This window comes from Bombina bombina, chromosome 2, assembly GCF_027579735.1.
Source record: "Bombina bombina isolate aBomBom1 chromosome 2, aBomBom1.pri, whole genome shotgun sequence".
In the NCBI taxonomy this organism is placed as follows: Eukaryota; Metazoa; Chordata; class Amphibia; order Anura; family Bombinatoridae; genus Bombina; species Bombina bombina.
This window is the reverse complement of record NC_069500.1, coordinates 1,125,303,958-1,125,376,046: the sequence shown is the minus strand read 5'-3', so window position 1 is coordinate 1,125,376,046 and position 72,089 is coordinate 1,125,303,958.

Genomic DNA, 72,089 nt, shown 5'->3' with positions numbered 1-72,089 from the left:
ATTTTGAGTATTTTCCATGATCCTTTTTATTGCTCTTATTTTTTTTTCCTAGCTTCTTTTTTAGCTTGGCTACACATCAGACTTGTTTCCATTAAGGGCCGCCATCAGGGGGTGACAGGGGTGACTCCTGTCAGGGGCCCAATGGGCCAGGGGGGCCTCATGAGGCAAGAACTATAATATTTTGGCAGCCACCAGTTAGTACTACAGCAGAGTGCTAATTGAGCATAGGAAATGTTATTACAAGGAATAAAGTATTAGCATTTGAGAGGATTTCTGAGTGTGCACTAAACCACTATGCACAGTGTGAGACAGACTTGGCACTTTGTACAGTGTGTGCCTGAGTCAGACGGCAGATCACTTTCATTTGCAGAGGAGGTAGGACTTAACAAATGTGTTTTATTTTTATTTTTTCTGTGGCTGTCTCTGTGAGGGTGTGTGTATGTCTTTGTGTGTTTTCTGTGGATGTCTCAGTGAGGGTGTGTGTATATATGTCTTTCTGTGTTTTATGTGGTTGTCTCTCTTTGTGTGTGTATGTCTTTGTGTGTTTTCTGTGGGTGTCTCTGTGTGTGTGTGAACGTCTTTGTGTGTACTCTGAGGCTGTCTCTGTCGGTGTTTCTTTGGTGCAAGTTTGTGTTTGAGTGTGTGTTTCCATTGTCTGTTCCTTTTTAGGGCATTTTGACCTTACTACTGATTATTCACATCTTTCTACAGACTTTGATACTAACGAGACCTTTCCGGAAGTCACCATTTAACCTTTAAATTATTGTTTAGGCAGTTCAGGGCCCTTCCTTTCAGCCACTGCATGCTGTTGTCATCATTTAGTTGGCATCTTCCTTTACAAAAAAATAATCAGAACTCCATATTTTGTTTTCTAAATCTTCTTTTTTTACAAAACTGTAGTTTACCTCATTACTTGTCAGGTCAATGTAAACAAGTGCTGAGTGTCTGTTTGGGTGTCTGTGTCTGAGTGTGTTTCTTTGCGTGTCTGCTAGAGTGTCTATATGTGAATCCTTATGAGTGTGTGTGTGTTTCAGTGTATGAGTGTGTGTGTGTGTTTCAGTGTATGTTACTACCATTACAACATTTCCAAGTTTAAATAGACACTTAAGAATAAAGTGCATATAAGTTTTAGTCACTTGGTCAAAAATTGCACCTGTCAAAGGAGGGGGGGGGGGGTGCCTGATCAATGGTTAAGTCAAAATTTCTAGTGGCGGCCCTGGAGGGGTTTTAAGGGTTCTGGGAGTTTTGGGATTTTTGCCTCCTCCTAGTAGTGAGGAGAATAATTCCCTAGAGAAACGGATTATGGACTCTCACCACCAAGAAAGAAATACATTTATAAGATAAGCATAAATTATTTTTTTGCAATGCATACCATGGTTAAACACATTCTTTTTTTCCGAGTTTTATCTGCCATCATCTATGTTTCTATGTTTAAAGGGACATGAAACCCAACAAAATTTTTCTTATATTGGTTTGTATAGCGAATACAATTTTAAACAACTTTCCACTTTATTTCTATTATCTAATTTGCTTCATTCTCTTGGAATTACTTTGCTGAACAACAGCAATAGCTATTGGAACTAGTCAAAGCGCTGGTGTTCCAATAACATGAAGCATATATGTGCAGTCACCAATCAGCAGCTCCTAAGCCTACCTAGGTATCATTTTCAACAAAGGATACCAAGAGAACAAAACAGATTAGATAATAGATGTAAGTTGGAAAGTTGTTTAAAATTACATGCTCTATTTGAATCATGAAATAAAAAAATGTGGGTTTCATTATGTTTTTAGAGCAAAAAAACAGGATCTTGTTAATGGCACAGTATTACCAGTCCCATAAAATAGCACACAATTCCTTTTAAGTTAAATTGATCTTGAACACATCCAGTCAATTCTCACTAAAATGTAATTTACTTGTTAGGTAAACCTCACATACAATTTAATAAAAATTAAAAAGACTTTACTTTAATTGGGTATGTATTTAATTTACAGTAGTAGAAATGTACTTCTAAATCCTTAAAATAATTTGTGCTGCCATGTATATAATTTATTTCTCTCTTTTTGCTGTGATGAACTGAAATGATTAACTTCTAAGTTATCATTCCATCTTTGCATTAGTGTCAATTCCAAAATGGAAAGTTTGACACTAATGAATATACTTTACTTTACTATAAATTTAACATACAGTGACACACTATGAAAAGACTTATGTGATATATAATTCAGTTTTTAATATATTGTTTAAAAAGTTCCATAATTCCTACAAGAGATAATTTTCCTGCCATAATTATTTTTAGCTTGTGACTAGTATAAAATGCATAGCTAAACATTTATATAAAAAAAAAATATTTGTGCTAACAGCAATAAATGAACACTGATCAATTAGAGGGAATTAACATATATTGACTCTAAACAGATGTCAAATTATGTGAATTCCTGATTTGTATTTTAAAATTAAATATTTGTAAAACTTAAAACAGAAGATAAGATTTAGTCTGCTCAGCTGTGAATTATTGGTTGGGAAATGACAAATGAGTCAGCCATCTGTACAGCATCTGTTAACTGCATATTCCAGGTTAGTTTCATTGCAATAGAACTGAAGGTGATTGTTGTATTCAAAAAGATTTTAAAGGTTATTTCAAGTTTAATATGAATAATCAAACTCCTTTGAAAACTGTGGGAGTGTTGATGGTTACCTAACAAAAGTAGAAGCCTAACTAATATCTACTCATAAATACAAAAAAGAAAATAATGTAGAATGATTCTGTTTAAAAGCAGCATTGGTGTAGCATTTCAAATGTAATTTTCACTATATTGTGACATTATTAAAGGAAGGACAGTGTTTGTTTTGTTGTTAAAGTGAACAAATGTACTCTACTTTCAACATGAAATGAAAAATTGAATACAGTTTTTGAGAAATTCCATAATGTTGAAGGAATAATACAGTATATGCTACTATAACAGTAAACAAACCACTCTACAGCAGTTTTATTAATTAAAGAGTTAGTAGAAAATATAGGTGGCATCACAGGCTTTCATAAAATACCATTCATTCCTATAGAGCAGCAAAAACATATTTTATACACAGAAAACAAATATATTCTATAGTACCCAAAAACTTCTGAACTTTATCTTGAATCACATTTTCATGTTTTATTTACTCACATGCATATATAGTTTTGAACAATTTTTCAGTGAACCCAATATAAAGATTAAAACAAGAGTTTGGCCATTTGAAAACTTTAGGTTCATATACAAAGTCCTTTTGAAAATGCATGCAAATGTTGTCTTTTGAGCACTATTAACTGTCCATCAATGATATACATAAAAGGAAAGAAAGGTTATACTGAGTAATTCTAATAATTGTAATTTATTTGGGTTAGGGACTGTATATAACATACCAATTAAGTGCTAGATTACAAGTGGAGCGCCAATTTATCACGCACCTGCAAACGGGCAAAAGATTAGCTGTATTTAAAACCGCAAGCTCGTGGTAGCAAATAGCGCTTAAAAAATTAACCAGTGATCAGATTTCTGGTTAATTTAATAAATGTGCCCCAAATGCACAGTAGAGTATTTAGAGTATTTTATAAAAAATAAAAAAAATTGTAGCATTTTTATTTTTTAATAAAATAACTGCACTAGGCAGTATTTTGAGGGGAAATTGGTGGGAGTGGGGTGTTAGAAAGAAAACAACATTGAAAATTGCCTTTTTATTGTGATCTATAGGAACTGTGTGTTTCCAGTACATATATATTTACATGCTTATATTATATACACATATATTTATGTGTCGTCAATATGTGTATATATACTTATTAACACATAAATATATATTTATATAATCATATATATATATATTTAACATTGCTGCCCATCACTGTGTGACTTACCCTCTTCGATACACGAGGTTCTGATACCGTCAGAGAACAAGAGCCCTTGTAGCCTATAGAAGCACGCTTTCGTGAGCACAATGCTTCCCAGCAATGCAAATGCAAGCTCATGTTTGAGTTACTGTCAACTTGTAATACCAGCGCACATTAGCTCTGTGGAGCCCAAATATCGCATTCAAGAAAGCAATATTTAGTGCTCCAATCTGGTCCTAAGTAATCAATCAGTAAATAATTAAATCAATTAACCCTTTGAGTGCTAAGCACTTTTCCACTTTGGTGCTAAGCTTTTATAAGTTTTTTTTATTTTTTGTAGAAAAAAAATGTAACTTTTTTTTCAGATCCCTAATACTTACACTTTTGGAAAGGTTAGGCGATTACCTTTTCAACGATGGGTATTAGGGGTCTGTAGCTGCTTAGATGCCTGAGATACAGGCTTCTAAGCAGCATGCCCCCTGCTCCATAACTTAACATTGTTACGTTTAAAAATGTTAAAAAAGTTGCGCTATTGCACGTGACGTCACCAGGCATAACGTGAAGCCCTGGTGATGCCTGTCACTATGCAGGCCCGATTACCTGGGTAGGAATGGGTGGGAGCCCCCAGATCTACCTCAAGGTGGGAGAGTGCTAGTGACGGCTCAGAGCAGTCTTTAGCATCAGAGTGGGAAACTCTGCGACGGCTTTGAGCCATTGTTAGCACTCAAGGGGTTAAGGAAATTATCATATTTATAGATAAATTAAAGTTATTGATATTTCAGAATTAGAAAAAATAACCTGGTTGGGGCTGTTGTAAGATAAAGAAAATGTACGGAATTCATCTTAGAAAAAAAATAAGCAAGGTTCCTATATCCACCCCTTTCATAATGGTTCTATAACCACCCGTTTCATTTAAAGGTACATTCCAGTCAAAATGTAAATGCACATAGAAGAATTGGATTTTTGAATAGAAACATATTTGCAATAAAGATGTATTGGCAGAAATGCTTCTAGTAAAAGTTATCACTGTTGTAATGCTAACATTTTTCTCTGCATATGCATGTAAACATAGCAACATATTCTCTGTGCACTAGCATATTAAATACTGCAGCTGCTCAGAGCACTAGTGAGGCTTGTATTATGTCAGCAATTAACAAATTGAGGACTTACCAGATGGTACAAGCACCTTAGGCACTCTGAGCAAGTGCTGTGTTTAAAATGCTGGTGCACGGTGCATACTTAAATACACATTTGAAACAGCTATAGATTTTATTAGAAGCATTTTTGCTAATACATATATATTACAAAAATATTTCTATTCAAAACTGAAATGCATCCATGTGGTTTCCAAATTTGGCTGGAATGTCCATTTAAGCTATCAGTTCATGATATTAAAAGGTTTTAATGCAGTGAGCGATAGTGCCCTCTGGGGGTGGGATTACTGAGGGGGCTCTAATAGGCACACGAGGTGGAAAGAGAGCACTGGAGTTACCATAAGAGGTACTAGTAGGAAATTAGTGGAAGAGGATGCTAGCAGCAAGTATATTTGTTTTGTCAGTGCTGTACATTTGCACATATAACACTGAGGGGACATAAAACCCAACAATTGTCTTCCATGTTTTCATTTTAAACAGCATTCAAATTTACCTCTGTTATCACATTTACTTCATTCTGGAGCAATATATGGCAGCAGTTTTAGAACTGTTATAAATTTACAGGAACAGTAGGTGGCAGTAGTGGTTCTTGCCATGTACTGCTCCAGAAATGTGCATGCCACCTATTAGACATGTGCAATTCATTTAGGACGAATTTAGTTTTCTTACGAATTTTGGCACATTCAGAAATTCAGATGAACATATAAATTAGTTTCCGAATGTTTGGATCCATTCTTTATTCATATTCAGAATTTTTCATTATTCTAATCTAAACCGCCGACCCCCACGTCGCTAACACTAAATAAAACACTAAATAAAAAAACCTATTAACCCCTAAACCACCGTCCACCCACATCATCAACACTGAATAAACCTATTAACCCCTAAACCGCTGTCCCCCCACTTCACCAACACTAAATAAACCTATTAATCTCTAAAATGCCATCCCCCACATCGCCAGCACTAAATAAAGCTATTAAACCCTAAACCACTGTCCCCCCTCATCACCAACACTAATAAACTTTATAACTCCTAAACCCCCGTCCCCCCACATCACAAACAATAAATAAACCTATTAACGCCTAAAACGCTGTGCACCCACATCGCCAACACTAAATAAACCTATTAACTCATAAACCGCCGTCCCCCCACATTGCCAACACTAATTAACCCTATTAACTCTTAAACCACCATTCCCCCACATCGCCAACACTAAATAAACCTATTAACCCCTAAACTGCCATCCCCCCATATTGCAACTCCCTAAATAAAACTATTAACCCCTAAACCGCCGTACCCACATTGCAAACACTAAATAAAATTATCAACCTTTAAACCACCGTCCTCCATAGCGCAACTACCTAAATTACACTATTAAACCCTAAACCTAACACCCCCTAACGTTAACAAAATTAAAATACACCTAAATTAAAGTTACAATTACTAACTAACTACGGCCTAGATTTAGAGTTTGGCGTTAGCCGTGAAAACCAGCGTTAGAGGCTCCTAACGCTGGTTTTAGGCTACCTCCGGTATTTGGAGTCACTCAAAAAAGGGTCTAACGCTCACTTTTCAGCCGCGACTTTTCCATACCGCAGATCCCCTTACGTAAATTGCGTATCCTATCTTTTCAATGGGATTTTTCTAACTCCGGTATTTAGAGTCGTGTCTGAAGTGAGCGTTAGAAATCTAACGACAAAACTCCAGCCGCAGGAAAAAAGTCAGTAGTTAAGAGCTTTCTGGGCTAACGCCGGTTTATAAAGCTCTTAACTACTGTACTCTAAAGTACACTAACACCCATAAACTACCTATGTACCCCTAAACCGAGGTCCCCCCACATCGCCGCAACTCGATTAATTTTTTTTAACCCCTAATCTGCCGACCGCCAACTACGTTATCCTTATGTACCCCTAATCTGCTGCCCCTAACACCGCCAACCCCTATATTATATTTATTAACCCCTAATCTGCCCCCCTCAATGTCGCCTCCACCTGCCTACACTTATTAACCCCTAATCTGCCGAGCGGACCGCACCACTACTATAATAAAGTTATTAACCCCTAATCCGCCTCACTAACCCTATAATAAATAGTATTAACCCCTAATCTGCCCTCCCTAACATCGCCGACACCTAACTTCAATTATTAACCCCTAATCTGCCGACCGGAGCTCACCGCTATTCTAATAAATGTATTAACCCCTAAAGCTATGTCTAACCCTAACACTAACACCCCCCTAAATTAAATATAATTTTAATCTAACGAAATTAATTAACTCTTATTAAATAAATTATTCCTATTTAAAGCTAAATACTTACCTGTAAAATAAATCCTAATATAACTACAATATAAATTATAATTACATTGTAGCTATTTAAGGATTAATATTTATTTTACAGGCAACTTTGTAATTATTTTAACCAGGTACAATAGCTATTAAATAGTTAAGAACTATTTAATAGCTACCTAGTTAAAATAATTACAAAATTACCTGTAAAATAAATCCTAACCTAAGTTACAATTAAACCTAACACTATACTATCATTAAATTAATTAAATAAAATACCTATAATTACCTACAATTAAACCTAACACTACACTATCAATACATTAATTAAATACAATACCTACAAATAACTACAATGAAATAAACTAACTAAAGTACAAAAAATAAAAAAGAACTAAGTTGCAAAAAATAAAAAAATATTTACAAACATAAGAAAAATATTACAACAATTTTAAACTAATTACACCTACTCTAAGCCCCCTAATAAAATAACAAAGACCCCCAAAATAAAAAATGCCCTACCCTATTCTAAATTACTAAAGTTCAAAGCTCTTTTACCTTACCAGCCCTGAACAGGGCCTTTTGCGGGGCATGCCCCAAGAAGTTCAGCTCTTTTGCCTGTAAAAAAAAACATACAATACCCCCCCCGAACATTACAACCCACCACCCACATACCCCTAATCTAACCCAAACCCCCCTTAAATATACCTAACACTAAGCCCATGAACATCATCCTACCTTGTCTTCACCTCACCAGGTATCACCGATCCGTCCTGGATCCAAAATCTTCATCCAACCCAAGCGGGGGCTGGCGATCCATCATCCGGTGGCTGAAGAGGTCCAGAAGAGGCTCCAAAGTCTTCATCCTATCCGGGAAGAAGAGGCAATCCGGACCGGCAACCATCTTGATCCAAGCGGCATCTTCTATCTTCATCCGATGACGACCGGCTCCATCCTGAAGACCTCCACCGCGGACCCATCTTCTTCCGGCGACGTCCAACTGAAGAATGACGGTTCCTTTAAGGGACGTCATCCAAGATGGCGTCCCTCAAATTCCGATTGGCTGATAGGATTCTATCAGCCAATCGGAATTAAGGTAGGAATATTCTGATTGGCTGATGGAATCAGCCAATCAGAATCAAGTTCAATCCGATTGGCTGATCCAATCAGCCAATCAGATTGAGCTCGCATTCTATTGGCTGATCGGAACAGCCAATAGAATGCGAGCTCAATCTGATTGGCTGATTGGATCAGCCAATCGGATTGAACTTGATTCTGATTGGCTGATTCCATCAGCCAATCAGAATATTCCTACCTTAATTCCGATTGGCTGATAGAATCCTATCAGCCAATCGGAATTCGAGGGACGCCATCTTGGATGACGTCCCTTAAAGGGAGGCTTAGAGTAGGTGTAATTAGTTTAAAATTGTTGTAATATTTTTCTTATGTTTGTAAATATTTTTTTATTTTTTGTAACTTAGTTCTTTTTTATTTTTTGTACTTTAGTTAGTTTATTTCATTGTAGTTATTTGTAGGAATTGTATTTAATTTATTTATTGATAGTGTAGTGTTATGTTTAATTGTAGGCAATTGTAGGTATTTTATTTAATTAATTTAATGATAGTATAGTGTTAGGTTTAATTGTAACTTAGGTTAGGATTTATTTTACAGGTAATTTTGTAATTATTTTAACTAGGTAACTATTAAATAGTTCTTAACTATTTAATAGCTATTGTACATGGTTAAAATAATTACAAAGTTGCCTGTAAAATAAATATTAATCCTAAAATAGCTATAATATAATTATAATTTATATTGTAGCTATATTAGGATTTATTTTACAGGTAAGTATTTAGCTTTAAATAGGAATAATTTATTTAATAAGAGATAATTAATTTCGTTAGATGTAAATTATATTTAATTTAGGGGGACGTTAGTGTTAGGGTTAGACTTAGCTTTAGGGGTTAATACATTTATTAGAATAGCGGTGAGCTCCAGTCGGCAGATTAGGGGTTAATAATTGAAGTTAGGTGTCGGCGATGTTAGGGAGGGCAGATTAGGGGTTAATACTATTTATTATAGGGTTAGTGAGGCGGATTAGGGGTTAATAACTTTATTATAGTAGCGCTCAGGTCCGCTCGGCAGATTAGGGGTTAATAAGTGTAGGCAGGTGGAGGCGACGTTGTGGGGGCAGATTAGGGGTTAATAAATATAATATAGGGGTCGGCGATGTTAGGGCAGCAGATTAGGGGTACATAGGGATAACGTAGGTTGCGGCAGTGTATGGAGCGGCAGATTAGGGGTTAATAATAATATGCAGGGGTCAGCGATAGCGGGGGCGGCAGATTAGGGGTTAATAAGTGTAAGGTTAGGGGTGTTTAGACTCGGGGTACATGTTAGAGTGTTAGGTGCAGACGTAGGCTGCGTTAGGAGCTGAAAGCGCTTTTTTGCAGGTGTTAGGTTTTTTTTCAGCTCAAACAGCCCCATTGTTTTCTATGGGGGAATCGTGCACGAGCACGTTTTTGAGGCTGGCCGCTTGCGTAAGCAACTTTGGTATCGAGAGTTGAAGCTGCCTTAAATATGCTCTACGCTCCTTTTTTGGAGCCTAACGCAGCCTTTATGTGGACTCTCAATACCAGAGTTATTTTTATGGTGCGGCCAGAAAAAAGCCGGCGTTAGCTTTTCGGGTCGTTACCGACAAAACTCCAAATCTAGCCGTACCTCTTTAAAAATAAATACAAACTTACCTGTGATATTAAAATAAAACCTAAGCTACTTACATGTTTACTATTTACTAACTACCTTGTTAAAATAAATACAAACTTAGCGTTGAAATAAAAATAAAACCTAAGCTAAACTTAAAAAAACCGACATTACTTATATAAAAAAAAATAAAAAAAATAAAAAAAACATTACTAAAAATAATAAAACCTTACATTAAAAATAAAAAACATCACTAAAGAATTAAAAACTACAATTACAAAAATAATAAACACTAAAATTACAAAAAGTACAAAAAAACAACCATTACAAAAAATAAATTATCCAAATTAATAAAAATTATTCCTATTCTAATACCCCCGTTTAAAAAAAATAAAAAAATAAACACCCCAAAATAAAAAAACTGATCTATAATAAACTACCAAAAGCCCTTAAAAGGGCCTTTTGTATTAGTTCTACTCTAGAACAAGGAAGAAACCTTAGAAATACAGTTACAATTGGCCTATTTAGGCGTCACAGCACACACCCCCTAGTGTTCCATATTGTGAATTTATGTTTGAGGGAGAAAAAAACGGCTAAGCAACAAACACATCCTATCATTTAAGATAAGTAAAATGGGACTTTAGATGCTACAATTAAAACACCTAGATTTAGAGTTTTGTTGGTAAAAAGCCGCATAGCTAACGCTGCTTTTTTTCCCAACGCACCCTTCCAATAACGCTGGTATTTAGAGTTGTTTGAGGGGCTGCGTTAGGCTAAAAAAAGGGAGCGTTGAGCCTAATTTAGCTCCGCTTCAACTCTCAATACCAGCTTTGCTTACGGTAGCGGTAAGCTGGGAAAACGTGCTCGTGCACGATATCCCCATAGGAAACAATGGGGCATGTTGGGCAAAAAGGCAGCGTTCAGCTCCTAACGCAGCCCCATTTTTTCCTATGGGGAAACACTCTCTAAGTCTACACCTAACACCCTAACATGAACCCCGAGTCTAAACACCCCTAACCTTACACTTATTAACCCCTAATCTGCCGCCCCCGACATCCTCGCCACCTACATTATATTATTAACCCCTAATCTGTCGCTCCGGACACCGCCGCCACCTACATTATCCCTATGAACCCCTAATCTGCTGCCCCTAACACAGCCGACCCGTATATTATATTTATTAACCCCTAATCTGCCCCCCCCAATGTCGCCGCTACCTTACCTACACTTATTAACCCCTAATCTGCCGACCGGACCTCGCCGCCACTATAATAAATGTATTAACCCCTAAACCGCCGCACTTCCGCCTCGCAAACACTATAATAGATAGTATCAGCCAATCAGATTTTTTCTACCTTAATTCCGATTGGCTGATAGAATTCTATCAGCCAATCGGAATTGAAGGGATGCCACCTTGGATGACGTCCCTTAAAGGAACCTTCATTCATCGTTAGTCCGTCGGGGAAGGAGGATGTTCCGCGTTGGCGGGATGAAGATGGATCCGGAAGAAAGAAGATAGAAGATGCCGCTTGGAAGAATACATTGCCCGGATGGAAGACCTCTTCTTTGCCGCTTGGATCAAGACTTCTACCGGAATGGAGAACATCTTCTTGCTCCGCTTGGATGAAGAATTCGGCTGGACTGGGTGAAGACGACTCAAGGTAGGGAGATCTTCAGGGGGTTAGTGATAGGTTTTTTTAAGGGGGCTTTGGGTGGGTTAGAGTAGGGGTATGTGGGTGGTGGGTTTTAATGTTGGGGGGGTATTGTATTTTTATTTTCAGGCAAAAGAGCTGATTACTTTGGGGCAAGGCCCTGCAATAATCCCTTTTAAGGGCTGGTAAAAGAGCTTTTTATTTTGTGGGGCTTTTTTTATTTTATTAGGGGACTTAGATTAGGTGTAATTAGTTTAAACTGCTTGTAATTCTTTTTTATTTTTTGTAATTTAGTGTTGTTTTTTGTATTATAGAATAGTTTATTTTATTGTATTTTATTTGAGGTAATTGGAGGTAATTTATTTAATTAATTTAATGATAGTGTAGAGTTAGGTTTAATTGTAACTTAGGTTAGGATTTATTTTACATGTAATTTTGTATTTATTTTAACTAGGTAGCTATTAAATAGTTCTTAACTATTTAATAGCTGTTGTACCTAGTTATAATAAATACAAAGTTGCCTGTAAAATAAATATAAATCCTAAAATAGCTACAATGTAACTATTAGTTATATTGTAGCTATATTAGGGTTTATTTTATAGGTAAGTATTTAGTTTTAAATTGGATTAATTTAGTTAATTTTAGGAATATTATTTCGTTTAATTTAAATTATATTTATGTTAGGGGGGTGTTAGGGTTAGGGTTAGAGTTAGGTTTAGGGGTTAATAACTTTATTATAGTAGCGGCGACAGTGCGGGCTGGAGATTAGGGGTTAATAATTGTAGGTAGGTGGCGGCAATGTTAGGGGGGCAGATTAGGGGTTAATAAAATTTATTATAGTGTTTGCGAGGCTGGAGTGCGGCGGTTTAGGGGTTAATACATTTATTATAGTGGCGACGAGGTCCAGTCAGCAGATTAGAGGTTAATAAGTGTAGTTAGGTAGCAGCGACGTTGGGGGGGGGACAGATTAGGGGTTAATAAATATAATATAGGTGTCGGCGATGTTAGGGGCAGCAGATTAGGGGTTCATAAGTATAACGTAGGTGGCGGCGATGTCCGGTCAGCAGATTAGGGGTTAAAAATGTTTATTATAGTGGCCGCGATGTGGGGAGGCCTCGGTTTAGGGGTACATAGGTAGTTTATGGGTGTTAGTGTACTTTAGAGCACAGTAGTTAAGAGCTTTATATTCACGCGTTAGCCCATAAAGTTTTTAACTACTGACTTTTTTTGTCGTTAGGAGTCTTGTCGGTAGAGGGGCTACCGCTCACTTCTCCCAAGACTCCAAATACCAGCGTTAGGCAGATTTTGACGGCTAACGCAGAACTCTAAATCTAGCTGAAAGAATGGTAGACTTATACTCCACAAATTGAACTTCTTTTTCAATTTCTATCACATCTTAAAGTACTAAAATCAGACGATTTGGGCTATTAACACTGTGATCAACTCCATTATTACACAGGTTTTTAATTAAAAAGAGAAAAACAACTATTAGTATTATATTTATGATTGATGTCATTATCATGCATGGTCATCATTTTTTTAACCTTTTGCTCAGGTTGATATATTGATATCAATTTTCTTTTTTATCAAATATGTTTAATATGTTAAATCATATATATGTACAATATGATCATAAACATGCCATATCTAAGTATGTTACAAATGTACATCCTTTGGGAAACAGTTAGATTACAATTTATGTTTTAACTTCTTGATTTGTGTTTGTTCTAGTTACATGGTTGTTGTTGGTTACCAATTAATTAAAGAATGATGTATTCTCTTATACACACCCAAATCGGGGCGTGTACTTGTTCGCCATTGGTCTAAACTTGTTTAAATTGTTTGTCAGTGTAAGGTGCTTTATGCCTGATGAAACAGTCATTCTTAAGACTGAGAAATGTGTTGCATAAGACAGAGCATATATGTTTTATTTTCTCTGTGAACCATTGCTTGTTATTCTTTTAAACTGTTTTTAACAATAAAACTTGTTTTAATACAAGCACTGGTTTAGCACCTTACTTGGTAGCATAGTTACGGTTCCTGACATCCCTCCATTGGGAGATTGTGATATACTGTGTGGGGCAGTATATATCTACAACACCTCATCTTTACCGGGAGAGGGTTAGCTGGTGCACCCCAAGTTACCAGCCTGCTTCTACCAGTACATAAGTGTACTTGGGCTAAATGTGAGTATCCATTTGGCGTTATCTACTTGACCTTGTCTCCATTTTTCGATATGCTGATATACACATGAGGCGCACCTCTGTATTCTGTTTCTTCCATAACAGCTTTTTTGCCAATAAATTAAAACAAATACCTCCTAACATTACAACTAACTAAAAAAACCTAATTAAAAATAAAGCTATTTACCCAATCCATTGCCCCAAAAAGGGCATCTGTATTGGCATTGCCAATTGGCATTCAGCTCTTTTAAAGTCCATTAAAAATAAAAAGCCCTAATCTAAAAAAACACCCCAAAAATAAAAAAACCTAACACTAACCCCAAAATCGGTACTCACCATTCCTGAAGTCCAGTGAAAGATCTTCATCCCGGCAGCAAAACATCTTCATCCTGACAGCTCCATCTTCATCCATCGTGGGACCAGCATCTTCTATCTTCATGGTGGAGCAGTCGGTGGATGCGCGGAGGCAGAGGTCCATCAGTCCAACGTGGAGGTCCTCTTCATGTGTAAATGCAAGGTACCCCTTTTATATTAAGCTACCCTTGCATTCCTATTGGCTAAACAATTCAAATCAGCCAATAGGATGAGAGCTGCTCAAATCCTATTGGCTGCTTTGAACAGCCAATAGGATTTAAACAGCTCTCATCCTATTGGCTGATTTAAATTTTTAAGCCAATAGGAATGCAAGCATACCCCAATATAAATGGGGTATACCTTGCATTCAATCTTCAGTGTGCAGCGGACGATAGCATGAGGAAGACCTCCATCTCTGTTCCGCCTCCCCGCATCCAATGACAGCTCTGCCTCCGCCATGAAGATAGAAGATTCTGGTCCCACGATAGATGAAGATGGAACCATCTGGATGAAGATGTTTTTCTGCTGGGAAGAAGATGGATGTCTAGACTTAATATCATGAGTACCGATTTTGGGGTTAGTGTTGTGTGTTGTTTTTTTTAGACTAGGGCTTTTTTTATTTTTAATGGGCTTTAAAAAGAGTTGAATGCCCTTTTAAGTGCAATGCCCATACAAATGCCCTTTGATTAGATTAGTTTTTTTTAGTTAGTTTTTTTTTTATTTTGGAGGGTTGGGGGGTGTGGTTTATAATGTTAGGATATATTTGTTTTAATTTATTGGCAAAAGAGCTGGTAACTTTAGGGCAATGCCCTACAAAAGGCCCTTTTAAGGGCTATTGGTAGTTTATTATAGATTAGTTTTTTTTATTTAGTAGTGGATTTTTTTAAAGGGGATAGGAATACTTTTTATGATTTTGGATAATTTTTGGCTAGATTACGAGTTGTGTGTTAGTCTGAAAAAACAGCGTTAACAGGTCCCAATGCTGCTTTTTCACTACCACTGGTATTACGAGTCTTGCAGGTTTAGGCGCACTGCACACTTTTTAGGCCTTACCTCAAAACGACTTAGGCAAACTTTGTAAAGTCTTTTTTCTATGGGACTTCCATAGCGCCGGTATTATGAGTCTGTCCTGGGAGGCCAAAAAGATCCCTAATGCATTTTAAAGTCAGTAGTTAAGACTTTTATGGTACAACGCCATAACATAAAACTCATAACTAAAGTGCTAAAAAGTACACTAACACCCATAAACTACCAATTAACCCCTAAACCGAGGTCCTCCCGCATCGCAAACACTAAAATAAAAATTTTAACCCCTAATCTGCCGCTCTGGACATCGCCTCCACTATAATAAACATATTAACCCCTAAACCGCTGCACTTCTGCCTCACAAACACTAGTTAATATTATTTACCCCTAATCTGCCGTCCCTAACATCGCCGCCACCTACATTATACTTATTAACCCGTAATCTGCCGCCCCCAATGTCGCCGCCACTATTCTAAATTTATTAACCCCTAAACCTAATTCTAACCCTAACACCCCCTAACTTAAATATAATTTAAATAAATTTAAATAAAAGTACTATCATTAACTAAATTATTCCTATTTAAAACTAAATACTTACCTATAAAATAAACCCTAAGCTAGCTACAATCTAACTAATAGTTACATTGTATTTATCTTAGGGTTTATTTCTATTTTACAGGCAAGTTTGTATTTATTTTAACTAGGCAGAATAGTTATTAAATAGTTATTAACTATTTAATAACTACCTAGCTAAAATAAATACAAATTAACGTGTAAAACAAAACCTAACCTAAGTTACAATAACACTTAACACTACACTACAATTAAATAAATTAACTGAATTAGAAACAAATAAATTAAATTAGCTAAATCACAAAAAACAACACTAAATTACAGAAAATAAAAAACAAATTACAAGATATTTAAACTAATTACACCTTATCTAATAGCCCTATCAAAATAAAAAAGCCCCCCCAAAATAAAAAAAACCTTGCCTAAACTAAACTACTAATAGCCCTTAAAAGGGCCTTTTGCGGGGCATTGCCCCAAAGAAATCAGCTCTTTTACCTGTAAAAAAAATACAAACAACCCCCCAACAGTAAAACCCACCACCCACACAACCAACCCCCCAAATAAAATACTAACTAAAAAAACCTAAGCTCCTCATTGCCCTGAAAAGGGCATTTGGATGGGCATTGCCCTTAAATTGGCAGTTAGCTCTTTTGCGGCCCAAAGTCCTAATCTAAAAATAAAACCCACCCAATACACCCTTAAAAAAACCTAACACTAACCCCCTGAAGATCGACTTACTGTTCTGAAGACCGGACATCCATCCTCAAGGAGGCAACAGAAGTCTTCATCCAACCGGGTCGAAGTCCTCAACGAAGCCAGGAGAAGTCTTCATCCAAGTCGGGCGAAGTGGTCCTCCAGACGGGCAGAAGTCTTCATCCAGACGGCATCTCTATCTTCATCCATCCGATGCGGAGCGTCTCCATCTTCAAGACATTCGATGCGGAGCATCCTCTTCATCCGGAGTCTTCTTACTGAATGACGGTTCCTTTAAAGGGACACTAAACACCTAATGCAGATTCTGCAAACTAACTTCTGCTGTCAGTCCATAAATATACTACAAATTTAGTAATAAAGGATTTTAAAGCAGTCTGTGCAGCTTACCCCTATTGTATTCAAGAAAAGTGTTGTTAAACAGAATGGTGATACTGAGCTCAGTGCTGCTATGTGTGCTGCCATGTTGTAACGCACGTTGCTCACAGGCACAGTAGTCATGTGATGCACATGAGGATTACCAGAATGCTCTCTCACAGTGGTGCTGAGTGCTGTAATTAGCTTTATAAACATTTTTCATATGTGCCTCATATTTATATAAATAAATATTCTGTTGTGCATGCATTTATTAATTTCAAAGAACTCAAAACTTTTTCTAAGCTAGAAGAAATATGTCTGACTGCACTATTGAGTGCACGGCTAGAGGAACTGTTGTTTTAGTTAATAGCAACAGCTGATGCTATAGGCAGGGGAAAGGAATGAGCTGAAAATGTAGTTACTACTTTGCAGTTTAAAACTGTTTAATACCTTACTTTTTTTGTAAGAAACAAGTATAGATCTTGCAGGCTCTGGCAATATTCAGCTCTCTTCTTACAATGGAGCATGCCACTCCCCCTTCCTTCCTCCCCCCTCTGTGTATCTACATGGAGAGGGGAGGGGGAGTGGCATGCTCCGTGGAAGAAGAGAGCTGGATAACAATTACATTTACTAGAAGATTTATGAACAAGTGTATTATGCACTCCGATGCGGAGCGGCTCCATCTTCAAGACATCCGATGCGGAGCATCCTCTTCATCCGGAGTCTTCTTACTGAATGACGGTTCCTTTAAGTGACGTCACCAAAGATGGCGTCCCTTAGATTTTGATTGGCTGATAGAATTCTATCAGCCAATCAGAATCAAGGTAGAAAAAATCCTATTGACTGATGCAATCAGCCAATAGGATTGAACTCACATTCTATTGGCTGTTCCAAATCCTTATAATTACTACCTAGGTAAATGGACGGGACTGATTAAGACCTATCTAATAGAAACAATGTTACAATTAAGAGCACCACTTAGAAAACTACAAACGTTTAGTTATATGTCCCAAAATTGGATTCTTCCATGAGTTTGGTCAGACTAGCAACCTGGATATAAACAGTGACTGCGGAAGGAGCGGAGGAAATTGTAAATATTTTTTTTTGTATACAGATATGGATACAACATTATATAGAAATATGCAAGTTTTTATATGAATTGAAATATGTTTTTAGGATCAGAACAATTTAAACTATACAGTTCTAGATAGGAATTCTGTACTCATGCAATGATATGTTTAGGTGATATTTTTTTATGCTAAGCTTTAGGTAAAATATAAAACTCCAACAATGTGACTGCTAGACGGCAGATAAACATTTTAAGCTTGATTATGTACAGTACATTGTCTACTCGTATATTTTTTTTGTATTTTTTTTTTGTATCTTTGCTTTATTTCTTGCCCTGCGTGGAACTGATTTTGTTTTTGTACTTTGGATACTTTGGGGCCTAGTTATCAAGCCGTCAACCTCAAATACGCTGGAATTCCGCAGTGTATTTGTGGCGAGGCTGATTCACTTAGTTATCAAAGGCTCGAGACCGGCAAAAGTAGAATTTTGTGACGTAAACTTCGATCCGCCGGACTCAGTCCGACACAGATCGATTCTTACGTCACTCCAGATGTTCCGCACACAAGTGCGGCACAATCTCACTACTTTTGCTAGTTATCAAATGACTAGCAGGTACGCTCGTCACTTTTACGGCCCAGCGTACCTGGTTTTCAAACCGCCACCCCTGGAGGTGGCGGATCCCATAGGAATCAATGGGAGTCTGACCATAGCGAAAGTACAAGTTCGCTGCTGACAGACATCCCATTGATTCCTATGGGAGCTGTCTACACCTAACACCCTAACATGTACCCCGAGTCTAAACACCGCTAATCTGACCCCCCCTACACCGCCGCAACTAAATAAAGTTATTACCCCCTAAACCGCCGCTCCCGGAGCCCACCGCAAGCTACTCTATACATATTAACCCCTAAACCGCCGCTCCCGGAGCCCACCGCAACTATAATAAATGTATTAACCCCTAAACCACCGCTCCCTGAACCCACCGCAGCCTATATTAAATGTATTAACCCCTATCCTGCCCCCCCTACACCGTCGCCACCTATAATAAATTTATTAACCCCTAATCTGCCCCCCCTACACCGTCGCCACCTATAATAAATTTATTAACCCCTATCCTGCCCCCCACTACGCCGCCGCTACTGTAATAAAATGATTAACCCCTAAACCTAAGTCTAACCCTAACCCTAACGCCCCCCTAACTTAAATATTAATTAAATAAATCTAAATAAATTAACTCTTATTAACTAAATGAATCCTATTTAAAACTAAATACTTACCTTTAAAATAAACCCTAATATAGCTACAATATAAATAATAATTATATTATAGCTATCTTAGGATTTATATTTATTTTACAGGTAACTTTCAATTTATTTTAACCATGTACAATAACTATTAAATAGTTATTAACTATTTAATAGCTTACCTAGCTAAAATAAAGAGAAATGTACCTGTGAAATAAATCCTAACCTAAGTTACAATTACACCTAACACTACACTATACTTTAATAAATTATTCCTATTTAAAAATAAATACTTACCTGTAAAATAAACCCTAAGATAGCTACAATGTAATTAATAATTATATTATAGCTATCTTAGGATTTATATTTATTTTACAGGTAACTTTGTATTTATTTTAGCTAGTTAGAATAGTTATTAAATAGTTATTAACTATTTAATAACTACCTAGCTAAAAGAAATACAAAATTACCTGTAAAATAAATCCTAACTTAAGTTACAATTAAACCTAATACTACACTATCATTAAATTAATTAAATAAACTACCTACAAATAACTACAATTAAATACAATTACATAAACTAACTAAAGTACAAAAAATAAAAAAAGCTAAGTTACAAAAAATAAAAAAGTAAGTTACAAACATGTTAAAAATATTACAACAATTTTAAGCTACTTACACCTAATCTAAGCCCCTAATAAAATAACAAACCCCCCCAAAATAAAAAAAATCCCTACCCTATTCTAAATTAAATAAATTTCAAAGCTCTTTTACCTTACCAGCCCTTAAAAGGGCCATTTGTGGGGGCATGCCCCAAAAAGTTCAGCTCTTTTGCCTGTAAAAGAAAAATACAACCCCCCCCAACATTAAAACCCACCACCCACATACCCCTAATCTAACCCAAACCCCCCTTACAAAAACCTAACACTAATCCCCTGAAGATCATCCTACCTTGAGTCGTCTTCACTCATCCGAGCCACCGATGGAACTGAAGAGGACATCCGGAGCGGAAGAAGTTAATCCTCCAAGCGGCGCTGAAGAAATCTTCCATCCGATGAAGTCATCATCCAGGCGGCGCTGAAGAAGTCTTCGATCCGGCCGATGTCATCTTCAAAGAGGCGCTGAAGAGGTCTTCTATCCGGGCAAAGTCATCTTCCAAGCCGGGTCTTGAATCTTCCTTCTGCCGACGCGGAACCACCTTCTTCACCGACGGACTACGACGAATGACGGCTCCTTTAAGGGACGTCATCCAAGATGGCGTCCCCTCAATTCCGATTGGCTGATAGAATTCTATCAGCCAATCGGAATTAAGGTAGGAAAAATCTGATTGGCTGATGGAATCAGCCAATCAGATTGAGCTCGCATTCTATTGGCTGTTCCGATCAGCCAATAGAATGCGAGCTCAATCTGATTGGCTGATTGGATCAGCCAATCGGATTGAACTTGAATCTGATTGGCTGATTCCATCAGCCAATCAGATTTTCCTACCTTAATTCCGATTGGCTGATAGAATCCTATCAGCCAATCGGAATTGAGGGGACGCCATCTTGGATGACGTCCCTTAAAGGAGCCGTCATTCGTCGTAGTCCGTCGGTGAAGAAGGTGGTTCCACGTCGGCGGAAGGAAGATTCAAGACCCGGCTTGGAAGATGACTTCGCCCGGATAGAAGACCTCTTCAGCGCCTCTTTGAAGATGACATCGGCCGGATCGAAGACTTCTTCAGCGCCGCCTGGATGATGACTTCATCGGATGGAAGATTTCTTCAGCGCCGCTTGGAGGATTAACTTCTTCCGCTCCGGATGTCCTCTTCAGTTCCATCGGTGGCTCGGATGAGTGAAGACGACTCAAGGTAGGATGATCTTCAGGGGATTAGTGTTAGGTTTTTGTAAGGGGGGTTTGGGTTAGATTAGGGGTATGTGGGTGGTGGGTTTTAATGTTGGGGGGGGTTGTATTTTTTGTTTACAGGCAAAAGAGCTGAACTTTTTGGGGCATGCCCCCACAAATGGCCCTTTTAAGGGCTGGTAAGGTAAAAGAGCTTTGAAATTTATTTAATTTAGAATAGGGTAGGGATTTTTTTTATTTTGGGGGGGTTTGTTATTTTATTAGGGGGCTTAGATTAGGTGTAAGTAGCTTAAAATTGTTGTAATATTTTTAAAATGTTTGTAACTTATTTTTTTATTTTTTGTAACTTAGCTTTTTTTATTTTTTGTACTTTAGTTAGTTTATGTAATTGTATTTAATTGTAGTTATTTGTAGGTAGTTTATTTAATTAATTTAATGATAGTGTAGTATTAGGTTTAATTGTAACTTAAGTTAGGATTTATTTTACAGGTAATTTTGTATTTCTTTTAGCTATGTAGTTATTAAATAGTTAATAACTATTTAATAACTATTCTAACTAGCTAAAATAAATACAAAGTTACCTGTAAAATAAATATAAATCCTAAGATAGCTACAATATAATTATTAATTACATTGTAGCTATCTTAGGGTTTATTTTACAGGTAAGTATTTAGTTTTAAATAGGAATAATTTATTAAAGTATAGTGTAGTGTTAGGTGTAATTGTAACTTAGGTTAGGATTTATTTCACAGGTACATTTCTCTTTATTTTAGCTAGGTAAGCTATTAAATAGTTAATAACTATTTAATAGTTATTGTACATGGTTAAAATAAATTGAAAGTTACCTGTAAAATAAATATAAATCCTAAGATAGCTATAATATAATTATTATTTATATTGTAGCTATATTAGGGTTTATTTTAAAGGTAAGTATTTAGTTTTAAATAGGATTCATTTAGTTAATAAGAGTTAATTTATTTAGATTTATTTAATTAATATTTAAGTTAGGCGGGCGTTAGGGTTAGACTTAGGTTTAGGGGTTAATCATTTTATTACAGTGGCGGCGGCGTAGTGGGGGGCAGGATAGGGGTTAATAAATTTATTATAGGTGGCGACGGTGTAGGGGGGGCAGGATAGGGGTTAATAGGTTTAATATAGGTTGCGGCGGGTTCATGGAGTGGCGGTTTAGGGGTTAAACTATTTATTTAGTTGCGGAGAGGTGCGGGATCAGCAGGATAGGGGTTAATAATTTTATAATAGAGGGCGACGGTATAGGGGGGGCAGGATAGGGGTTACTAGGTATAATGTAGGTGGCAGCGGTGTCCGGGAGCGGCGGTTTAGGGGTTAATACATTTATAAGAGTTGCGGCGGGGTCTAGGAGCGGCGGTTTAGGGGTTAATACATTTATAAGAGTTGCGGCAGGGTCTAGGAGCGGCGGTTTAGGGGTTAGTAACTTTATTTAGTTGCGGGAGGCTCCGGGGGCGCCGGTATAGGGATAGAACAGTGCAGTTTAGTGTGAGTGCTTAGTGACAGGCTAGCAATAAAGCTGGGAAAAAGCCGAAGGGCAGCGAGATCGGATGAGTGATAATTGTCACAGTCCGCTGCTCATCGCCCCGCGGCTTTTTGACAGCTTTATTTGATAACTTAGGCGTATTTTTTCAGGTCCGCGGCGGCAAAGGTAGGCGAGCTTAGGCGGACGTATTGGGCCGGCGAAGCCAGAAAAGTAGACGGCTTGATAACTACCCCCCATTGTTGGCTTTAAATAAATATAAAAAATAAAAGAATGGATCCGAAATAATGAATGGATCTAAAATAATGAATGGATCCGAAAAACGATTTAACTTAACACAACCAATTTGCTGTAACCTTATTTTTTTTTAACTTAACTTAACTAAATTGCCGAAACTAAATTATTTCTTTAACTAATGAAAAGGAAAAGAAACACATTTTTTCGCTTTGCACATGTTTACTACTTATCTTGATATCTCTTCAACAAAGAATTCCATTGGTACAAAGTCAATTTGATAATAGAAGTAAATTGAAAAATTTAAATTGTTTGCTCTGTCTGAATCATGAAATAAAAACTTTGGTTTTCAATGTCCCTTTAACAATTTAGAATTATTGTGTAGTAGCAGGAAACATAGCAAAGGGCTGTTGTGTTTAATTGAGTAGCTTTGTATACAGTTAACTATTTAAGGTTTTTAATTCTGGTGGTGCACTACATAACACTTTGGTAGGTAAAATGCTTTCTATAAAGTTGATTTATTGGTGCAGTGGTACAACTATGCTCCAAGAAAAGAAATCAACTCAAGATCTCCAACTAGGGTGATTTAAGACCCCTGCTAAGTGACATAAAACCAGAGATTGAGAAACTGGTATCACGGCATCAAGCCCTTCCATCAGATTAACAGTTTTGGAACAGTGAAGTAATTGTTCTTGCACAATGTCTATTGTAGCTGGTATCAGAAGATAAAGATAATACAGTTTTTTTATTTAAATAATTAAAGATATTTTAACAATTGAATGTGTGTTACTCCTTTAGATTTTATTGTCATTATCTTTATTATGGGTTCTGCACTGTTGAGACCCCATTTAAGAAAGCTGCAACTTGCCTTCTGCCCACCTCAAGGCATGAGGAGTTTAATCATACTGATCAGATGACAATCACACAAGAGTACGGGGTTGCAAATCCAGAAGCAATCATACTCCAGGCTTTAATAAATGGTGGCCCCTGGTCTGAATATTATTTTTATAGGTTAGGGGGGCGCTGATGGTGAGTTTATATAACCAAGGGGGCAGTGACCTGAAAAAGTTAGGGGCTAGTCTATATGGATAACTGTCATATGTGACTGTAATATCTATGATAGATTGGCAGCTGTAACCTGTGGAGCTCTCTTCAGTATCTACGGCTCTACGAATGCAACAAACAGCTGACATATCAGGCTAGCCACAAGTATTCTACCATACACATTGAAGCATGTTGCCTTATGAAAAATAAGAGAGTTCGTCTGATGTTGCTATTCTTTCTATATATGTTTTAACCAAGCCTAATGTGCATTTAGCACGTAGGAGGTTGTGGATATCACAATCGCATATAGTGGGAGTTCTGTTTTACGCTGCAGATGACGTAACAGTGATGTCTTGCAATATAAGATTGGCTAGCATAATTAGCCATGTGCTCTTGTGTTTTGATGATGCAGTATGCGTTTTCCAGAACTCGTGGATATGACGATCTGTGTATACACAACGATGATTTTAAGACACATTAGTTTATACATGATTACTGAGCTATATGTATATCTGGCCATATTTAGAAATATTGATGGGAGTGATATGTCCTCAATTTGCATAGAGGAAGTGATTTAATGATTAACATGGTCAGTTTATAATGGCTCTTGTACCGGTAGTTTAAGTAGCATTATGGGTATTTATAGGGGTGTGGGTTCAACAATTGGTGGCAATACTATTTTTGCACTTGAAGTCCCAGTGATCAAGGTGCCAGTAGGCAACGAAACGTTTGGGAATACGTGGTTTTAACTTTATATCTGAATAAAGGTGATGTTTTTACTTTCTAAAATCCGGTGAGTGCAGTGGTCTGTTCTGGATGAATGGTTTTGGAATGGAGAGTGCATCTGTTTAGATAGTACTGTATATATATATATATATATATATATATATGTGTGTGTGTGTGTGTGTGTATATATACAGTACTGTATATATATATATATATTTTTTTTTATTTATTATTCCAATGACAGCTCAAAGCAAGAAACTGTTTCAAGTGCACTTATAAATGTGGGGCATATTCTAGTCCTGAAATGTAATGTATATATGTCCTCCAATAAGAGCTGTAATCCAATCTCTGCAAAACGTGTATTATTATTATTGGTTATTTGTAGAGCGCCAACAGATTCCGCAGCGCTGTAATTCTGCAGCGTGTATTTGAATTCATTAAGTCACCTGTCATGCATCTGAAATATTTTCAGAACTTCTGGGTTGATTACATTTGGATCGGTTAAATGTACAAATATGACGCGACAGGTGTTGCAGAAACCTAAATATATATATATATATATATATAAAAAAATAAGCAGCCAATGGAAGAAAGAAATATTATCAAAATTGTATACATTTTTCTATCTTATATTGATTGCCAAAATGAAGACAGATTGTTAAAAGGAGTTGGACAGTCACACAGACAACCACAACATTCTCTAAAGTATGTAATGACATTTACATTTATGTAATACACAAGTGAAACCTCAATACTATGATTAGAATTGAAGACACATTCTTGACTGTTTCTATAAAGACCAAATGCATCAAATCTTATATAATGCTCTAATAAAAACTATACTCTTGTAACTCTCTATAGTCATACTAAAACCTGGTAAGTGTATTGTATAACTATTTCTAGTTTGTTATTGTTGAAAGTTAAACTGAATACAATAACTTGTTGTAACACAATTGTTGCATATTTCAAGAGATTTCTAAAGATATATTACATATTTTACATAAACCTTAACTAGAAATCACAAAAGACCATATAGATCGAAAGTTAAACTGATAAAAGATGTTTGAGCTAGTCATCCTTTTCTATATCTACCCAGAGAGCATATTATGTTATTGAACTAATGTAGAATCTTAGAGCACCACTTACATAGAATGTTTTATAATGCCCTGTGTTAAAAGTATGTCTATGTTTAACAGGGGGTTTAAGGTATATTCAACACAGAGGTGAGAATATTTCACCTTTAATGGCAAGCTCTTCCTAAAATGCAATATATTAATGTGCATTTGTGTGCTACTATTATCATCATCGCCATCATCCCTCCATGATCCGTCCATCCATTATCATTATCAATAATCCCTTCATCATCCATCTATCATCATTACCAATGATCCCTTCATCATCCACCCATCATCATCGTGAGGAAAAGGAATAGCTTCAAGACAAGCAACACACACACATGAAATCAAGTAATCTCAGTTCTTAATTTTATCTAAACAATGAGACAATTTGATGGGTTTTATTTTTGTGAGGTATAGAACCTATAGACTGAACTTCAGTGAGAGGAGGGAACTCAAGATAATCGGAAGGCAACTTGAAAATTCATAAATAATGTATGTCAATAATGTAATGTAAGTCAATAGTTGTTAGTATAACTGTGCATTTGTTTCGTCACAAATGCAAAAACTAATTAGTTGTATGTCACAGCATCACCACGGTGATATACAACTCATTACTTGAAAACTGATGTCTTGAGAAAGGCTTATGGATAAACTGAAACGTCGACCTTGAATTTTTTATAAATTATAAATAAAATAATTATTTCAATTCAAGACCTGAGAGTGCCCTTTAATGATTGGACTGTGTGCATATATGTATGAATATATGTATGTATGTGTATATATGTGTGTGTGTGTGTGTATACAGTAGAGATAAACAATATGCAGTGTGTGTGTCAGACAAATTGTATAAGAAATGTAAAAGAATATATTTGGTATTCCTAAAACCTTTAATAAATTAGTCTAAAAACCTCTAATAGAAATGTCAAAAACTTTTATTTTAAATCATATAAAACATACAAAACATATGTGTTTCTACTTTAAAGATATTAGTACACAAGCACCCTTGTTAAAAAAAATATTAAATCAAAATGTTTAAAAACTAAAAGGTCCAGTTTAATCCAGAATGTTAGAAGTCATTTTAGTCCCAAACAAAAGAATGTCACAATTGTAGAAAAAAAGACTTTCTAAATATGATCCAATTAGTGTTTGATCAGTGATATAAGGTGCAATAGTTAATATTAATCTATCGTTAATCCATTAAATAAAGTCTGTTAAGTAAGTACTCACAATCATAATATCTGTATGTCCCCTTTTTTCATCGTACCGTACTGCCTCCTGTCTCTTATCACTAGATAGCGGTCCAGCGTGTCTATAGCCCAGACTTTCAAACTCGTCCAACTTTCTTTACCATTCAGCTGTTACTGACATTGGATCCATCTGGCTGCAGTCTTTCAGTACAGTGTCTTCCTTTGGACAAACTTTAACATACATTTCACCCAACTCCTCAAAGGGTTGATTAGTGCTAAATGGCAACCAGTTTCAGCTCTAGATTGAGCCTTTGTCAAGCCATATTCCTATAATTTCCTTTTGAGTATATAAAAGGGTTGTTAATAAATGTATTAACCCTTGATTATCAAAACTTTTTTAGCTTATTCCAATACTGTTGGTATTGAGGTGACTTAATGATTCTTATTAGCAAGATAAATAAATACACTATACTAGAAACATGTATTAGAATTCCTATTTGGACACATGTTAAATCATATTAGTAAGGATTTAAAAGTTCTATTTCTTCAATATCTAATTCATCCTAGAATCTTATAGCAATTTAATAAAACAAAAGAACATACATATAGTACATGTAGTATAGTATAGTAATTATAACTTTATCTAAAAATCATCTAAAAAAATATTATATTTTATTATATTATAAAAAAGAATACTTCACCTTGGAATGAAAGTAATTATATGATATTCAGTACTTCATAACTTAACATTTAAAATAGCAGACTAGATAATTCAAATTCCATATTTAATCCTCTAGGGGTCAATGTGTCTAGTTCAAAAATATATTTACTTTCTAACTTTAGAAGTTCTTTATGTATTTTGCCTCCCCTCCAATTATTTTTGAGATTTGCAATACCTATAGAGGAGAAGATTACAATTATTTCACTTTTTAAAATGTTTCACAATAGGTAAATCTTTATTCCTTTCCTCGTCTGCATTTTCTATTAAAAGGATATGCTCCCTAATCCTCTCTCTTACTGGTCTTTATAATTCGCCTATATACTGCAAACCAAATTATACATTAGAGCCCTTTCCACTCAAATACCTTAAAACTGTAAATATCACTTTTAATCAATTTTAATTATTTTTTTTTACTGTGCATTTAATGTACATATTTTAATTTGCAACGTTCTTCACAAAGGAGAAAGAGAGAGAGAGAAAGATTAATAGAAACAGTTCCATTGATTTCAATACAAATGATCATTCCACTTGCTCATAAGGAGTGGGTACAAATATTTATAAATTCGTCAATTTTTGAGGGGAAAACATGCGCCAAGTTTTTTTCATCAAGATACTAATTTACAAACAAGTTTCACTTTGCTGAATCTAAGCCATTGTGCTTGATTTTTCTTTTACATATTTCTTTTACACTCACCTCACGAACAACCTTTAGACACATAAAATAACTACATAGAACAAATAATCTCTTTATAGAAAATAAGATAGTGACAATAGAAAAGAGGGGAAATGAAGATGGAGAGGGTGAGGGATATTGGGAGAAAGACTGTATGAGCTGGTTATTGAAAGCAAAAGAGTACTATCAGTTAATGGCCTGCAGGTTATGGTGAGCAGATAAACGTCTGAAGGGCACCTCTAGAATGTAATGTCCAGAAGGCAATGTGAACAGGTAAAAACCAGCAGAATGCCAGTATAGTCAGCCAGATTATGAGTTGGCTGTTCCAATCAGTCAATAGAATGCAGGCTCAATCCTATTGGTTGATTGGATCAGCTAATAGGATTGAAGCTCAATCCTATTGGCTGATTGCATCAGCCAATAGGATTTTTTCAACCATAATTCCGATTGGCTGATAGAATTCTATGAGCCAATCGGAATCTAAGGGACGCCTTCTTGGATGACGTCACTTAAATGAACCTTCATTCTTCGGGTAGTCGTCAGCAGAAGAGGATGCTCCATGCCAGATGTCTTGAAGATGGACCCACTCTGCACTGGATGGATGAAGATAGAAGATGCTGTCTGGATGAAGACTTCTGCCAGTCTGGAGGACCACTTCTCCCGGCTTGGATGAAGACTTCTCCCGGCTTCATTGAGGACTTCTTGCCACTTCGCTGAGGACTTATCCCGGCTTCGTTGAGGATGGATGTCGGCTCTTCAAAATTGTAAGTGGATCTTCAGGGATTACTTTTAGGGTTTTTTAAGGGTTTATTGGGTGGGTTTTATTTTTAGGTTAGGGCTTTGGGCTGCAATAGAGCTAAATGCCCTTTTAAGGGAAATGCCCATCCAAATGCCCTGTTCAGGGCAATGGGGAGCTTAGGTTTTTTTAGTTAATGTTTTATTTGGGGTGTTGGTTGTGTGGGTGGTGGGTTTTACTGTTGGGGGGTTGTTTGTATTATTTTTACAGGTAAAAGAGCTGATTTCTTTGGGGCAATGCCCCGCAAAAGGCCCTTTTAAGGGTCATTGGTAGTTTAGTTAAGGCTAGGGGTTTTTTTTATTTTTGGGGGGCTTTTTTATTTTGATAGGGTTATTAGATTAGGTGTAATTAGTTTAAATATCTTGTAATTTGTTTGTTTTTTTGTGTAATTTAATGTTGTTGTTTTTTTGTAATTTAGGTAATTGTATTTAATTTAGTTAATTGTATTTAATTTAGGTAATTTATTTAATTGTAGTGTAGTGTTAGGTGTTAGTGTAACTTAGGTTACTTTAGCTAGTTAGTTATTAAATAGTTAATAACTATTTAGTAACTATTATACCTAGTTAAAATAAATACAAACTTGCCTGTAAAATAAAAATAAACCCTAAACTAGATACAATGTAACTATAAGTTATATTGTTGCTCGTTTAGGGTTTATTTTACAGGTAAGTATTTAGTTTTAAATAGGAATTATTTAGTTATTAATAGTAGGTTTTATTTATATTTATTTTAATTATATTTAAGTTAGAGGGTGTTAGGGTTAGGGTTAGACTTAGGTTTAGGTGTTAATAAATATAGTATAGTGGCAGCGACGTTGGGGGCAGCAGATTAGGGGTTAATAAATGTGGGTAGGTGGCGATGTTAGGGACAGCAGATTAGGGGTTAATAATATTTAACTAGTGTTTGCGAGGCAGGAGTGTGGCGGTTTAGGGGTTTATATGTTTATTCTAGTGTCAGCGATGTCGGGAGCGGCAGATTAGGGGTTAATAATTTTATTTTAGTATTTGCAATGCGGAAGGGCCTCGGTTTAGGGGTTAATAGGTAGTTTATGGGTGTTAGTGTACTTTTTAACACTTTAGTTATGAGTTTTTTGCTACGGCTTTGTAGTGTAAAACTCATAACTACTGACTTTAGAATGCGTTACGAATCTTGTGGGATAGGCTGTACCGCTCACTTTTTGGCCTAAAAAAAAAACTTGTAATACCAGCACAATGGAAGTCCCATTGAAAAAAGACTTTATGAAAATTGCTTAAGTTAATTTGCGGTACGGCCAAAAAAGTGTGCAGTACAGTTGTACCTACAAGACTAATAATTGCAGTGGTAGTAAAAAAAGCAGCGTTAGGAGGCTTAACACTGCTTTTTTACTCATAACGCAAAACTCGTAATCTAGCCGAGTATATCTGGACAAGGAGATTGCCAGAACAAATCAAATCTTAGAATACATACTTGTCCAGAGATTAGCACAGTGCTAGAGCAACATAACAAGTAAGAGATAAATTCCATTGAGCCGCAATTCCGTTTGCGTGCACTCGCAAACCGATAAATATGCTGTCAGAAGCAATATAGTTTATTGACTGCTTCCGATGGCCCGTTATAACCCAATTTTGGCAACCCGACTCTGGCTGCCGAAAACATTATCATGTCCCATACAAAGTATAGGAAACCCGCTAATCTTTAAATTATACCCGCGCAACCGTTAATACGCTGTCGGAGGCTGCCGATAGACTAAAAAAATTACACCCAGCTCAACTAGGTGTAAAACAGGAAAACGGTGCTCTTTGAGACCTTTTTCCCATTGAAATCTAACCCGACACGTCAAAACCCCTCTATCCCCCATTACCCCCACATCGTAATTTATAATAAATGTTTTAACCTCTAAACCGCCATGCCTCACAATGCAAACTATCTATTTAAACTATTAACCCGCAATGCCCCCACAACACAAAATATCTATTTAATCTATTAACCCCTAACCCCCAATGCCCCCCACGCAAACTATCTATTAAATATATTAACCTCTAATCCGCAATGCCCCACAATGCAAACTATCTATTTAATCTATAAACCCCTTATTCGCAATGCCTCCACAACACAAACTATCTATTTAAACTATTAACACCTAATCCTCAATGCCCCCACAACGCAAACTATCTATTTAATCTAATAACTCCTAATCTGCAATGTCCCCACAACACAAACTATCTATCTAATCTATTTAAACAACTATTTTACCTTTAAAAAAAAACTTAGTTCCCCCTAATAGTAAAACCCCTCACCCACCAAACCCCCAAAAATAAAACAAATAACACTAAAAAATCCTAAACTACCCATTGCCTCTAAAGGGGCTTTTGTATGGGCAATGCCCTTAAAAAGGCATTCAGCTCTTTTTCAGCGCCCAAATCCCTAATCTAAAAAATCAAAACACCCCAAAAACTAAAATAAAATCCTAACTCTAACCCCCAGATAGGTACTCACAGTTCCTGAAGTCTTCTCACAGTTCCAGAAGTCTTCTTCCAAGCGGACCGTGGAACTGAAGATTGGGTACCTCGGAACTGAAGCCTGGCAACCTCAAAACTATGGAGCGTGGAGGATCCTCTTCATATGATTGCCGCCGCACACTGAATAGTGAATTTAAGGTACACAATTAAATATGGCGTCCCTTGCATTCCTATTGGCTGATTTCAAAATTCAAATTAGCCAATAGGATGAGAGCTACTGAAATACTATTGGCTGTTCAAATCAGCCAATAGGATTTCTGTAGTTCTCATCCTATTGGCTGATTTAAATTTGAAGAATAGGTTTAATTTTTTTATTTTTGATAATTTTGTTTACTAATTTATGCAATGTTAGACTTTTTATTTTCTGTAATTTTAGCTTAATTTAAACTTACTTTTTTATTTTTTAAGTAATATTATCTTTTTTATTTTAATTGTAATTTAGGATTATTTTAATTTATGTAATGGGGTTAATTTAGGGGGTGTTAGGTTAGGGGTCTTAGTGATAAGTTATTTGCGTTGTGGGGTTTGACGGTTTAGGGGTTAATAGATTTATTAGGTTAATTGCGATGTGTGTTAATGGCAGATTAAGGGTTAATAGATTTAATAGATAGTTTGTGTTGTGGGGGCATTGCAGATTAGGGGTTAATAGTTTAAATAGATAGTTTGCATTGTGGGGGCATTGCGAATTATGGGTTAATAGATTTAATAGATAGTTTGCGTTGTAGGGGCATTGTGGATTAGGGGTTAATCGTTTAAATAGATAGTTTGCATTGTGGGGGCATTGCGGATTAGGGATTAATAGATTTAATAGACAGTTTGTGTTGTGGGGGATGGCGGTTTAGGGGTTAATAACTTTGACAGAAACTTTTGCAATATAAGGGTTGGCGGATTAGGGGTTAATACATTAGTTATTGCAGTGGGGGGTTGCGGTTGAGAGGTAGATATCGTGCATGAGTTAGGTCTTTGATTTTATTCTAACAGCGAGTGACGGGTAAAATATACGGCACCGCACTTGTATGCGGCACCGTATATGTGATTGAGTGTAGTGTAAGGTCGGGTTACCATAATAACCTATTAAGTTTTTAGAAATCCGGCATCGGGTGGAAGCGTAAACACAATATACACCTACACGAAAAGAGCAACCGCTCGCAAAGCGGAAACCTTTTCAATGGAAACCTGGTACTAAAATAGAGCCGTAAATTACTTTTAGCTGCCGGCCGCTTCGGTAGCTTACGGCTCCATTTTTAATGGCTCAATGGAAACGAGACATAAGTTTCTGGTTGACACCTTCACTGTAGGTGACAGAAGTTTTCCAAAAACATATTGCGATGCACCAACAGGGAAGAGAGAGCTGGTGATGTGCTTTTCACCTGCCATCAGCTTGGGGCCAAAAAGGCAGAGCAAACATGTGACAGTAGCTTTGGAGCACTGTTGTGCTTATGTAACTTTTGAATAAGTGCTCCTGTGTTTGAACATGTACAAGGATGGGTTAAGCACATCATAAGTATTGTCTGGGCTTCACTGAGAACAGCCCACATGTAGATATAAACTCTACTAAATTATAAACAGTCATGTATCCACTCTTATGATTTGAATTTTTTAACTGTTACTTATACAAATACATACTGATTTCTGTTAAATTATATATTAAAAAAAATGTAGACCAGTGGATTCATTCTTACAGAGAAGCTGAATTTAATACACCATCAACTTAAATTGTAACAAGCCATAAGCACAGTTTAATGTTGTCCATGAGCCTATTGATTGAGATTTTGGTGAAGCACTGGTAACTCTAAATTCATAAAATATAATTTAATGGTGTAGATTTATTATGCTGGAAATGCAGCTGTTTTTGTGCGAGCCTTTAGGCTTGCCAGATACAAAAGTTAAGAAGCAGCAGTCATAAGACTGCTGCTCCTTAACTTATCAGGTGGTGGACAGCAACCATCCCGATCAGATATGATCAGGATAATTGACACCCCCTACTTGCGGCGAATGTGCAGGGGGCGGCATTGCACAAGCATTTCACCAGAAATGCTTGTTTAATGTTAAATATGCTGTCGGCATGTAGCGATGTCGGGCAGACATGATCCACTACAGCAGATCATGTCTAGCCGACACTTGATAAATCAACCCCTAAGTGTGTTTTCTTGGGTAAATGTAAGACAGATCTGATGTTGAATATTACATTGTCACTCTCTGAATACATTCAAGCTTTATTTTATATGTTTTATTGAAAAACTGTATTGACAACTACCTGTGACATATGCAAACATAATTAACCCACCAACAAAATTTAGAGAGATCTCTACAATGTTCATTTGTTGCAACCCCTTTTTCTATCCTAGATCCTCCTAACAATAAAAAACAATTACATTTTTCTCAGCAGGAATTCAATTTATAAAAGTAGGGTTGTGTATCAGATGAATTTAAAATAAATGGCTCCAATAAAAGAGAATATCACATCCACAATGTGTTGACATGTTAGATTTTTGTTTATTTAATTCACCAAAACATTTTTAATCCAAGTCTGAAATTGCAATCTAATGTTTTATTAGTTTGCCAACATCTGTGAAATTAGGTTTCGATTCAATATGGGATTTAAACTTCAAATGTATTCAGCTAAGGCACATTATTTATAAGCATTCTGGTTAGTGTGTTTCTTGTATTTGCTTCCAACATTGTCCCAGCTGTACCTTTTTGTTCATCACAGCAATTGCAAATTAGAAACAAAAAAGGTTATTGTAGGTAAAAATTGTCAAAAATAATTTGTCTTAGATGTTATAGTAAACATAGGAGACATTTTAGATTGTGAAAGGCAACAAGTCTATTCTGTTTTCCATCTCTTTACAAAACAGCCACATGGTTACTAATGTAGAATGGACCAAATACATAAATATATACACCAAGGTGCCAACAATATACAAAATGTACAAAATGTGCTATACTTCCCAATATCCTATTTGTGTAAAGTAGATAATATTATTATAAACATTGTATATCCTCAGAATGTGTTATTTAGCTATGTTTTTCATTACCCTCATACACTAACTTCATAAAGAAGTTGGGAAAAAAAGATTAGTAAAACATTTTTGATTTGACAGAGACAGGACTAGGCTAGTACTATGGGCATCTGTGTCTGGAGTTACAAATACAAATAAAAGCATAACATGTACAGTGTACATTGTACATATCTCTCTGTATATTTACATATGTGTGATGTATGTGCAATATGTGTCTCTATGGGGTATATTTATCAATGTGCGAGCGGACATGATACGAAGTAGCGTATCATGTCTGCTGCACATTGCTGCATACGCTGTCGGCATTTATCATTGCACAAGCAGTTCTTGTGAACTGCTGGTGCAATACCGCCCCCTGCAGATTCACAGACAATCAGCCGCTAGCAAGGGGTGTCAATCAACTGGATCGTATTCGATGGGGTTGATTTCTGTCCGCCGCGTCAGAGCAGGCGGACAAGTTATGGAGCAGCGGTTTTTAGACCACAAGGGGCCTCAAGCTCTATATTGAGCTTGATAAATATGCCCCTATAGCGTTACATAGTCTGTCTGTCTGCCTCTCAATCTGTTTATCTGTCTATCTATTTATCTGTCTGCCTCATTTTATTTATCCATCTTTTCATCCATCTGTCTTTATGTTTGTGTGTCTGTGAATATCATAATTTAAAGGTACATTAAACACTTCGAGAATGGAATATAAAATGTTTTGCTATGTAGTAAAATCAACCTTTGCAATATACTTTCATTATTTAGTTTGCCTTCCTTTCCTGTTATTTAACTCTCAAAATTGTTGGTTTTCTCAGTTCCACTGGCTTTCTACAAAGTAAAGGGCACCACCATGTTGAAACTTAGGCTATCTATATATTCTAATAAATAAAAAATAAAAAAGAGTTGCAGACTAATCCTCAGTTGCAAATATTTTATTGCATACAAGGTATATACATTCAATCCAAGTAACAGGTCATATCAAAAAGATCTGACATGTTTCCTGTGCCACCAGGCACACTTCCTCAGAGATCCAGACTTATAGTGACTGCTAGCTTAAAGGACCAGTCAGCACAGTAGATTTGCATAATCAACAAATGCAAGATAACAAGACAATACAATAGCACTTAGGGGCCAGTTAATGTAAGTGCGAGCGTACATACGATGTAGCGTATTATGTCCGCTGCATATTGATAAATGCCAACAGCATATGCTGTCAATTTATCATTGCACAAGCAGTTCTAATGAAGCTAGCAGGGGGTGTCAATCAGCCCGATTGTATAGGATCGGGTGGATTGAAGACCGTGGCCTCATAGGCAGCGGACAAGTTATGGAGCAGCTGGTTCATAACTGCTGTTTACGGCGAGTCTGAAGGATCGCGCGGAAACAAGGGGAACAAAGGCCATTCGCCCCTTGTTAAATCTACCCCTTAGTCTGAACTTCAAATGAGTAATAGATTTTTTTTCTAACAATTTTCAAAGTTATGTCTATTTCCACTCCCCTGTACCATGTGACAGCCATCAGCCAATCACAAATGCATACACTTACCATGTGACAGCCATCAGCCAATCACAAATGCATATACTTACCATGTGACAGCCATCAGCCAATCACAAATGCATACATGCTTATTCTGTGAATTCTTGCACATGCTCAGTAGGAGCTGGTGACTCAAAAAGTTTAACCCCTTAACGACCAAGGACGTACGCCACACGTCCTCAAAAAAAATACAGTTAATGACCGAGGACGTGTGGCGTACGTCCTTGGTCTGGAAAGCAGCTGGAAGCGATCCTGCTCGCTTCCAGCTGCTTTCCAGTTATTGCAGTGATGCCTCGATATCGAGGCATCCTGCAATAACCCCCCTTGGCCATCCGATGCAGAGAGAGCCACTCCGTGGCCCTCTCTGCACCGGACATCGGTGGCCGGTATCGTTGGTGGGTGGGAGCAAGTCTGGGAGGCGGGTGGGCGGCCATCGATGTGCCGAGTGGAGTGAAGGGGGGCGGGATCGGGGGCGGGACAGACGGGGGCACGCACGGGAGCGCGCGTGCACGGGGGGCGGCGGGCGGGCGCGTGCACAGGGTGGGAGCCGGAGGGAACCGCTACACTGCAGAAAAAAAAAAAGTTAAGAAATGTTAAAAAAAAATATATATTAACAAAATCAATTATGATCTAAGGGTTCTGGTAGGGGTGGGGGGTTGGTCTTGGGGGGGGGAAGCTACACTACAGAAAAGGGCAATAAAAAAACCCAAAAAACATACTTTTTGTTACTAAACTGGGTACTGGCAAAAATAGCCTTGGTCCCAAACGGACAGAAAATGGAAAAGTGCTCTGGTCACTAAGGGGTTAAACATAAAAGACTGTGCACATTTTGTTAATGGAAGTAAACTGGAAAGTTGTTTAAAATTGCATGCTCTATCTGAATAATGAAAGTTTAATTTTGACTTGAGTGTCCCTTTAAATAGGGAAGAAGTGGGTCATTCAGCCAATAAAGAAAAGTTAGGATTAATTGTATCACCTGAGTTTGTTACCTATTAATGGTTAAGTTCTAAGTTGACTGCACAAACTAGCTCCTCTTATGGTTTATATAAAGTCAAAACATACATGAAAAAGCTGCAGTATAATAGTCAATATTAATACAAAGCTATAATTATTAACACAAGGTAAAATTTAATTAGCATATATACAATACATATACATTAGATGATGAGAGAAATGTGTCACAATGTTTTGGTTACATTTTATTATCAATCCTATTGTTAACTGACAATGTTAAATATATTTTACACTGTTACCATTATTTAATCTTCACCAGCTAGTATATAAATAACCACATACAGAACAGTGAAAATGTGTGTGAGAGTTAATATACATGTATCATTCATCTGAAACAATGGACTACGTTTTTGTTATTTTATGTTACTGTATATATATTCTGCTATGGGTAATTAGGAACAGAAATAAACAGTTAATAAAAGAGAGTATGCAAACAATTGCTGCATGGAATTCTGAGCAGAAGAAATAAGAACAAACTTAGGTTTCAGCATAGAGGTGCCAGTTGATTTATAGCAAGTAACAGTACTACAGTACTCTATAGAAATTAAACATTTACACTTATATCTTCAATGTTTATGCAGCAAATATAATACAAATGACTTGAAACTGTTGAGTGGCTTATTTCTATTCAAACATGTAGTTTTATGTAATCTTATTGAATGTGTCTTAAATAAATGTTAAATGTTATTACAACTTAATGGAGCATTATTAAAATGTTTTTAATATTTTTGTTTGTTTTTGTTTTCTTGCTAAGCATCCAATATAATAAGCTTATTTCAGTGTCTTTAATTTCCTTTGTTTTATTCTGGTTTTAAAGATAGTGTATCTCTCTTCTGCACCTGCCAGCTCTCATCTGTGGCAGAGAGCATCTCTCTTCTTCACTTGTCACTTTCTGTGCATCTCCTTGTTATAGTTCTCTACTTAATCTTCAACCTGTTTTGAATTGCTGACAGCACTGATATTAGAACAATTTTGTTCACTTATCATTTTGACATCAGAACAATACATGCAAGGCATCTAGAAATAGGTCAGAGAGACATGAATGCATATGATTATCTTGGGAAAGCAGTTATCCATAACTAATATTATATGATAAATAACTTTGGAGATAAGGTGTATTTCATCAAATCCTCCATTCTATTTGTTATGTTATTTTGATTTAGATATTTAAGTACTGCACTGAAATTAGGTTAGGGAATTGCAAAAGTAATTCATGGAAATGTATCTGTAAATGCACATAATTATTTGTGATCTTGAAAAGAGCACACACACACTACAAATACTACACACACGCTATATATTTGTAGAACAAAGCACCATTCTATTAATATATGTACACAGAACACTTAAAAAGACATTGCAGTCCAAATATAGAAGCATTGCATGATAAAAAAAAAGGTACTGATACAATGCTGTAAACGACCTACAGTATTGTCAATTATTGGTTTTATTACATGGCCAGAGATTCATATTTTGCTAAACTGTCTTTAATGAACACAATATGTAATGCTTTAAATAGCTGAACATATATATAGGGGCACTAGAAAATAATATGGCTTTCAACAGTACAGTAACAAACACTAAATATCAACAGTAATAAAAAAGGCTAAACTAAACCAAATGTATACAAAATGTCAATATGGGAAAACAATCAATAATATCAAAGGCAGCTCTTCTTGAATGTCTGGATAGACATTTGAAAATCCTAAAACATGAATGAAAGAAGGTGCCTCATAGGGTAGACAGACAGCACAGGATGGATCTACTATAAGAATGTAGTAATTAAATTTACATTTGTGAAAGCACAAGAACTTACATATCAGGCAGGCCAGATCATCAGAGTCATCCGGCAGACTCTCCTGCGGTCATAGAAGATCACCCTCCTCCAGCACTAACAGATCATCAGAAGACGTCCATGCTAACTTTCGGTTCAGACTCCATTCAGGAAATACAACTAGAAGGGGATAAAGCCAACCCCGAATAAACAAAATATACAACATAGCAGAGGTGAAGTTAAAAACAATTTATTGACACAATTGTTGCAATAGTGAAGCGTTTTTCAGTGCCTTAGCACTGTTTCATCAACTTTCATTACTGCTTCCCAATCCAAACTTTAAAAGCTACAGTAAGCACATAAAAACATAACATAAGTTAAAACATAAACAAAAATAGCACAGAAAAAAAGGCCAATTATGTAATGTGATTAAGATCACCATATATATGAATTTCAAAACACATCGTTATATTATAGAAGGTAGAAGTACATACTCCTCATATCTCACATAATATATGTATGTCAAGAAATAAAAGTGTAGAACAACTTCCTCAAAGTTGATATCTCAGATTATACCTAGAAAAACAAAGAAAAGAAATAGAGCACAAAATATACAAGAAGAAATATGGAATGCTTCAATACATTCAGAAAATAATTGAAAAGGTAAATTGAGAAGAAACAGAGACTCAACTAAATTATGATAAAATCTGTGTGTAATGCCCATTGGAACAAAACTCTAAACAGACAGGAAAGTGGGAAAAACAAAAATAAAAGACAATAAAGAACACAGTAAATAATAACCTTTTATGAATATATAAGAATAAGCACATTAGAAAACAAAGGCATATCCAAAAGCGAGGGTATCTCATCAAAAAGAATGAGCAAAGTGCTCTCAATTTTAAAAGTGAAGTGTTCTTTTATTTTAGAAAAGGAAGTGTTCTCATTTTGACTAATCATTACAAATAAGGGAGAAATACAACGAATACAAATTACACACCCCTAAAAGTAGCCAACTCTGCAAGGGAGATGCTGTTTATCTGGCCAATAGAAATAATGAAGAATCGGCAGACTCTCTGTCTCACACCCCCATGATTAGCCAATCATGAAAGAGAAAAAGAATTTTCTCTGACCAATAGGAACATTATAAAACCGGCATTAGCGAACTTTATTTGGCCAATAGAAGCAATGAAATATCGTCAAACTCTCTGTCTCACACCCCCATGATTAGCCAATCATGAAAGAGAAAAAGAATTTTCTCTGACCAATAGGAACATTATAAAACCGGCATTAGCAAACTTTATTTGGCCAATAGAAGCAATGAAATATCGGCAAATTCTCTGTCTCACACACCCCCAGGATTAGCCAATCAAATAAGAGAAAAAGAATTCTCTCTGACCAAGAATACAATAAACATACAGCGAATTTATACTAAAACATAAAAGATGTATATAAGTATATTAAAATAGCGATTTTGGAGTAAACAAAGTAGGAAAACTATACAATATAATAGGAAAGAAAATTATCAGTTAAACAGGAGAAAATAGAATAGAAGAGTTAGAACATTCACTTCCGGGACCGTGAAAAGGTCACAGCGATAGTGGTATAAAGCCACCTCAGATAATGGAAGCAAACCAGTCTTGAAAAAGGTCGAGGAACGACCGAAACGCGTTGGCTGGTAAGAGTATTTTCAATCTGTAGATATATATTAGGCAGTCTACACTATTGTTCTTTCTGTTTTTTACAGAGGGATCGCTTTGCCTAGAATTGCCCACAGCAGCAGGGAGAGGGCTGCTAACAATCACAAACACACTGAAGATCGATATTCACATGGAATAGGATTACTAGCTTACTCACTGACTGGCTCTGAGAATATATACCAATCGGGGAGTTAAAACATTCACTGCAAAGACTTGGGACACATATTGTTTAATTAGTCCCCATAGAGGAGCTGTTTAGACGAATTATTTCTTTTTCACTCACAGCAAGATCAGGAGCACACTGATAAAGACACTGTCAAGCTGACACAACCCGTATACTGAAAGTCACAAAACACATCTGCAGCACACGGAAATTTGTTTTTATTGATTTAATTTGGACTTTAACACCGGTTTACCTAGTTTCTGTTTTAGTATCTGGATTTTAGGGATCTTTCTCACTGTTTTTTAAGGTTTTTTCTAATTGTATATGTGCATTGTTAGCCACTTGTAAAGGTACCCCAGTATCCCCTTTACTCACCGTCTGTAACCACTGTTTGTATATTTTGCACTTTTAAGTCATACCTCACTCAGCTTTATTAATTACTACCAAAAGAAAAAACCCCATCACGTAATTGTGATACTTCACATAAATAGCGTGAAAACGCACACACTGTTTTATTTCAGCATACACTGATTGTTATTTATTGTTTGTAACTCCACTCAGCTCTCACAACCTGCTATCACGTAATTGTGATACTTCACCCAAATAACGTGAAAACGCACACACTTATTTTTCCAACAAAAAATCTGAGTGAGAGTATCAACTTACAAAACCACTGGAAAATTCCCAGCATACTAGGGAATTCAAATTATTGTTTTGAACCTCTAATGTGAGCAATATCAGGAAAAGATAACATCCGAGTTTAATCGCACCAGTTGTACACTCAGGATATTATCAGACCAGGCTGGTCAACCACGAATATTATTAAAGGTTTTAGACTGTTAACATGGATCCATGAGGGAATTTTTATTATTCTATTACTAGCGAGTAGTGAACAGTGTTACTCATAACCTAATAGAAGATATTTGCATAGAAAATTGAGTTCTTGGAAAACTGAACTCTCAAGGTTTAAATATCAATCTTTTGGAACATTGTTTTCCACTACTGTTTTGGAATTTTTTATATTTTTTAAGATTGTTTTAATATTGGTTTAAAATTGTTTTATGTACAATATCTATGACTGTAATAAATTTATTTTTTAGCGTAATAGTAGAGTTTTAGACCCTGCCTCATCCTTGTTGGCGCTTTGATAGTGATCTTGTAAAATTCAAATTGTATTGACCACTAGGGGTCAATTTATCTAAGCTAAGGGTCTTTTTAACAGGCGCTAGGTGTTATAAGAAATTTTGTCATAAGATCACCATATATAAGTAACTCATTAAAGCAGTCATAGGGGTCCATTTAACAACCCCCTGGTGCACATCTCCGCCCCTGTTCCCCTTGGCTTTTTGGCTAGCTTGCAGCAATACGCTGCCTGCATTTATCATTTCACAAGCTGTCAGGGCCTGTCAATCACCCTTGTCGGAGAAATCTGGAGGATCGAGGAAAGACATTTTATAGCGGGTGCAGCAGATTGTAAAGCAGTGGTCTCATGACCACTGCTTCTTCTCTATCTTAACTACCACCTTTATTATCAATATAATTATCATATTTTTTTTTATTTATAGGTTTTATTTGTACATATAAGAAACATGATTTTTTTATATAATCCTTTTTATTAATGAGAATATTTGATATACAAAAACAAGATATACAAAACATTCAGTCTCATGGACAAAATCATAATTCTGGACCGCATTATAATGTTTTACATATGTTTTCACAAAGAATTGTGTATTTCCAGATTTTAACATCCTGTCAAAGAGAGAAAAGCCCTTCCATTGACCTTAATCAGGAAGTTCAGACCACTCCCCATTACTATCATATGTCCAAGAAAGATAAGCATTTAATGATTAGCACATTCTAGTCAGTTTATACATGATTTTATTAATCTACCTTTGCTGCAAACCTTTTTTAAGAATTAACACCATTGTCATTATTTTAACCGCTGTTTACCTTTTGTAATGTTACTCTAATATTCTCTTAGAGCAAATAATGTGCTAAACGGTTTAGGAGCACAACTGCAGAATTTAAGACTGTAAATGTATATATCTATATGTAGATAGATTAGTTTTGTATCAGCTCCACGCCAAGATGCACTATGGGGAAAGTGCAAACTGCAGCAGGGAAATGAATGTAGTCTTCGAATCTCCTAGAGGGTTGCAAAGAAGTTAGAATTAACCTTTAAGTATAATCCAGTGATAGACTCTAAGAATATAACCCAGCAGGAAGTGTGCTTTGAATCTGGAGACTTTTGGGAAACAGACTGAGTATTAGAAATAGTCTCTATTAGAATCAAGAGCAACCTTTAGGCAGGAAATGAGTGAAAGTACTTTACAACACAGTAAGGGAACCTTCTTGTTATAAGTATAGTCTATTAGATAATTCTCTTACTGTGACTCCAGATGCTGTGCTGGGTATTCCTGCGGCTTAGCTATTGCAGAGATTACAGGAGTTGTCCCTGTGAGTAACACTTCTCCTAAGTGCTTGTGTGCTACTGCGACTGACTTCCGTGCTGTCTGGTGAGTGGGAAGAGTTGTCAGTGAAGCAGGTAAGACTGCAGTATTGCGGTTAGCTGTTCCGTAGTGGGACAAAGTGAAATAGTCCTGTCCATTCCTGCACAGTTACCAGATTGAGTGTAGGTATATCCTTGCTGCTGAAAGGAGGTAAAACAAAAGTAACAGCCAGGTTTAACGGACTCCAGAAACTTTATAAGTAGTTGAACTGTCCAAGTTACAAAGTTCCGTTAATGCAAGCAAGACATCTGATAGATGCAGAAGGAAGGAGTTAAAGATAGCTCTTCAGTTGGTAGATAAAGCTTTAGAATATTTGAAATCCAAAATGTTTAGAGAGCTTAGAGAAACAGCAGCTCTGAAACTGCTATACAAAATACTAAGCACAGAGGCCTGTGATCTCAGGTGTTTTTTTTTTTTTTTTTTTTTTTTTTTAAATGTTTTTATTAAAGGTTTTGCAAATATATAACATAACAATTGGGGACTCGCAGGACCCCTTTTTCAGTAATGGTAATAATCAGATTATTGGGTCGTAGGACCCGTCACAGAAAGTTCCGCACATTTGAAAAATAGAAAATAAATAAAAATACAGCAGGGCACTTTAGCTGGTATGTTTTGAGTGTAAAGAAAAGAAAAAAAAAAAAAAAAAAAAACAAGGGTGAGGGATGGGGGGGGGTCATATGTGTGAGGGGGGGGACTGAATTATCGTCAGTGTTTCTAGGCACCTGTATACTATACTTATTAGCTAGAGTAGTCAGGTTAGTAGCTGTCAGGTTAGGCGTCAGTCGTCAGAGCCTGTGGGCGCCAAAAAGTGTCATGGTCATTCTTCCAGTCGGCCCAGGCCATCTCAAACAAATCAGACTTATTAAGGTCAAAGTATATTGGCTTTTCCATGGTGTATAGATAGGCCATTGTGTGGATAATATCCTGCCAGCTAGGAGGAACGTCCCTTTTCCAAGCCTTAGCTATGTTGGTCTTGATTGAGGCCAGGAGATAGACACCGAAAAGACTCTGGTGTCTAGGCAGTTTGTGTAAATCTAAATGAAGGAGGGCAAGCGCCAGATCAGCAGAAACTCTAATGCCACAATCCAAAAGGGTACGAATTCCTCTTTCCCATAGTGGTTTAATGATGAGGCATTCCCACCAGATGTGTAGTAAGCTACCACGTACACCACAGCCTCTCCAGCACAGGGGAGATGATCCAGGGAACATCTTAGCCAGTCGTGTTGGGACAAAGTACCAGTGAGAGAGTACCTTGCAATACGTCTCAAATATTGTTACACAATGGAGAGTCTTCTAAGTTAACTGGATGGCCCATTGCCATGTCTCAATAGGGGTGTCAGTACCCAGGAGAGTATCCCATCTCAAGAGATGAGGAGCCACAGTTGGCGGTGAGGTGCCGTCCAGGAGGGCATAGTGCCTTGACAATGGTCGGGTAAGCTTGCGCCCGCCTTGCCAGATAGACTCCCATGGAGTGAGGGGGCGGGAAGCGGATGGAAGAAAGTTCCAGCTTCTTAGGAAACTCTGGATCCTGCAAAGTTCAAAGTTGAGGAACTGAGGAACGGTTTCTTGTTGGTTTAGTTGTGATAAGGTTATAAACTCATCTGGTTTTGTGGTGGACCAGAAATCTGAGGCTTTAATAACCCCTAGTCGAGCCCACGTGTTCGGGTGGGTATCAGGTAGGTTCACGAGTAGGCCGGCTACCGAAGTTATGGGGGAGGGATGGGGAGCAATGAGTTGGCGGTGTCGAAGTCTATCCCAAACTGATAGGCACTCCAGGATAACTAGATTAGTTATGCACATCATTCTACGACTATGGTGTGGGATCCAAATAACATCCCGGAGAAGGACGTTGGGCGGCAATGATGCCTGCTCGAGCTCTCTCCACCTGTCATGGGACCGGAGTTCTCCCCACTTGGAGATATGTGTTAGCATGGCTCCCTCGTAATATTTCACCACCGACGGGGAAGCAAGTCCACCTAAGGGAACGGAGAGTTGCAAAGTCTTGTGAGCGATTCGGGGAATCTTGCCTTGCCAAATGAAACTTCGTGAATTCGCTCTGGTATTGGAGAAGGAGGTGCATTGGAACTCTAATAAGCAAGCAGCGAAACAAGTATGTTAACTTAGGGAGAAAGGACATTTTGAGTGATGTGATTCTCCCCAGCCATGATATGGACTTATGATCCCACATGTTTTTCAGCTGTCGTAGCTCTGTTAACAGGGGGGGAGTAATTGTCTTTTATCATTTGTTGGGCACTAGGAGACAACTTAACTCCCAAGTGGGTGATCCATTCTGTCAACCACTTGAAGTGGTATTTTTCTAGCAGCTCGCGAATGTAGGGTTGTGGGTATCCCCACCAGTAAATTTCAGTTTTGTTTGTGTTGAGTTTATAATAGGAGAGATCACCAAATACCCTCAAGATTTCCAGTAGTCAAGGGATGGCTTTGGCAGGGTCTGTGGTGATAACGGTGACGTCATCCGCAAATAGTGCAATTTTATGTAACATGCCGGAGAGTCTAACTCCTGGCAGAGACGCGTCCGACCAAATTTTCGCAGCGAGAGGTTCAATCGCCAAAGCGAACAACAGGGGTCAAAGGGGACACCCCTGTCTAGTGCCATTTGAAATATTGAACAGAGAGGTCTGGAATCCCAGACCTCTGATAAACGCCGTCGGGACCAAATACAAAGCTTTGATTGCCACGCAAATCTCGGGGGGGGGGGGAGTTGAAGGCTTGGAGTGTTTCCCACAGGTAATCCCACCGGACTCGATCAAAAGCCTTCTCAGCATCTAAGGAGACGACTGAGAAGGGCTTTTTCATCCTGGTTGACTCACTCATGATGTTAATGAGTTGTCTGGTGTTATCTGGGCCCTCCCTATTATAAATGAACCCAACTTGATCGGGATGAATTAGGTCTGGTAACATTTTACCGATACAGGTGGCCAAAATCTTGGAATAGATCTTAACATCAATGTTGATCAGGGAAATCGGTCTGTAATTTAAACAGAGAGAGGGATCTTTGTCCGGTTTGGGTATTGTGACGATGGCGGCTTGAAGGAATTCTTCTTTGAAAGACCCGATGTTGCTCGCCAAGCCAAAGAACCTGAGTAGGTATGGAGCCAGTTTGTGGATATATTGCTTATAGAACTGAGTAGGGAACCCATCCGGCCCAGGAGCCTTAAATGGTTTCATGCGCTTAATGGTATGCTTGATTTCAGACAGGGAAATTGGCAACGTAAGCGCAGCCTGCTGCTCTGACGTGAGCACAGGTAGATTTAGGTTAGATAGGTACTGCTTGATTTCACCTACAGAGGACGGGTGCAAGCCCACCTCGTTGCCAATGTTGTAGAGTTTAGAATAAAAATCTGCAAAGCTCTCGCCTATCAGAGACGGTTTCTTGTGCAGCCTATTTTCATATAGGATCTGTGAGATGCGGGTAGCGCTATGTTTGTTTCTCAATGTATTGGCTAGGAGCGTATCAGCCTTGTTTCCTTTATGGTAAAACAATTGTTTTAGCTTAGAGAGGGCATTTTGAGTCCGCTTCAACTCTAGCTGGTTGATATGATCTCTCACTCCTCTGATCTGTTCTGTCAGAGCTGTCGAAATAGTGGATCTGTTGATCAGTTCCAGTTGTCTGAGTTTGGTATGCGCCTGCGCAAGTGTTAAGCCAGCCAGTTTTCTCATGTGGCCCTGTTTACGGATTATCAGTCCTCGGGACATTGCCTTGATGGCGCCCCACAGTGTATCGTCTGGGGTCTGTCCGTTGTCATTTTGTCTAAGTAGTTCGGTCAAGTCACGTCTCAATTCCTCCCTGAAGGCAATGTCTGTGAGGATATGACGTGGGAGTCTCCAACTTGTTTGAGGGAAAGGCTTGTCCATGGGAAGGAAATCGGTTAATATTAAGTCATGATCCGACCAGGAGCTTACGGCTATTTCTGACCGTGTAACAGAGTCCAAAGTCTCTGCTTGACAGAACATGTGGTCTAATCAGAAATAGGTCTTGTGGGGGTGTGAGTAGTGAGTATAGTCTCTGTCACGAGTGTGCAAATACCTCCAAATGTCAAAATAGCCGTAGAGAGACATCACATTCCGGAATTTAGCAGAAATACTGCTTGCTTGGGGGTTGGTATTATCTGGAATTTTAGTTTTGCGGTCCAAGGAGGGGTCCCAGGTCATATTAAAGTCACCTGCTAAGATAACTCATCCTTGTCTGAATTGGTCCACTAGTTGTAAAATTCTATGGAGGCATACGGGCTGGTGAGAATTAGGGAGGTAAATGGATACCAGCGTGTGCAGTACATGATTCAACTTACAGACTAAGATGGTGTACCTGGCTTGCGGGTCTCTAATAGCTTGGATGGGTTCGTACACTACTTTGCGATGTAGGAGTATGGCTGTGCCCCTAGCTTTCTTAGTAAAAGGGGAGTGATCTGGTATCCAATAGGAGCGGGAATAAAATCGTTGTGGGGAGTCTAACTTCCAGTGAGTTTCTTGTATGAAGACAACATCGGGATTATGGAATTGCAGTTCCCTAGTCAAGAGGCTTCGTTTGTGGTGGGAGTTGAGACCTCTCGCATTATGGGTGAGGAGTCTAAGACGGTTTGCCATTGTTTTAGTGTGGGAGGAGAGGGGGGGGGAAGGGATACTTGTAATATGGTTGTGAAAGATATTCAGAATAAGTCCTATGTCAATAAGTGCTGTGCTGAGTTTATGAGGTGGAAATAGTCCACCTAGATGGAACCCTGGTGTGGGCTACCTATTGGGGGGGGGAGCTATATGAGGATGGGCCGGGGTGACCGGCCCCACTCCGTCTGTAAATAAGATAGATCTCGCTTATGATTATAGTGTGCGGGCATCTAGACAGTTGTGTCAAATTGAGGGAGTATGTAACTTGTATGTACCTATGGTGTAACAGCATCTCCTAATAAGTGCCCTGAACAAACAACTTGTAAACATAAATAACATCAATAAAACATTAACCAACGAATATTATAACATCAACAGTTTTAGTAACAACATCAGCAATATCTCCCCAGTGGGATACATGTGCTCAACCTGTGCAAGGATGACCCATTGTGACATTTCAGTGCAACATGACCTGCAATTAGAAAGTTATCAGCAAGAAATAAAATGTTTGTAAACATTAACCACAACCTGTTTTTAATTAAATTGTGACAAAAGGTAAAGTCATGTTCGTATTTAGGTCTAAATAGACCTGTCTCCTGTTAGGGATCCCCTGTTTGGAGATGCTGGGAAGGAAAAGAACTGAAGTGGGTGATCGAATAAGGGACAACGTTATCCCCTAACATTGTCTGATAGTCAGGATGGGGCCACCTGGGACCCCTGAGGCTCTTGCATTGTTTGGGTTTTCTGCCTTTTAGGCCGCTGGTCCCCAGGAGGCCAGTCAGGTGCTGTGGCCCTCAATTTCGCCTTGACTGGAGCTGGTTCTATCGTGCTACCTTGTATTAGGCCCCATTGTGCAAGTAAGGTTGTACCTTGAGTCAATGATGAGACAATGTGAGTTTGGTTGTCTTTAGTGACAATCAGTTTGGCAGGGTATCCCCAGCGGTATTTAAGACCCGCCTTTCTGAGCTCGGAGGTGACTGGTTGATAGAGTCTGCGACTTTGCAGAGTGTGAGCCGATAGGTCTGGGAGAAGTTGGAGATTTTGAAATTTCTCTGCCATTGGTGGTTTCCGGAAGGCAGCCTGCATGAGCTTATCTTTGAATAGAAAGCTGTGGAAGCAAACAATAACGTCTCTAGGTTTGTCTTGCGAGACTGATCTTGGACGTAAGGCTCTATGGGCCCTTTCCATTGTGGTGGTCATACCCTCGGTGGAGTCTAGCAGGTTGTTGAAGAGTTCAGATAGATAGGTTTGTAAATCCGCATTTGAAACCTCTTCTGGGATGCCCCGGAATCTGATATTGTTCCGTCTGGCACGGTCTTCGACATCCGCCAATTTGAATTCCAATTGGCTCAATTGATCAGCCAACGACTCAGAATATGCAAGTAAATTTGTTTGGTCAGTGGTGATGTCATCTTGTCGCCTCTCTAATGAATCTACTCTGTCTCCAATTTCTCCAATATCCTTCTTGAGCTCAGCATGGCTCCTCTGGATTTCCTTTGTGATAGAGCGTGTTTGTTGCGCAAACATTTTTTTTAGTGTTTCTTCTGTGATATAATGTTGGGACCTGGAGGGTGAATTAGCATCCGATTGGGACCTCCCCTCAACTGACTCTGGGTCACTTAGATCATCATGTGAGTCTTCTTCCGATCTCCTAACTAGCTGTGTGAAGTGATCTAAGACTGTTTTCTTGGCAGGACCAGGGGTCCTAGGCTGCCTTCTAGCCGTATGGGGCATGTTTGCTTCACTGAGCGATCTTCTTGTCACCTGAGGGGCAAACTTAGGTAATTTGCTAAATATATTAGGTAATGTGTGGCTAAGTTAAATTGTTCGATTTAGTGATGTTACATTAAAACACAATAATTTTATTTACAAGCGAGAATAATCTTAGGAGTGAGGCCTAGAAGCTCCAGCCAACGACTACCCCTCCATTTTTTATGGTCCAAATCAGACCAAAATTTTGCCTACAATTAGGGAGGTGGAGGAAATCACCCTGTAAAGGCAGGAGTCGGCCAGAGCTCCCCCGCACAGATTGAGCGAGAGAGATATTTCAGAACCCTAACACCTCTAGCTGGCCCAGGAACAGTGTATACGACCTGGAGGAAGGGAAAAAGGGAAGGGGAAGTGGCCAACCCAGACGGGCTGGGTCGGAAAGGGAGGGCCAGCTATATACAGAAACTGCAACTCAAATGAGCAATACACAGATCTCTAATATAACACCCATACAACAATCGTATTAAGAGAAGGAAATGCAAAGAGTGAGCAGGCTAACTTAAAGTGGCAATAAACTAAGAACCTCAGCAGCCCCTCTTGGCTCAGGGAAAGGGGATACTTCCCTAAGGAAGGGGAAAGGGGAAGTGGAGGTGACCAGCCTAGACTAGCTAGGCCGGAAAGGGAGAGTTTTGAGGGGCTAATGCTGAAAAGCTCACTTGTCTAGTCAACAGTTAGGACTAATTATATCAAAGTGGACCTGCAAGAAGAAAATAATTGTTAGTCAAACAGTGAAAAAATGCAACACTCCACTTTAGACCAGGGGCCCAAAGGCAAATAAGCTGATGCAGCAGCACGTGATCAGTTATTGAAATAGGCTAGTGTTCTAATAAAGTCTGACCAGGTGGCTCAGGTGGGCAAGTTAGTATGATTTGGAAAATATAAGGATGTCATCAAGGTATACCACAACGCAACTGTCCAACAAATCTTGAAAAACATCATTTATAAAATGCTGGAAGGTTGCCGGGGCATTGCAAAGGCCGAATGGCATCACAAGATATTCATATAACCCATATCTCGTTCTAAATGCCGTGAGCCATTTGTCACCTTTGCGGATACGGATTAGATTATATGCCCCTCTGAGGTCGAGTTTTGTGTAAATGGTGGCTTCTGAGAGGTGTTCGATCAACTCCGTGATCAAAGGCAGGGGATACCGGTTTTTTATTGTTGTCTTATTTAACTCCCGATAATCTATAATGGGTTGGAGATTGCCATCCTTGTTCGTGACGAAGAGGTTGATGGTCTGATAAAACCTTTCTTTATGTTGTCCTCTAAGTAGATCTTGAGGTGTTGTAATTCGGGTTGATTTAATGGATAAACATGTCCGAAAGGAATACTGGCTCCTGGCTGTAATTATATTGGGCAGTCGTAGGTACGATGGGGAGGCAGGTTCTCTGCTTATGATTTTCTGAAAACATCAGTGAAATCAATATAATCAGGAGGTAAAACTGGATGTACTGAAGTAGTTTGTAGAAGACACTGTTTGGAAAAACAAGTATTAAGGCAATAATCTGAGTTAAAACAAATTTTTGAAGACGACCAGGTTATACTAGGTTCATGTTGTTGTAACCATGAGATCCCCAAAACTACAGGGAAGTGTGGTGAGGGTAAGACATCAAACGAAATATGTTCTATATGGCCCTCTCTAGTTATGACTTCTAGTGGTATAGTATAATGGATTATGGGACCAGTGGTAACAGTAGACCCATCAATAACTCTGACAACAAGTGGTTTTGATTTCAACACAAGTGGTATTTTATTGGAATTAACTAGACCAGAATCAATAAAGTTCCCAAAAGCACCAGAGTCCACGATGGCATCAGTAGGAAGTCTTTTGTGGTCCCACTGTAAAACAAGGGATAAACCACAATAAGTTATTTGATTATGCTGAAGGTGAGTTGATTTAATAGAAATACACTTACTTTTCTTGTTCTTTAATAAGAGTGGGCATTCTTGTATGGTATGGGAGTCATCAGCACAATACATACACAAGTTATGTGTTTTCCTCCAAAATCTTTCCGCTGGAGTGATGGGACCTCGAACAACGCCGATTTCCATAGGAACAGAGTGTGAAGAAGGGCTCAAGGGAGGATTACGTGCTGAAGATGAACTAGGTTTTGGTGAGCTTTTGGTGTGATATCTCTCATGTCTCCTCTCACGGAGTCTTCTGTCAATTTGGGTCGTAAGCCTCATCAAGGCTTCCAAAGTAGGGGGTAGGTCTATACGGGCTAATTCATCCTTGAGGGTTTCGGCTAACCCTAATCTAAATTGATTCCGGAGAGCAACAGGACTCCACATTGAATCTGAGGCATACAGTTTAAATTCTGAGATGTAGTCCTCAACAGGCCTCTTCCCTTGCTTAAGGTCTCTCATCATGGTCTCCGCTGTTAATTGAACATCTTTGTCCAAATACAATTCATCCAAGTTGTCGAAGAAGAGGCTGAGTGAAGACATTATAGGGTCTTGGTGTTCGCATAGATTGTCTGCCCAAGACCTAGGTTCTCCGCGGAGAAAAGAGACAACAGAAAGGACTTTAATTCTATCTGCTGGGTAACTCCGAGGGCGGAGACTGAAAAGCAAATGACAAGCATTTTTTAACTGTTTGTAGCTTTTTCTGTTTCCAGAAAAGGTATCGGGTAATGAGACCTGTGGTTCGGGTAGTGTGTCATGAGCACCTTTTAAATGAATAGATTCTTTTATTATATCACGTAGTGATTGGTTCTCAACTTGAAGGTCTCTCACCGCCTGAGAAATCTGGTCTACCCTCTGTGTGAGGTTATAGATGAGTTGCGGAATTTCTGCTGGCTCCATTTGGTGAGTCTTAGTATTATGTAATGTTACTCTAATATTCTCTTAGAGCAAATAATGTGCTAAACGGTTTAGGAGCACAACTGCAGAATTTAAGACTGTAAATGTATATATCTATATGTAGATAGATTAGTTTTGTATCAGCTCCACGCCAAGATGCACTATGGGGAAAGTAATAAAATGCAGCAGGGAAATTAATTTAGTCTTTGAATCTCCTAGAGGGTTGCAAAGAAGCTAGAATTAACCTTTAAGTATAATCCAGTGATAGACTGGAAGAATATAACCCAGCAGGAAGTGTGCTTTGAATCTGGAGACTTTTGGGAAACAGACTGAGTATTAGAAATAGTCTCTATTAGAAGCAATAGCAACCTTTAGGCAGGAAATGAGTGAAAGTACTTTACAACACAGTAAGGGAAACTTCTTGTTATAAGTATAGTGTATTAGATAATTCTCTTACTGTGACTCCGGATGCTGTGCTGGGTATTCCTGTGGCTGAGCTATTGCAGAAATTACAGGAGTTGTCCCTGTGAGTAACGCTTCTCCTAAGCGCTTGTGTGCTACTGCGACTGAGTGTCCGGTGAGTGGGAGGAGTTGTCAGTGAAGCAGGTAAGACTGCAGTATTGCGGTTAGCTGTTCCGTAGTGGGACAAAGTGAAATAGTCCTGTCCGTTCCTGCACAGTTACCAGATTGAGTGTAGGTATATCCTTGCTGCTGAAAGGAGGTAAAACAAAAGTAACTCCAGAAACTTTATAAGTAGTTGAACTGTCCAAGTTACAAAGTTCCGTTAATGCAAGCAAGACATCTGATAGATGCAGAAGGAAGGAGTTAAAGATAGCTCTTCAGTTGGTAGATAAAGCTGTAGAATATTTGTAATCCAAAATGTTTAGAGAGCTTAGAGAAACAGCAGCTCTGAAACTGCTATACAAAATACTAAGCACAGAGAACTGTGATCTCCGGTGTTTTATTAGTTAGGCAGGCAGGACAAGGTGAACCTGTGCTGGGTCCTAAAAGGTACAGGCTCTGACACCTTTATATCTTATCCCGCATATCAATTTACCTCATCAGTTTTTTCACCCCTTCCATTACTCCCTAATAGAGCAAACCAAAAACTCTCACACACAAACAAAAAAATAAAATAAAAAAAACAAACAAACATGTCTATCTCTGCATTCCTGAAGGGGTACAGAAACTGTTCCTTGAGGGTGCTTCTGAGAGAATGTATAAGCTTCCCACATTTATTCAAGTAGTCTGTCATTGCTTGCGCATTATAAACTTGTATATCAAATTGTTCGATTTGGAGAAAAAGTTCTTCCATTCTCCAAAGTTAAGTTTTTTACTATTCTTCCAGTTTTTAAAAATGATGCTCCTAGCAACTAACACTGATATGTTGATTAATTTCCAATCTCTCCCCATGTCCCTAGTCCTAGATAAAAATAGCACTTGTTCTAACTCAATATTACCGGGTCTCTTTAAAATTGTGTGAAGCCAGTATTCATTTTTTTTTTTTTTTCAAAGAAGCTTTATTGAAGAATAATTATACAAATACAATAAAACCATACATCATACAAAGAATATGCATATTAGAATCTCTGCACAATTATGGTTAAATAAGTCATACACTTAATTTTGATGTGTACTCACGTCCTCAGACATATGCTGAGCGCGAAAGTTTACAAGCTTACACTTTTGGCCAGTTTTGTGATATTTTTGAGATAATATAATTGTTCATACTAGATGAGGGAAAGGGTAGAAATGGGAATGGAAAATTGGGAGAGAGAAGATAGAAGAGAGTGATAAAGGAAGAGTGAAAGAGAGAAAAAAAAAAAAAAGGGCAATGTGAACTCAGCAGGGATCGCCCGTCCCCTAAGGGGTTATTCTTTATATTGTGCCATGCCAGATTGCCTGCAAAAGTTCATATTTATCTAGCATATGGTTTTTGAGGTACTGGTATCTTTCCAAAAGCAATATTTCTTCCACCTGAAGGTACCATTCCCCCAAAGTGGGGAGGGTGCGAGTCTTCCACCTTTTGGGAATTAGTTTCTTTGCTCCTGTGAGCATAATTAACAACAAGGCGAGGTGCGTCTGACTTTGTGTTTTAGGCAGCCTCAGAAAAAGTAGATAGGGGAGTGAAGGATCTCTGATATCTTTTTAACGACCTCTGTCCAAAAGGGTGTCAATGTAGGGCAGGACCACTATATGTGCCACAGGGAGCCATGTCCACCGCAGCCCCTCCAGCACATAGGGCTGACAGTCGGGAAAATCTTATGGAGTCTTACTGGTGTCAAATACCATCTGCTTAAAAGTTTGATATGCGTTTTTTGTATGGTCGATGAGACCGACCATTTTTTAATTAGTTTAAATGCCTTTAGCTACTGCTCTAGGCTGATATCTGACCCCAAGTCCTCCGTCCATCGTATAGTGTATGTCAGGAGTGTATCCGTCCCCTGTAGGATCACTATCTTTTATAGGAGGGAAATTAAGTGTCTTGGCAGAAGCTCTCCAGTACACAGACTCTCAGAAGGGGTAAGAGATCTGCCTAATTCTCGTTTGTGTTTGTGATTAGAGATGTAGTATATCAGCTGGTTGTAGTGCAGCCAAGAAGAGAAAATTTTAGGTTGAAAGTCCCTAAGTACCTCTTGTGGTTTAATTTTCCCACTTTCCACTACACCCAGGACAGAGCCCTCTTTAATTTTGTAAGGTAGGATTCTGTGGAATCCTATTTTATGATAAGGGATCTCAGGGTTTTCTATAATTGGCGTTAAGGGAGAGGGGCTTGTAGAAATGTGAGTGGAAGTCAAAACAGCCGAGTCCCAATTATTAAACATTTCCTCAAATAAGTGATATCTATTGATTATTTTGGGGTGCTGTGTGGGTGAAAGCCATGCGAGAATACCCACGTTACTGGTTTTAAGGATCTGTCTGTCTAGTTCTACCCATGCTTTATGATTAGTGTTTTGGGCCCACTCAACGATCCTCTGTAAGCCTATTGCCTTTTTGTAAAGAGAGACGTCCGGTAGACCCAGACCACCTCTGTCTCTTGGTAAGTACATAGTACGCTTAGAAACCCTGGGTTTGGTGTTGGCCCATATGAATTGTTCGATAAGTTTCTGCAGCTGAGCGATATATCCCCTAGGTAAAGTTATGGAAAGTGTCTGAAGTAGGTATAATATTCTGGGCAAGATGTTCATCTTAATAACCCCTATCCTGCCTAGCCATGAGATGTATTTGTTCTTCCAGGAGGAAAGGTCAGCTGCGATCTCGTTTTTGAGAGGGACGTAGTTATACTTAAAGAGGTCTGCAGGGTCGGGGGTCAAGAATATACCAAGATATGGTAATTTCTTAGAGGCCAGGGAGATCTTGTACTTTTGCTGTAAATTCTGCACTATCCTTGGGCATGTGTTAACATTTAAAAGTTCTGATTTACTCAGATTAAGGGAGAAATTAGAGGCTTTGCCATAATCCTTTAGCACTTCCAGAAGTTCAGGGAGAGACTCTGAGGCGTTGGATAGGGTATACAAAACATCATCGGCATAGAGCGCTTGCTTGTGTTCAGTTTCCCCCACTCTGATGCCCTGTATGCATTGATTTATCCTCACCTTATGAGCAAGAACCTCTATAGATAGGGGAAAGAGTAGTAGGGACAAGGGGCAACCCTGTCTAGTTCCATTTCTTATATCAAAGGTATTCGATAAGGTGCCATTGATTCTGATCCTAGCATTGGGACTGGAGTAGAGCGCCAAAATATAATGTACGAAGGCTTGGCCAAATCCCATCTCTCCAATACACGACGCAAGAAAACCCAATTTACCCTATCGAAGGCTTTCTCCGCGTCAGTGGAGAAGAGCACTATGGGAAGGCCCGAGATTCTAGCATGATTAATTAATCGTGTCACTTTGATAGTATTATCCCTGGGCTCATGGCCAGGAATGAATCCCACCTGATCGTTACAGACCAACTGCGGCAAATATTTATTGTCTGGTTGCCAAAATCTTTGCCAACAACTTCATGTCTGAGTTGATCAGAGAGATAGGTCGAAAGTGGCCAGGGGAGTCTGTGGTTTTACCTGGCTTGGAAATAACCGTAATGTGAGCCTCTAAGAGGACACGTGATAACGTGGGGTCGTCTCAAAGACTATTGAATAATTTGAGGAGCGGTCCAGCCAAAATCTCTTTAAACTTTTTATAATAGGCCAGGGAAAATCTGTCAGGCCCAGGGCTCTTACCCCCTGGGGAATTTTTAATGGCATTGTAGAGTTCCTCTGCTGTTATAGGGGAGTCTAGGAGGTCAGAGTTTTCCTTCGAGAGAGAGGGGAGGTCAATATTATCTAGGTAAGAGTTAACAAAGGTTTCATGTTGTGAGGCGTTGGCCGTTCGGTCTGGCTCACTTGTTTGATTGTGTATATTATATAAAGAGTGGTAGTATCTATAAAACTCATTGGTTATCTACTCACTACTATGCAGCTCCCGACCATCTGCTGATTTGAGGGAGTGAATGTGAGAGCGAAGCTGTCTTTTTTTAAGGGTTCTTGCTAGAATTTTACCTGGCTTATTACCCCCTCATAATAATACTGCCTCAAGTGTAATGCTGCCTTTTGATGGGATTCCGCTAAATGTTTTTGAAATTCAGTTCTAGCCTCCCATAAAAAAGATATAGTAATACCACAAGAGGAGTCAGCCTTATGTTTTACTTCTAATTTAGCAATCCTGGATTGGATGTCGTTATATTTAGCTCGATATTGTTTATTAAGGAAAGCTTTGTGCCTGATTAAGGCCCCTCTTATCACGCTTTTATGCGCTTCCCAAATGACTCCTAAAGAAGAGGAAGGGTAGGTATTAATCTCAAAATATTCCCGCAATGTTTTGAGTATGTCATTAAAGATTAAGGGGTTATCTAGGATAGAATCATCTAATCTCCATATTTTTTGTGTGATGGGAATATCTGGCCACAAAATCGAGCAGGAAACGGGGGCGTGATTCCTCTGGAGTGTTCAAGTAGAAGGTCAGAAATCTGCTTGAGAAAAGTCTCTTGTCCTTGATTAGGGGAGTATATTGAGGCCAGGGTAATGTAATGCCCAAAGAGAGTGCCAACTAAAATCAGATACCGCCCATTCGGATCCCTTTCAATATGTTTTCAATATGTGTCGTGAGAAATGGAACTGATTTGTGAAAAACTATACCCACCCCCCCTTTTTTATTTTGGCCCAAGGCGAAGTATGCTAAAGTAAACAGGGAGTTGTGCCATTTAGGTTCTTTACCTTTTCTATAGTGTGTTTCCTGTAGGAGGATTATATGCAGTTCCCTAAAGGCAATAGAGCGCTTACCAGGGTTGTTCAGACCTTTCGCATTTATAGTTGTAAGGTTGATGGAATGGTCACAAAATTTTTTAGACTTATGCTGTTGGGACATGTTTTTCCCTTTTGAGTCAGGGGAGAGAAAAAAAAAAGTGGAAAAGAAAGAAGTAGAGGAAAGAGAAGGAGAGTGTAAAGCTGAGTAAGTACTATGAGGTAAAGGAGGTAATGTGATACCTAGGATATCAGGAGAAACCTAGGAACTTTCATATAACAAAGAATGATAGACCTTGTACCTAACAGAGAATACAGAGGCAGGGGAAAAGCCCCTTTACTGACGTGAATTATATACAAAAAAAAAAAGGATCATAGTTATAATTAGAGCATATTTTAGCAGTAGTGCAGACAAACCTTCGGACTAGCCCTCAGAGCATAGTGGTATAAGTCATCCATGTCCTGTGTAAGCAGAAAACCAGCTCAGAGCTCCCTCACATATTTTTACTGAGGGTAGCGTATATATCGTGGGGAGCTTTTTTTATGTAGGGTGACTTAAAGCGGCCAAAATCTGTGATATAATCCCCATGTGGCTGATCAAGTTATCATGTAAGGGACTGTGGTAAAGGCCAAAGTAGCCTTATAAATGGGTCACATAATACAACAAACACCCATTGATATGTAATTGGAGGCTAATTTGATTTTTATGCAAGCCCAACTAGGGAGGGTAGACTATTTATTGTATGCCTCACATAAGGGCCGAACATCTTCTAGACTACAGGGAGTGCAGAATTATTAGGCAAGTTGTATTTTTGAGGATTAATTTTATTATTGAACAACAACCATGTTCTCAATGAACCCAAAAAACTCATTAATATCAAAGCTGAATATTTTTGGAAGTAGTTTTTAGTTTGTTTTTAGTTTTAGCTATTTTAGGGGGATATCTGTGTGTGCAGGTGACTATTACTGTGCATAATTATTAGGCAACTTAACAAAAAACAAATATATACCCATTTCAATTATTTATTTTTACCAGTGAAACCAATATAACATCTCAACATTCACAAATATACATTTCTGACATTCAAAAACAAAACAAAAACAAATCAGTGACCAATATAGCCACCTTTCTTTGCAAGGACACTCAAAAGCCTGCCATCCATGGATTCTGTCAGTGTTTTGATCTGTTCACCATCAACATTGCGTGCAGCAGCAACCACAGCCTCCCAGACACTGTTCAGAGAGGTGTACTGTTTTCCCTCCTTGTAAATCTCACATTTGATGATGGACCACAGGTTCTCAATGGGGTTCAGATCAAGTGAACAAGGAGGCCATGTCATTAGATTTTCTTCTTTTATACCCTTTCTTGCCAGCCACGCTGTGGAGTACATGGACGCGTGTGATGGAGCATTGTCCTGCATGAAAATCATGTTTTTCTTGAAGGATGCAGACTTCTTCCTGTACCACTGCTTGAAGAAGGTGTCTTCCAGAGATTGGCAGTAGGACTGGGAGTTGAGCTTGACTCCATCCTCAACCCGAAAAGGCCCCACAAGCTCATCTTTGATGATACCAGCCCAAACCAGTACTCCACCTCCACCTTGCTGGCGTCTGAGTCGGACTGGAGCTCTCTGCCCTTTACCAATCCAGCCACGGGCCCATCCATCTGGCCCATCAAGACTCACTCTAATTTCATCAGTCCATAAAACCTTAGAAAAATCAGTCTTGAGATATTTCTTGGCCCAGTCTTGACGTTTCAGCTTGTGTGTCTTGTTCAGGGGTGGTCGTCTTTCAGCCTTTCTTACCTTGGCCATGTCTCTGAGTATTGCACACCTTGTGCTTTTGGGCACTCCAGTGATGTTGCAGCTCTGAAATATGGCCAAACTGGTGGCAAGTGGCATCTTGGCAGCTGCACGCTTGACTTTTCTCAGTTCATGGGCAGTTATTTTGCGCCTTGGTTTTTCCACACGCTTCTTGCCACCCTGTTGACTATTTTGAATGAAACGCTTGATTGTTCGATGATCACGCTTCAGAAGCTTTGCAATTTTAAGAGTGCTGCATCCCTCTGCAAGATATCTCACTATTTTTGACTTTTCTGAGCCTGTCAAGTCCTTCTTTTGACCCATTTTGACAAAGGAAAGGAAGTTGCCTAATAATTATGCACACCTGATATAGGGTGTAGATGTCATTAGACCACACCCCTTCTCATTACAGAGATGCACATCACCTAATATGCTTAATTGGTAGTAGGCTTTCGAGCCTATACAGCTTGGAGTAAGACAAAATGCATAAAGAGGATGATGTGGTCAAAATACTCATTTGCGGGGGGCGGAGCCAACTATCGTAGGAGCCAGACGTGTGTGTCAAGAGCTCCTGGTCTTTATTCGATATAATTGAGGATTATTGGCACCCAAAGCTATTATTGATATACTACAAAAGGTCCCTTCCACATACTATAACTCTGGATACATTGGGAGCCCCTGTGTGGATGTTCTCAGCTTTATTTGAGCTCCAGAAGTTTTGCCACAATGGAGGCCCAAGATGTCTGGAGGTTGGCTGTGACGCAGCTCCTACAAGATCATTTTGCCAGCCTAACACTAATACTGTCTGAGTTTCGAGTGGATCCGGTAGTGAGAGAGGACAAGCCTACACTGTCAGTGGATTGGCATGTTGTCCCTTATCTGACTTCTAACAATCCCACCATTTATCAAAGTATTTGCCCTGTCTTACTAGATACCGGGATCTTGTGCGGTCCCTTTGATTCCCTAGAGCAAGGCAACGTTCATACCTTACATCACAGAGATTGGCTAAGCTGCGATGCAGATGTTTCTGGATGCCCAGCTGCAAATCTGGTTTCCAGGTTTACTACTGCTTCAACATGTTTCATGAAAGATCAACCCTCACCATCAAACTTACCTGTGAGTACAGTGTTTGTGATTTCTACATGTGGCAGCCAAGTCTGGGAAGTCCCCCCTCTGCCTCCTGGTGCTGACATGGTTGTAACAACGGCATATGCGTGTGCTGAAGATAGAATGTGCTGGGGATTTTACGTTTTGTCTCTGGCTGGTTCTGGAGATCAGCTGTTCCAGGGAGGGAGACTTTCTTTGAGGTCTATGATATCTCTGACCTACTTTGAGGCTGGATGATCTGGACAATCTGCCTGGAGCTATATCAGGTCTCCCCACAGCTGACTTCACTTCACTAACAGTTGGAGCACTGGTTACAGCAATATATTCGGCTAACTTTTTATGAGTGGGTTGGTTGTTAACAATAGTTGCCTGTTTTTGTTTTTTATATTTATCTCTTTAAAGTAGTAGGTACAATGATGACCCTTTAATTTATTCAATTTGTCTAGAATGTCTACCATGCAAGTAATACGGGATCTTGAGGGTTGTATGATTTATATTTTTTCATATATGTTATTTTACAAGGTGTTTGGTCCTATACTAGTTGAGTTAATTACAAAAATACCAGCTGCTCTGCGTAATGGAGCTTTAAATTTAATATCCTTTTATGTTAAACGCAATTGCCTCATTCTGCCACTAGAGGGGAGTCTTGGATTGTTTACAACTCATTTACAGCTAAATTATGCGCTTTTACAGCCCACCCCGATATCTTATTTTGTCTCTCTCAGGATTCTCAGTCCTGTGACTTTGGAGTTGATATCCTTGGGTCCCCACATCTCTTTATATGTGTCTATCAATTTACAGGTTAGAAGTGGGTAATCCTATGTATCCTTCAATCTGTCTCTTAGATCGAAGTTAATATTTGACCTCCTCCTTAGAGGTGGAAAGCTTCTGTTCCTTTAAAGGATTGCTATGCTACTTTGTTTTCTTCATATGACTAGTGGTTGGGGATTGCTATAGCCAATATTTACCTTTCCATATGTATATGCCAATCAATGATGTAACATGGGGACTTATGGTCATATATTGTGTGGGGAACTGGAGGGATATATGGTTTAAATACTTACATATATGTTACTTTATAAGCTGTTTAGACCTATACTAGTTGATTTATCTACATGACTACAAGCCACTTTGTATAATAGAGCTTTAAATTTACTATCCCTTTATATGAGATGCAATTGCTTTATTCTACCACTGGAGGGGAGTATTGGTTTGTTTCCAACTCATATACAGCTAAAGTATGTGTTTTTATTGTTCACTCCACTCTATTACTTTTGTAACTCTGGAGTTGATATCCTTGGGTTCCCCACATATCTTCAATCTATATCTTATGTTAAAGGGTCTCCAGGGGGTCTCTATAATACATACTAGCTGGATGTATCACAAGCCACGTTATAAGCTTGGATCTAATCTTGGCCCTTATGGTAGTTGCTTCAGTATTTACATGTACTATTCCACATTCATAGATAGCCTTAAAAAGGACCGTTAAGATAGACATACTGGAGACGTAGAACAATGTATCATTAGGACCTATCTAACTTATAATTTAATTGGTCTACCTGCTGATGGGCATAGGGCCTGTGCCCAGGTGCAGGATTTAATTGTACAATATTGCCTTCTATATGCTAACACCGAAGGTCCAATTATTTAATATTCAATATTGTCCACTTTATATGGTCTCATTGGAATGTACCAGTTGTGGCGATTTATGCCTTTTTATAGCTCGACCTATATGTCTTATATAACTTAAAGCTGGGCGTGAGAGTATGTGAAAGTATAATGTTTACAATCCTTAGGGCCTTTTGTCCCCATAGTTCTGTTGCATATAATCTCCCTGCTAGCGGATAAACTCAGCTCACTCTTATCCTCCTATACTTAACCAGCATGTTCATGTGACTATAACTACGATTATAGTGCCCAGTGTTACTACAGCTTATCTACTCTTCCTACATTTATTTAGGTAACTCCTCCCTGACACACAATGAGCCTTTTGGTTCCTAGGATACATATTTTTCGTATGATACTTCACTTTACCACCTCCCCCCCCCCCCCTTACTGTATAGTATCCTGGTTCTTTATGATTAGACCAGATACTCAATGCGCGGTTCCCTTGTGAATAACCGCAATTATTAGTATTATGCCTTATAAATGACTATGTTCTCTATCTTTAACACTGTCTCTCTCTCAGCAATATAGAGTATACTAACCATTTTATTGAGAGAAAAGAGAGCAAACAAACACTCTTTGATGATATATCATATCTGTTTTTTTACCCTTTATCACTCTTCTCCTATTCCTCTTATATAACGTAATGACAAGTGTGTTTGCACCACGTTCTACTGTTTATTAATTATTAATGAAACGTTATAATACCTAAAAGTAAAAAATGTATGAGGTTTGCTCAGTCTTGGGACTCTATGCACGACATACTATTGTCTACTATTGTCTTGACATTAGAAACTATTGTATATTATGTCTTCTGTATATTTGTATGTCACTTCATTATAAACCTCAATAAAAATTATTTAAACAAAAAATACTCATTTGCCTAATAATTCTGCACTCCCTGTATAAGCAATAAACATATTAAACTTTTGAACATAAAAAACATAACAGGCAACTGTACATGAATGAGCAAAGTCCCTTATATCCGACCTTTTTTTACACCACAATATGGAGTAGAAAAATAAGAAAGGAAAAAGAAGAAGTCCCTAAAGGCCGTGTTACATTGAGATAACAGAAACAAGAGAAAAATAAAAAATAACATCACTTTTGTAGTATCATATAGAAATAAAAACATTCCCTTGATGTACGGAGAACATAGTGATAGAACAAAGACAATTCAGAACAGTTTAAAGACCAGGCTCATGGCATTAAATAAGGATTAGCGTAGTAAACATTTAAACATTAGTAAAAACTGAAAAATGGGTCTTCTCTAGTACACCGGCTGCCAGACCTAGAGAACTATTGCATGTATAAGACATTCTTAGGGCATGTTTAGACAATAAAAATTATCACATTAGTCCCGCGAGAAACCTAAATTTCGGAAACAAATGTCAATGAGTACTTTACCCAACAGGTTCTTCACCAGGGCGATCTCTCTGAGGCCGAGCGGAAGGCAATGGCCTCTCCATGTCAGATCTGCTTGTAGAAGCAACTGGAATCGCCAAGCTTTCGAAGAAGTCTCTGTAATCTATTCCCAGCCTGAAAATGGATGTTTTGTTGTTGTTAGTAGCAATGATTGAGACCGGGAAGCCCCATCTATAAAGGACTTTGTGACTTCTGAGAACAGATGTAATATGTCCCAGGTCCCTCCATTTTTGTAGAGTCATGGGGGATAAATCAGAGAAAACTTGAATTTCTTTGCCCGCATGGGTATTAGGATGTTTCTTTCGGGCACCCTGGAGGATTTCCTCCTTGTCCTTATAGCTTAAGAATCTGACAATTATGTCCCTCGGAGGGGCTTTATTTGGTGGTTTGGGCCTAAGAGCCATATATGCTCTCTCAATGGGAATCTCAGGGGATGTCGGGGAACCTTTAATGATTCGGAACAAGGATTGGAGATATCCTTCAATATTCTGTGGGGTGATAGCTTCAGACACCCCCCGGAATTGCAGGTTATTCCTACGCCCTCTATTGTCCATATCTTCGAGCTTGTCGTTGAGGTATTGCAGGTTGTCGGTATGATTTTGTATATCAGCTGTATTTTGCCGTACCAACGTTGCATTGTCATTTGAGGTCTTCTCAATTTTAAGCACTTTATTTTCAAGTGTAGAAAAGTCCTTTCTTAGATCCCCGAATAAGCTCCTCATCTCACATGAAACGCCCTGTATATCCTCTTTGGAGGACAGGTTATGAATGTCTGCTTTAGTGATACACTGAGAGAGGGCAGCAGTAGTATTAGGGGTAGGGGGGTTCAAGGGATCCTGGGAGCCCTCCATGTTGCCCCTTATGGAGTCACTGACTGTGTTTATAGACTTGAGGTAATGGCTCATGGGTTTAGAGGCACTTATTTTGTCTGCTTTGCTAGCCCTTTTATTAGGCATACCCTCTGTATTGTGACAGTAGGTGAAATCGAGTAATGGTTTTACAGGGCCTGATAGGCCTATTTAACAAGCCTTAGGAGGTGACAGTGTGGAAAAAGTGTATGTTCTAGGCCTTGCAACTGAGATTCCACTTAATAAAAACTTGAGCTGTTGCAATCTGTAATCCCCTAAAAGGTGTTGTGTTTTAATGAGTTCAGCTGCTTTTTTCCTAGCTATTGGCCCAGGGTAAGCTCAGATATATTTTATTCTTACGTTCTATTTATTAGTATAAAATGACCACCAAGGGAGAAATAAGTGTCTGCCCCTCTAGAGCCGTTTGGGAAAATACAAGACGTAATTAAGAGAGGTATTTATAGGCTGCAAAGGGGCCCTGTCGACTGGATCGTAGTTATTGCTACTTGTCACAGTCTGTGTGCCGGTACAGGCCCTAAGTACCTCAAGGCTTCTTGTGCTGAAACAGGGAGGAGTCCTGGTGCGACTGGCTACCTCCAGCTCCTGACGGGTTGCGGTGCTGTTGCTGATGCGGTGTCTCAATGCTGCCCAGGAAGCTCCGAGCTGTCTCCTTTGCAAGCCGTGTCTGGCGGCAAATAAGGTGAGGCCTGCTCACGCTGCTTCTATTCACTGCTGCCCAGGGATCTCATAAGGGGACCGAGTTGCGGTATAGAGAGCCGAGGATGGGTTGCACCGCGATCGCTGCTAGTTTCAATAGCAGAGATCAGGTAGCCAGTCCGGTCGTGCACTTCGGAAAGGAACAAATCCCCAACATGAGCGGTATGCCAGGGCAATGGTGTCACTGAAGAGAGGGTTAGACTCTACATGGGGGAACGGCTCCGCTATACAGGCTTGTTCTCAGGTAGTTGTAGGAAAGCAGGTCAGCTCCAACCCAAAAATCTGGGCTGGGCATTAAAGCAGGGTTAGTGTAGTACAAGCACTATGAGATTGAGATTGATAAAAGTGCTTAAATGCTATAAAAAGCTATAATGTCAGTATAGGTGGCAGGAGCCCTCCTAGTGTGCGACTATCTTCCTGCGTGGTCAGGCTCCGCCTCCCAGTATTCAATTTTTAACCCAAATTGTCTGATTATGGGGCATTCCCAAATCATATGTATTAAGTCAACTGCATATTTGCTACATTTTGGGCATTTGCTAAACTGTCTATTGCCCCATTCTGCGCCTTTCTTGGGAGTGTAATAAACTTTATATAAAAGTTTCAGATGTGCCTCTCTAAAAGTTTCAGATATTGTCGTTTTAGCTACTTGTAAAATTGAGTTCCTTATCCATTCAGTAGGCTTTTCTAATCCTGTAAAGTGGGGTCTCCATTTAACAGTTAGACCTTCCATATTATTTTGGCCTTCTTGAGCTAGCATTAATTTATACCAAGGCCAAATTGGATATATTCCCTGTGTAACCATTTTTAACCATGGTTCAATCTTATTCCAACCCCATTCCCATCCATTTTCCCTAATAAGTTAATTTGCATAGTTCCTTACTTGCAGGAAGGCATAAAATCTTTATTATGTAATGAAAAGTAATTTTTCACTTTTTAAAAATGTCTTGACAGTTTTCCTTTCAGTATCCAGAATTTGATGTATAAACTTCAACTCTTTTCTATCCCAATTTTGAAAAAGAGATGAATTGAAGCCCTCTGGAAATGCTAAGTTATTCTAAATTTTCAAATATTTGGACATACCAGTCTCTACCCCTAGATTTTTACAGAATTTATGCCATACCGCTATAGGATTAGCCATAGTTTTTATATATTTTTTTTTTTTGTTTAAATAATTTTTTATTGAGGTTACATAAAAAGAGAAAAAATAAAATAAAATAATGGAACAGACACAATGAGTTACATCAAACAGATACATATGCAGAAAAAGACATATCAATCAAGTTGCCATCAAAAAAAAACAAACATATCTGTTACAGCACAGTCATATAAAAGATGAACCTCACATTTTCCATTATTTCTTTCTCTTGTGAAGAGAAGAAGAAAATTTTAAACCTCACATTTTCAAAATAAAAAGTAATCATTACACATATATAAAGTGACCTAAATATAAGATATATAAATTGTAGCACAGATATACTCATTACTAAAGGCCATTGGTTTTCATTAAATAGGGGAATGTTCACGATAACAATGGTGTATCTGAAGAACTGAACTATTGTAGATAGGATAGCACATGTTTCCTATTCCATAACTTAGGTTTCAACAATTAGGGCAGCACAGAAGTATAACCAGATACAGCATAATAATAATAATAGTATCTTTTCCAACAATTACTCAGGCTATCCTATGCGTTACCATGTACAATCTCTTTGGCAGGCCTTAATATATATATATAATATATTAATTATATATATATAATAAATGAGATCTATTTGTTTATTTATAGTTAAGATTTTCAGGCTAAATGGTTTAGCTCTTAGCTGCATAGCTGAAGTAACGATATATATGAAAGCCATAATGTGTCACAAATATAACATACTATGGAGAAAGACACAAACATTATCTGTCATCCTGCTAATCATACCATATGCCAGTATATAGAAAAACCTAAGCCTATATATGTGTGACCTATAAATGGAACTGAATGATACAGGAATCACTTGCATGGCGGGTATAGCTGCCGATATGGGGATTGCAGTGTGAAAAAAAAAAAAAAATGCAGTCCTCAATATCTATTGTCAAACTGAATATAGTGTATACCATTGTATCTCATAGTTTAGGCGTAAAATAGTAGAACATAAACAGGAATTGAGTGAACATAGGGAAAAAAAGTTTTTGCAGTATTTTACGAGAAAAAAACGCGAAAGTAACTACTGGGGGGGAAAACCCAGAGCACATTAGGACACTCGCATGAGTCAAAATAGACCTCATGCGGGGGGGTAGGAGACCAAGAATATATAAATAAAAAGAAAAAAAGGGCAAGAGTCATATGCTTTTATAAAACCCATCAATCAGAAGAGCACCCTAAACTAATGTTTGTATGGTTGTGTGATCCTTGGAGAGTAATAAATGATAACCAGAGAAGGCATTGCCTCCCAACAAGTTTGAAAGTTACAGTTATCTGGGGACTGGAGTAAAATATTTAGATATAGTGTATATTGGTTAGCTATTGAAAACTCAGACTCCACCTGCATATAATGAGGCAGTGTTAGTTAAAAGTAGAGGGCAGCGTAGTGTAGTTTTTACATACACCTTGGGATTATGACAGAAGTTGAGCCAGTTAGCAGATAAGCATTATGAGCAGGTCAGGGGCAGCCCCTGTAAAGAGGCTGAATCTGTTTTTGCTGGTATAGAGGTTAAGTTCATAAATATTGCTATGATTAGAAAGTATGATGAAGGGTCAATGTTGGCTTTAGATCAAGATGTGGTTATATCTAATTTGCAATATAGGGAGAACATTTTCTTCACCTTATGTGTAGACCTTATCACCTGGGCACGGGCCCTATACCCAAAGACAGGTCAAATAAATTGAAAGAAGTGTACTCCATTAAATAATTAGTGTACCTCACTGTAGCAACACCTAATTGGTGAAAGTTAATGTCAATTTCATAGCGACTACTACATTGCCCATGTCTCTCAACTAGATGGATTGAAAAAAATAACAGTTCTGCTGGCCCCTATAAACATTAAAAGGTGCATAAGACAGTGACCTACCTGTGTGTAATACATAAACAAGCTTTAACATCGTGAAACAGGAGTAACATATTACTAGTGAACAGATTAGAAGCAAGAGTAAGTGTTGTTAACATTTAACATGGGTATAACAAGCTAACCTTATGTCTCGGCATATAATCAGCTAAATGTAATATTGCCTGTAAAACACTTTGCTTAAGTAACTAACTATGGTCAGGTGTAGGACAATGCATAGAGTAGTAGTGCAAGGAATAATATATAGTGGCCTACCCTCCCCTATATTTCTAAAGTCATCACTCTCTTAAATATAAACAGCTTTAGTTGATGCCTGAAGCTATTAAGAGACATATAGGTAAGCACATCAATAATAGCAAACAAATACACTCTAAGATCGCAAGTGATATCAGCCCTAAGACCGCTAATAAACATAAACATTCACATATCACCGTGAAAACATTGTCTCCAAAGACCCCCTATATGCAGTTCGTTGAGTCCATCTCAAATGTCACCAGTTCTCATAGAGGTATAGACCACTCATAGGAGATGCAATTCAAGATAAGGTGGTAGGAGCCTTAAGTTGTCTGGGGAACATGTCCTCCAGGGTCCCATTGTAGAACCCATACGTGTGTGTGGTAGCGACATCTAAAAGTCAGTTCTATGACAGCAGCCACATTCCAGCTTGAGGGACATTGTACAGTTATAATGCAGGCACATTGCGATGAGAGATATGTGACAATTCGTTCCAAAGCAGGGGAAGCAAGTATTAACAGTGTCCCATGTAGGTCTTTCCATAAGAGGCAGCATATGGTCAGTCAAAAGATCTTCTAGCCCATAGATCCGTCCGGTGACATGAGAAGACTTAGCCGATGCCCGCTCTCACATAAGGGCTTTTAAAACCAGAACGGACAAATGTGTATAGAGGCCCTTGCAGCTGGGGCTCGAAACGCTGGGCAGTCAAATCAGTCAAGTCCCATCGGTAAGGGGTTGTTTCCCCTGCAGCAACAGATCTCCGTGTACCATTAGGTGCCGACATCAGCGTTGCTGACGTCCCCATGTACTGGTGAAGGCTGGAGGCCGCCTGCGGATCAGTACAAGTAATCGGATCCCCAGTCTCAATATGTAACTCCTTGCCCCATGGGCCGGCCGGATTCCTCTGGGCCCGGGTAAGTGACGAGGTTGTGGGATCTGGGAGTGCACATGACTCCAGCGGTTGAACATTACCGTTGCCCCCAATAGATAGAGGAACCGGCTCAGCCTCTGACTCCTGCCCGCACTCAATTGGTCTCTCCGTATTAGTGTTGTTGAGATCGCTCAGTATAGGGTCCATGCTCCCAGGCTCCTGCTGTGTTAGGAAAGTGAGTAGCGATAGAATATCGTCAGACATGTTCTGAAAGTGCTCCTCCATTATGCGGTGAACGTGTTGCTCCCAGGCTTGTAAGGCCTCCATTTTAGCTGTATTTATGAAGTAGGTATAATAATCAGCAGCTCCACGTGGCGCATCTGAAAAAGGGAAGCCTTTAAAATATCCTCGATATAGAGTCCTTTTCTTCTCTCCGGAGCTTGTGATAGTTAGCAAAGATATTATATAGTGAAAAGGGCTTATTATATACAAATTAATCTATGTATTTATAACTAAAAGCCCGGAGCTTCACAGAAACACGTCTGGTTGCTTTAGTGGCTAGCTCCGCCCCCCCAGTTTTTATATTTTTAATATTTGCCGGGAGCTTCTGCCACAGCCTATGTATAATATTCAATATATTATGTGGAAGGAAAAAGTTTGTTTCTATTTCTAGTATCAAATAATATGTAGCACCTGATATCCACTCCACCACTATTCTATTTAAGATTACCCAATTATAGTGTTCCAGATTTGGAAAAGCTAATCCCCCCATTTCTCTTTGTAAATATAATTTATTTAAGGATATTCTAGGTTTTTTATTATTCCATATAAATTGCCTAATGGCCGATGACAGAACTCTTATATCTTTCTTCAATAGCGGTATAGGAATATTTTGCATAAGATATAATATCTTTGGAAAAAGTATCATTTTGAAAAAGTTAACTCTACCTGTAGTTGATATTGGTAATTTAGTCCAAGCTTTTAAAGCTTCTTTTATTTTCTTAAAAAATGGTGTATAATTTAGACTATACCATGTGTCTTCTTGAGTTGTAATCAGGATTCCTAGGTATCTTATGCCCTCTCTGGCAATATTAAAGTAATTTCCTATTCTTAAATCTTCATAATCCCCAATTTTCATAATTTCAGATTTATATTATATTAACTATTAATGGAATATTTTCCTCAAGGTTGCGAACAAATAATAAGTAATCTGCATAGAGAGAAACTTTGCATTCATACGGCTAGATTACGAGTCTTGCGTTAGCCTTAAAAAGCAACGTTGATAGGTCCTAACGCTGCTTTTCAATGCCCGCTGGTATTACGAGTCTGGCAGGTACAGGTGTACCCGTACATCAATTGCGTATCCTATACTTTCAATGGGATTTTCCTAACGCCGGTATTACGAGTCGGTATTACAAGTCTTGGAAGAAGTGAGCGGTAGACCCTCTCCTGTCAAGACTCCTACCGCATTTGAAAGTCAGTCGTTAAGAGTTTTATGGGCCAACTAAAGTGCTAAAAAGTACACTAACACCCATAAACTACCTATTAACCCATAAACCGAGCCCCCACATTGCAAACACTTAAATCCATTTTTAACCCCTAAACCGCCGCACTCCTGCCTCGAAAACACTAGTTAAATTTTATTAACCCCTAATCTGCTGTCCCTAACATTGCCGACACTTACCTACATTTATTAATCCCTAATCTGCCACCCACAACGTCGCCGCCACTATATTAAATGCCTAAACCTAAGTCTAACCCTAAGTCTTACCCCCCTAACTTAAATATATTTTTAAATAAATCTAAATAAAATTACTATTATTAAATAAATTATTCCTATTTAAAACTAAATACTTACCTATAAAATAAACCCTGAGCTAGCTACAATATAACTAATAGTTACATTGTAGCTATCTCAGGTTTATTTTTATTGTACAGGCAAGTTTGTATTTATTTTAACTAGGTACAATAGTTATCAAATAGTTATTAACTATTTAATAACTACCTAGCTAAAATAAGTACAAATTTACCTGTAAAATAAACCCTAACCTAAGTTACAATTACACCTAACACTACACTATCATTAAATTAATTACCTAAACTAACTACAATTAAATACAATTAAATTAAATAAACTAAAGTAGAGAAAAAAAACACTAAATTAAAAAAAAAAAAAAAATAATTACAAGAATTTTAAACTAATTACACCTACTCATAATCATTAAACTAATTACCTAAACTAACTACAATTAAATACAATTGAAAAAAATTATCTGAAGTACGAAGAAACCCCCACCCCACTAAATTACAGAAAATAATAAAATAATTACAAGTTTTTTAAACTAATTACACCTAATCTAATCCCCCTAATAAAATAAAAAAGCCCCCCAAAATAATAAAAAGCCCTACCCTATACTAAATTACAAATAGCCCTTAAAAGGGCCTTTTGCGAGGCATTTCCCCAAAGTAATCAGCTCTATTACCTGTAAAAATTCACTTCAATTCACTTTTAAAAGCTATTGAACTTCATTCCTATTGACTGATTGGATCAGCCAATAGGATTTTTTCTACCTTAATTCCAATTGGCTGATAGAATTCTATCAGCCAATCGGAATTGAAGGGATGACATCTTGGATGACGTCATTTAAAGGAACCTTCATTCTTC